Here is a 68,172-nt window from a genome sequence, read left to right as displayed (position 1 = left end):
GTGTTGGAGAACAGTAGAATAGTGTTCAGCGGGAGTTCGGTTCATTGATGTACGAGCAGTGCGGAGGGATTTAAGTGTCGGCGGCTGTCGAAATGGCCGAGAGTGAGGGGAACACCTGTATAGGTGTCTGTCGTGCCGCTGCAGATAAACTTTCAGCGAGGCAGCCTGTCCTGTCAGTAAACAGTGCAGGGCGAGAAAGCATGAGCGTATATAAACGTGTTGCGACCGAATTAATGAGCTTGGCGCCGAGTGCGAGAGGCGCTTGTCTTGCAGTAAACAGCGGACAAACACTCGGTGTTGCTACCACCATCTGCAGCTGGCGTAGACAGTTCCAGCCTCGTCTCTCCACCTACACCCCACAGCCCCACCCCAGCCACAACACCTATTTCCGTTGTTCTGACACACCATCGCAGTTAATTATGGGATGGAAACGTGACATCATCGGCAGCGACGTAGCTGCTGACCCAGGTCACAGACGTGGTGCTGGCCAGACACAATCCCATTCGCCAGACCAGAGAGTACCAGAGGAGCTCAGCCCAGATCGTATCAATGAGAAAAAAAAAAACTGCCCGAAAATACGCAACCGAGGGACAGCTAGTGTATCAAATGTCGCAGCCCACCCAACCCACACACACCTAACTATTACTTTGAAGGCGGTGATATGCCAGCAAGCCGGAGGAATGCACCCCAACCCCGGACTGCCAAGTACTTTCGCTCTGAGACGTGAGTGAATGGTTCTCCATACACACCAGCAGGGAAACGTGGCCGCCCCCATTGCTCTCCTTTGTCTCTTCTCTTTTAAAAAAATAATTGGTGACATCAGCAAAGTTTTTCATTCCATGGAGAGGGATGGCTGGGAGTGGGGGGAATATGCTGCCAGCGAAGACGTAGGGGGGAGGAACCCGTTGATAATTTTAACCCCACTCTTTTTTTTTTTCTTCTCCAAATCGCATCAGCCAATACTGGGTCAGCTTATTTCAGAGCTTTGAATGTGTGTGTGTGTTGGTCTACTTTCATTGAACTGTCAATTTATCCCGACATGAACACACTCACCCATTACTTCACAAGAAATGTGTATTTATCAATCCAGACTATCGCAACCAGACAACAAACACAATTACAGTTAATGGGATCCATACTTTGATCTCAAACACACACTTTTCTCTCTCTTGCCATCATTTGTGACAGAAAATCAAAGTCCAGACAATATTTCTGCATGACATCACAAGCGCCTCTGCCAGTTAGTTCTTTATTTCTAAAGAACATTAACGTGTATTGCGGAAAAATGGAAATAGGTAACCAACACTGCTCTCCTAGTCTTCTGTTTCAGTCTGGGCATTTTTTTTTTTTTAACTTCCTTCGATGTAACATTTTACAGTTGTCCTGGTAATTGGTTTCCCATAGGTATTCATACTAAGCCATCTTTTTCTCACATTTTCTGGCATAATAATTTTTATGATTTGCTATGGTGGGTCTGAAAGTAACAAGAGTTGTAACAGTAATTTGCAAATCAGCTGAGAATTCTACACAAAAGTTTCTCTCAAACGACTCACCACATTAATAATGCAACGACTTTTTTTTTCTTTACTGGTATAAGCAATACAATATTTGTCAACCCATTTGTATGCCACCCTCCCACTGTGCACACACACGCACGCACACACACAGAGGCTTGCATATATAGAGTGCCCACACAGAGAGGAATTAAAAATATAAAGGCAGACAAATTCAGAAAGCCTTATACTGTATGTAACACACTCATTAGTCATTCTTTCATTAAAAAATTATGATGTTTAATTTTCAAGAAGGGTGGCATCCAAACAGGTAGCCTGGAAGGCAAAGCCCTTGGACAACTTAGGGTTAAGCACTGCACCGACTTACACAAGCAGACACAGTTGCATGAACATAAACCATAGAGCAGAGGTCAAAATGATTATGTCTGGAACTGAACATTCTCCTCTCACGTCCTTAGATGCCCGACCCCTGAGCTATGAATGAGCCAAGTAAATAAAATGCCAAGTTAATAAATTTCTGTACTCTTGTTAGTGTACCATTGCCTGACTAACTATTAAAATGTCACTCATGTGTGAATATTCCTAGCCATGTACCATCATATACTTAAACACCTAAAATAGAGACCAAGAACCCAGCCTTTCTTTCTAGAAAAATTTAATTAGCTTCGACAGTTTCTTTAATTTTCAATAAATCATTAAATGACATTTATTTCTCCTTGTAACCTGTGTGTATGTGTCTGTTATCTACAGCATCTGAAAAGGGATGGGGTTGGGGAAGTATAGTGTATTTTTTTTGATAATGTCAAGGTAAAAAATACAGCATGAAGATGGAAATGATGATGACAGTGATGACAAATGGCGATGATGGAGATTAGACCACACATTACATGATATGTTGTGTTCCAAAAATGCAATGGGGCTTTTCCAAAAAGCCTTTGAAATAATTTACATCATTGGTAATGACACCGGACAACGAGGACCCACTCATCCTTCCCTGCCCTCCTGTGCTTCCTAACTTCCCCTCTTTCACATTAAATTAAGACCTTGTCTATCAACTGCCATGTTTTAGAAAATCCCAAAGAGATTAGAACAAAAAAACAAAAAAAAATATTCTTCAGCACGAGGAAAACAAAAAGACCGATTTAGCAACTTACACAAGCCTTCTTTTCCTGGTTTCAATCCATGTCACTCAACCCTCATAGACATTTCAGCTCACTATATAAAATTGTAATATACAAAAGTTTTTAGATTAACTCATTTCCTGTCACATGCACACCCACCCTCCTACCAACCCACTGCTTATCTGATCCCCTCAAACGCATGGTGTCCAATTAAAAGTTATTCTGGATCTTATCAATTTATTGTTTCTGAAAACTACATGGAGACTTTAATGAGGCGACAGCCCCAGGATGCACCCTAGGACAGAAGACAACAATAGATAAGCTCAGTTGCTATACGTGATGGTTTTTCTTCATTATTATTGCATCATAAGGAAAAGATCAACATGAACTAATATAATCAATCAAAATTATGACTTTTTTTTCCCCATGCAAAATTCTGGTAGTTTGGAGAATCAAATGTTTGAGGACTCACTGTTGTACTTTTATGCATAACTGCATTTTTTATTTTCAGAACTTATTTTACAAGATGAAAACATTTTAAAAACAACTTTAGGCTAGAAATTCTCTGTGAAAGAGGTCTTCAGCCTGTTATTTCATCAGTCTAGATGCTAAGTGTAACATGTTACACAGACTAACAAGGGGCAAAACTTTTTATATTAGTCTAATGAAAGGATCCCTTACTTTCGTAACCCTGTCTTACAATGACATTCCTAAATGCTACCATTTCAACTACCATAACCAGTGAAATAATTTGAATAAAGCTGGTCCAGAGCAAATCCACAAGAGCACTGGATCATATCCCTTAACAAGAAAGAAATGGAACCAACTGAGGTCGGCAGTTTATTGCATGGAAAATAATTTCAGGTATACTGTGCACAGCTATTGCTTTAGTTTTATTCAACCTTTAAAATACCTTTTTTTCCCTGATACATTCTTAGGATGAGCTATGAACATGATGTGATTGCCTTTCTACTTCACTCACACATATTTGTGATGAATGGGTGTGATTCTCCTCTGTGAATGAGCAAAGAAATTTATTTTCCTTCAAACAAGTTCATTTTAACGAAGTGCTCAACTGCACTCAGTTATGCTGCATCCATAAACACAGACTTGCTGCAGACACACATTCCTTTCACATCAGTCTATTCATACACATAATGGGTATGCATGCTTGCATGCTCACATACACACACATCATCCGTCAGAGTCTGCGTACATATATGGTAGTATCTACATATGCAGGCATGCAGCCGATTTCCACCAGTCGCCATCATCAGCACAATGGAGTATCGGATCACAGATGTGTCTGTTAATTTTCGCTTAGTTTGGAAACAACTATTTTTCCCTTTTCACAATAATATACAAGTCAAAAGTGCTTGACCACAGTCTTGCATGGTACACCACAGAAGCTTCCTTGCAAACTGCCCAGTTCTGGCCAAAAGTCTTGTATCCTTTTCCGAGATCCCAGACTAAACGTTTTGAAGGACAAGTTGCACCCTCCTATCTAAACGGAGGTCAGAGGGCAATACTACAAGCAAGCCAGAAAAGGTCACGTGAATAAGCTCTGAACAAAAAGCATAAAACAGTTTGTATGGATGTCCCCTCAGCCCATGTTATCAGTCTCGGGCCAGTCAGAGGAGGCACAGCAAAAAGAGGCATATGCCTGCTGTTGCAAACAGTCACTGAGCCTCTGCACACACACGGATCTGTTCACTTGTACAAAAGTTGAGAGCCAAGCAACTCATTACACAAGTACCTGATTTTCACATCAACTCAAATTCACTGGTGGTGTTTGTTTTAATTTTTAAACCTTGAGGCTCTGGAGAGTGGATAAAGGGCTGTGGAACAGATGTATGCCATTTGTCATCTCTGCTGCTGCTGTCTGCTTAAAACTAGCTGTCAAGCTGAAGGTTGTTAAATGGCATTCTGCAGTCAGCACACACACAAGTGGTTTGGTCACAGTTCCCACTGCTGAAAGGCCATTGCATACTCAACACATCCAAAGAACTTCATCTGCATCAAACCATGCTTTTTCTGTCCATGACTGAATTAATCTTCTAGTAGGTAACAAGCACTTTTCTTTAGAAACAATCGACATCAAAGTTTTTAAGAGCGCAAGCATACAATTTCAACAGATATTTTGCACTCCACCTCTCTTTGACAAACAAAACATGTCTCTCCTTTATTTTTGAAGGACTGCCCCCTAAAACCTCTCCTATTCTCCCCCCTCAAAAAAAACCAACTAATATTTACAATTAAGTCTACCTAAGAATGACATATAAAACTTATCACAGAGATCAAAGAAACATAAAATGGCTAAAATTCAAATTCACAAACTGCAACAATACAGCACATAGGTCGCTTTCATCAAAAGGTTTGGCATTGGAATACATGTTCGCTGACAGATGCTACTACTTTCATAATGTCCTAACACACACCATGACACACTTGGTACTAATCGTCTCTCAGTCTGCCACATTCCAAAGCTAGGAGAACTGCATCATCTTTTTTTCAGATCTGACTTCACATCATACTTCTGTAAGCAGCTTCAAAATTTAAAGTTACTGGCCTTAATTTACATATCTTCTCGCTTTTGTTTATCCTTCAAAGCCTCTTTAGTTTTTCTGAGCTGCAGCTTATGACGCTTTGTTCAAACCAAGAAGAATGAAAAAAAAAAATTCAGATGAAATGCTAACGCCTCAAAAATAAACTTATTGGCTTACCAGAATGCAAAAGTTTTATCAAATGTCTATTCCTGAAGAAAAAGAATTATTCCATTCAATATACAAGATAGAATTCTACGAAAAAACAGCACTATCGTCTGTTGTGAGGAAATAAGAAGTCAAAACAACATTGTTGTAGTACAATGCTATCAAGGAAGTGCTAAATATTCTTTCAATAATAAGTTTTGGTTTGTGTTTGAATCTGATAAGCCTTTAAATATGCTTTGCAACAGTTTTTATTTTACACACCGCCCCACCCCAAAAAAGGAAAAATATAATCCCACATCCCCCACCCAATCAAAAAAAAGTAAAATACAAAGAGGAAAGAAGCTGACAAAATGGAAATGTGTTAGGGCTTTACTGTTGCATGCACACTAGCGGGCAGGTAAGTAAAATGCACACAGCATGCTTACAAATCAAACTGAAGCCTTGGAACAGGACAAAAGTCAAAAGAGTCCAGTGGCAAACACATTACAGTATTTTGCATCTGCTGTTCACTTTCTGAGACTGCAAGTTTCGACGCTTGCAGGTGTCAGCAAGAATACATGCATACACATCAAAGAGCACATACACCTGTAATATCCAACACCTTACTCCTCTAACCCTTCACACATCCTATCTCTCACCACACTCAGAAATAATCTGATTAGAGCAGTGTGAGAGGTAAATATGAAAATGAAGATTCTGCACACAAACTTTACTAGTCTTCTAAAGGCCACTGAGCAGGATCCCACAATGGTTTGACTGCAGCAGAAAGGTCATGCTGGAGTCAGGATTGTTACAAACAAGGGCACTTCATTACACTGGAACCAAATAACTTCACCACCAGCGGCCGTCTCAAAGACCTCTGTCTCAGAAACATGATTAAGTGATTGAGAACACCCACCTATGAAAAAAGTCAGCCCCTCCTGGGAAAAAAACCCACAAACTGCAATAAAGAAGACAGTGTGAAGCATAAAAACCAAAATAAAGACAGAAACTGTAAAGGCTGCAGGCACTCATTTTTCCTGTTCAGCGGAACGCCAATGCTGCAAACACACATCCCTGATTTCATTCCCGTCTCACTACCAACATAAAGCCACGTAGCATGCATACACCTATACACATGAGCTCTCACCTCCCCTACACACCCATGTACCTGTATTCATCAGCATGCAGCACCCACATTTAATGGAATCAGTTTAAGTATTCAGTATTACTACCTTCTAATATCTAGGCACAGCTGGCAGATTCAAGACTCAGCCTACTGAGTGGGATGCTGGTTAAAGATGGTAAGAAGTGAAATAAAGGCTCTGCGCAGATGACTTCACCAACACAAGTGGTAAATACACGTCTCACACATATCCATTGTCAGCCTGCTCACATACATGCACAAACACATCTTACATACACACAACCATGTTCCTACAACTTGGTGACAGCATCAGGAAGCAAGACTTTTCAGCAACAATATTGTGGCAAGAACCATTTCTTACCATATTTACCTGCTAAAGGTGTTTTCAAAATGCAAATAAATACATAAATAAATAAAAATTAAAGGTCTCTTTTCATATAGGAGGATACCAATGAACAGCTATATTATGCATAAGACAACACTTGTTTCTCATAGAAGCTTGCTGTTACTGCACAAACCACTTTTGGCAGCAAAAATCTTCTCTGAAGGCAACACTGCACCCAACCATTTGCCTGACAACTGTGGCAACACAAACTTCCTTATCCCAAGGGTTGTATATTTGTGAGCTAGTTAAAAAGATGAAATTTCACTTATGTCCAACTGCTGCTAAGCCTTTGTTTGGCAACACACAACCCTTGACCTTATGCTGCTTCAGCACGCACACACTGACCCAACAGGTTGATTCCTAGCAAGCGCTTCGTGAAGTTCCTACTAGTCTGTGTAAACCGTTAAATAAACTTTACAGAAAATTTGCAAAAACTGAAAAACAACAAAAGGCACTAGTAAACGATGACCATCTAAAGATCTGCAAAGTTCTATGGGAAGTCACCTTTTATGCCCATTCTCAAGTAAACTGTACATCGCATAATAACAACAGTACAAAGAAGAATAACAGAGTTTGTAAAGTGCATTTCTCCATATGGATGTAAACTCAATGTGCTTGTATAAAAAAAAAAAAAAAACCTAAAAACAAAACTGAAACTGACCATATACCAAAGAAACACAAACAGCATATGGTTGACAATATGAGCAAAGAAGGGATATTGAAGAGCGAACAGAAAAGTTCACTGGATTAGGAAAGATATTTTTCAAAAAAGGTGGGGTATGAAGCTGGACTTGAAAGCTTTGAACACAGCCACAGTTCTGTGAGAATCTCTAATGGCAGGGTCAGAGTAGGAGAAGAAGGAAGAACAGTATCTCCTCTGATGCCTCACAGAGAGAGGAGGGCAACGAAAGCAGACTAAAGAGATCGACATGGGTGGCAAGGCGTCTGCTGTTCAGACAGGTATGCTGGGGAAGGCTGTGAAGACACAGAAAGCACAAAGTAGGGATCCTGTAATCAATGTGAACTCAAACTGAGCGCCAGTGTAGCTCATGGTCGCTTTTGCTTATGACAGACATCATTCTGAGCCCTTTGAAGCTTGTCTTGCCTTCAGTCTGGGAGGTCGTCGACCAGTAGAGAGAGTAATCCAACAGGAGCAACACAAATGCAGACATATGCCGACATCTGCTAAGTCTTAATCACATCACAGCAAGATAAATAATGACGGCCTTTTACCCTGACTCTTGTGTACAAGTATGCATGAACAGACATTCTTTGTAACTTGGTGTCAACTGACAGGTGCCCACGATACCTGCATACTTAGCTGAAGCAGAAGTGAGACCAGAAACTCAGAAAGAAAGCTGAAACTCAAATCTTCGCCTAATTAATGCCCTTAGTTGATCCTGAGGAGTAGAAGAAGACAGAAGGTTGTGTCAATCCTGCCATTATAACATGGCACTGCCCCAAACTTGTGAACACACACACGCACACAAACCTTACACAAATGATGTAAGGAAGCAAAAATGATTTCAGCTCTGACTTAATGTTTTTCTGCTACATTTGAATTGGATGATATATAACGATTTCAAATTAAGTGATTAAGAATTGAAAGTTTTGCTACGAACGCAAGAAATACTGATTCAAAATCAGCCAAAACTGTAGTTTTTAGAGCAGGCAATACTGACAGCCATTCACATTTTCATCTGCTTGTTTTAAACATGACTACTACTGATAAATCCATATCTAGTACTTGTACATCTAGTTATTAAGATCAGTGTTATCAACAAGTCTTTGCTCATCTGCACTACTTACTACACCTTCCCTGCACATTACTTCTGTCTGAACTACTGTTACTCTCTGAATGTTTTCATGTATCTCATATAGCCTTTGAAAAGTTCAGAATTCAAGCAAGGGAAATAATTGTAACTCATGTCTAAATGTGATTTTTGGTGAAGTCAGGAAAAAACTTGGATAAAAGCAACATCAATAAATGTATTTTAAAGTACAATTTCAACAGCTGTAGGCTGCCTTGAAGAACATTAAAATTTTTCCAAGACCTGCTCCTACACAGCAAAGCCTTGACTGCATTATTGTATAGAAATGAACGTTCACTGAGATATTTGCAATTCTTATTTCTTTGCACATCCTTCCTCTAGTTCAAGTTAGTTTTTTGCTAATGATATAAAACTAGCCCTCCTTTCAAGATAAAACTGTCATTGGGCAGTCTTGGCAATTACAAACTTTTACCAACATTAAGATTCTAATCCTTAGTGTTGTTTTCTTGTTAACAGCTATTTTACTTTCACTCTTCTCTGCCAATACTCATTCCCCACCCATACTGTTTGGTCTTTCTCAACATGAACACCTCTTTAGTCAAATAAAAAAAGGAACGGGTCGAAAAGCCATCTTTACAGTTAATCCAGACATGATGTTCTTAACTTGTTGTTAGCACTACCTTATAGTCAGTCACCCATAATTATGTCCAAAAGACATTCCAATCAAGAAAATCCCATAAAGTTCAATTATTACCTTGTTGGCTGATAACAACAAAATATGCCACAGATTAACCATCTTTTGCATATCATGTGATCATTACTACTACAGTATCTAAACTGTCCAGTGAAAAATGGGGCCAGCCCCAATGGTCTCCAAAGACTAAATCATGGGATATATCACTGATTACCAGAACTTCCTTACCTCTCAAAGCGCAAGCAAACAGGTCAAGTGATTTAGTTAGTGCAGAAACATTAATTTAGCACTTTGTTTGGTTTACTGCCTACAAGGGAGGCATGCACACTCTGTCATAGAGAAGTCTCCTTACTGAAAGTATGCCATGACACCTTAAAGAACCTTGTGGACAACAGTGCCAAAGGTCATGGTCATGTCTATTTACAAAGTCATGTAGTCATGCTCCAGAGGTGGAATTAGAACTTTGTTTAAATGCTGACTGTGAAAAAACCCAAGATTTTCAGTGCTCTGTCAGTTTTACCTAGTTTACTCTGGACCTTGAACAGAAAAGCAAGTGAAATGATAAGTTTGGCCTAAATCACATTGACCTGAAGAAATGCATCTGATGCAAATGACCATCTACACACAGGTCATCTTGAGTGTGAGTGCTAGGTGTGAGTCTCCTGACCGGACTGTGGAGGGCTACTCCCCCCCAAAAAAAGATTGGCATCCTGGATCTGGAGAATGTGTGGCGATAACAATTTGAAAGAATCAGAGCATACCGGCAGAGAAACTTCAGCTCTTTTAGAGATCGCACATAAAGAGCATGCTGTCCTTTTCATTTATCTGTTTTTACAACAGTTTCTCAGTGAAGGACAAAACTAACTCACATTGTGTGTATCCACCTGCTTTAACGCCACTGGAACAGCCCAGAGTGCTCTTCAGACAACGTATAACAGGCAGACACATCTAACAGTGTCCGAAATCCTTTGTGATGACAGGCACGTCCTGTCAGGAGAATTTTTCACCTCCCATCAAACCACCAATTCCATGTACCTGCATGCACGATAACAGATTGAGGCTGTTCTCTATCATTACTGAATGTTACTATGTGTGAATAAATGCAGATGTCTTCTGAACCATGAATGTATGAGTCTGTTTGGCGGACATGGATAGGTTGTGGTACTGCTTTGTGCTTTCATGTCGAGCTTCCCCAAACTGCCCTCTGGGATAAATAAATAATAAAAATTAAAAAATGGGCTTGCATAGCGCCTTATCCTGCCCTATAGATAAGATCAAGGTGCTTCACAAATGACAGAGGTGGTGTGACATCAAAAAAAGGAGACGATGAAACAAAATGATGAAGGTGTTTAGCAGACTGTGTACTTCATGCCACCAGTAGCGTCCACACACAGCACAAACCACAATCCGCAGCCCAAATATCAAACATATCATATAAGCCGGAATACACTCAATAGCAAATGCAGTTCCAAATGGCACATCCAAAAGATGGCACTAAAACAATGAATGAGCCCCAGCACACTCAACAGTTCACTGATCAACAAAGGTCATGCGAACATGAAGCCCACAGAGCTGCACCTATCATGAAGTCTGCAGACTGAAAAGGAACCGAAGCCACCAAAACAGAAGAGGCACCACATTCCAGACACGCGATGGCAGGCAGGTCAAAACCATACACAATCACAAGTCCAACATGAGGAAGACATCAGATAAGACAAAAATACAGCAGAGCTCTGCCCCCTCCAGCCAGTCAGGCGAAGGGACGTCATTCTAACATGTTATCGTAAACAGTAACACAGAGTTTCAACGCAGCTACTTGCATTCTTTGATAAAGCAATTCTGGAAGGATGGGTCAATGATTTCTGCGTGTAAAAAATAGAAATACGCCATTGCAAAACTGAAAAACTGAATGAACCTCCATCAGTGTGACTTGCACTGACAGGTTGTACTGGCAGCAGCCTGTGTACAGATCCCTGCACACAAATGAAGCCAGTGATCTGCCCACAACCCTCTTTTCAAAAGTAATATGTAACCAACATAAACGTGCTTACATTTCTCATAATCTATTTCCATGGATTGTAAACTTCTTGTGATTCAAGCTATAAATGAAGGCCTTTCTGTAAAGCTGGCAAAAGCTGCTACCAGTATCAGCTGATACTTTTCTGGTTTTAAATGGGTTTGCCTACATCATGGACTAGAATCAGTCTGTTTTCCTTTGCAAAATGGCATGTACACACAACGGCTTTCATGAGCTGCCCTTAAGCTTGTGTTACAGATGCTACTGTAAGTAAACACTTATTTTGCAACCTGAAATTTTGATCAGACATGATTCACAAAATCACTTAAGCCCAACTTACCATATGACTTGCTTTTCCCTTTAAATGTCCGTGCATATGTATGTGTGTGCATGTTTGTGGATGCATGAGCAAACAAAATTTCACTTTACATACTACATGTACTAGCACAGTTCTTTCTAAACCATTGAGTGGGTCTACATCCAGAAGAAGCAAAAAAAAAAAAAAAAAAAAAACCTAACAAAAAAATATCAACCAAACAAAACAAACCCCCCAAAACAGTACACTTTGAGATGTCAAGGTGAGTGGAATACAGACTGAAATATTGCTTAGAACAAAACCAAAATAAGCACAAAAATATCAAATAAATAAATCAAATTAAAAAAACAAATTTCCTCTTTCACATGCTTTAGAAAACCAAGGCCTTGCAGTTTTGTTTGGCAGAGTAACCATGGTTTCTAGTCATTCAGCAGCTCTCTCTATGTCTACCCAAGGAGACCCGAAATATATCGGGACTAAAAACACTTTTACTCTTTTAATTAGCGTACGCAAGTGCATCCACATCACACAGAACACACATTCATCCAAGCACAATTAAAGGGGTTTCCAAAGCAGGAGGGACTAATTACATCCATTTTTTCCCTATGTGTGCACAGAATTCGAAAAAAAAAAAACCCTCAACATTTCAGCTTCCACAGAAGTTCTCACCTCCACAGTACAAGGTGTTGGGTAAAATAAAACGAAGCAGTTAGCCACTTGCACACTGCAACAAGTTGACCTTGGGTGGCTTCAGAATCATCCACCTGTGTATTCAATCAGAAGCCCACCATCTTCTCTTACTTTCTCTCTTTCTGAATCACAAAACTTTCCTGCTGACACCAGGCCACAGCTCATCATACTCCACTAGAATCTGGAAGCTGGAGACTACTGTTGACAGCACTAAAGTCACTGAATGCCAGGGTGTAGTCTGGTGGCGCCCCCATCATCACTCTATCAACACCTCCTCCTCCTCCTCCTCTTGCAGTGCTACCTTCACTTCCAATCACACCATTGCCACAGCTTCTATCTCCGCTGCCGCCAGTGCTTTCTCCGCCGACACCGGGGGCAGCGGCTCTGCCAGTACTGAAGTGCTGCTGCGCAGGCAAGTTCCAACAGAGAGTATCACAATTTCGAATGGCGTTTGCTGAGGGTAGGGACGAATGTACATACAGCTGGGATGAAGGGCAGCATGTAGGGCACTGCACAGTATTCACTGTACCAAAAGCACCAAGCGAACGCTGTTGTTGCTGTTGCTCATAGGCTGGTTGATGGTGGTGGTGACGTTGCTGATGTGCATATCTGTGGCTGCGGTGTTGTGGACTAATCTCAGAACTATCGCAACAAATGCTCTTCCCACCACCTGTGTTGCTACTGCGGTCACTGTTACCAGCACCATTACGAACCATCGATGGAGTGAACATGCTATAACAGCGGCTGACCACCGGCTGTCCTTCGCTGTCTCTGACCACCCTTACAGACCCGTACCCATAAGTGCCCCCACTAAACACTGGCGATGACCGAGATGGTGCTGACCCGCAGCCAAAACTTCCGGACGAAGGACTCGGTGAATATGGGGGTGGACTCTCTCTGTCAAACACCGTTTTATTTGGGGGTGGCTTGAACAACTCGGATTGCACAGTGCGATATCGAGGATCCAACAGGCGCATCTGGCTTGCTGTGTAGCCCTCCTCGCCATCAGGTGAGACAGGGATATTTGGGGGCAGCCCAATTTCCAGGTCAGGTGGTGGTGGGGGAGGATGTGGTGGAGTCCATGTTCTACGAGATGGACCATTGGGCAGTAAGGCTACAGCCTGCTCACTGCAGTCCTGCAAGGATTCAGCACTAGGGGTAAATCCCTGTAACACAATAAGTCACATGTCTGAATATTTTTTTCTATTTCCAATGCTAATGAACCATTTTAATTGGTGAATTTTGTTTTGAAATAAAGAATGGATTTTACAAAATCATGTAAAAACCAGATTACAAGATTCTCCTGAAATAATGCCAAAAATGTCCCATCCACCTTTACAAACAAAAAAAAAAATTCTTTATTTTAATTTTCTTTAATTTGAAGCATTGAGAAAATACCTTGTTCATAAACTTAGTCACTTCAGATAATGGAAACCAATAAAACATGTATAAATATATTTTACTCTTTCAATCCAGAACTGACCTGCTGACATACACATGCACCACAGGTACCATCATGGGAATAACTTATCATACTTATTTTCCTGTGATGTTTCAGTGGTTGGTGGGGGTGGGGACTTTTAAAACATCTACGTATTACAACCAACAAGCTCTCTAATGTGATTTATTTCATCTCTCACACTTTAGATGCTCGTGGCTCTAAATGGGTAGATGTTATAATTGAAAAACTGCTAAACTGTTTATGTAGTATCATATTTGTACACAGTATATCTTGCTATGCCAAATTATTAACTTGAGACACGTACATGCACCTGATCACTAGAATGTGCTGAAGTCTGACTCTGCTGCATTCCAATCATATATCTCAGTTCCTATTGTGTCCTATTGTCACTCACGGAATGTCCCTTTCATGACAAGCTTCACCTTTCAATGCCTCGCTTGACACATCTGCCGTACAATCTTTCACATAACAGCACAGGTGGATGGCAGATGTAATGTAAATATTATTAAAGACCAAAGCTTTGCACCACTGCACAGATTAGCAATGGTGTCAATGTTCTGTCTGCCTCAACCCTTTATTCATAAAGTCCATAAACATGCTTAAACAGAAGCCAGTGAAAGGATTGTTACTAAAGTAGCTTGACAACAGCTGAAGGTAAACAATTTATCTTTATACCCTGAAAATTTACAAGTGACCAGCCAAATACTAAATTTTGGGTTAAATTATGCAAAAATACTAAAAACTGGGTGGGTCAAAAATCAACTCTTAGAAACTCACAAGAACAAGAAGGGTTTTTTTTTTCTTGCTTCTCTTTCTTCGCTGTTCCTGTCAGAGGTCTAATCAGAATGAAACACGCAAACATGGAGCAAGTGTTCAAGTGTAAACATCATCAGCTACTGTCGAGTCCTCCCGCTATCCTAAGCTCACCCAACTGTAAACTTCTCTGCTGCTGATAACCAGTTCCGACAACACTTTGGCAGCTTGACATTAATGTTGCGGAGACATTTGCCGCCCTTTCCTACCCACAGCGACTACCACATGTTTGCTGAGCAGGGATAGTCTTACGCAGGCTCCGGGTAGGTCACTAACCTGCTTTGGTGCACGTGCACGGAAACACCGCGTCGTCAGGGTACCCCTTCCTCTTACCGGGTGTTGCTGGTGGAAAGGGGTGAGAGCGAGGGTAAGGGGATTAAAATGTGGGAGCACTGCAAGCATGACGGGTGTGGGGTGGAACATGGCTACCAATGACGTCAGTCATGTATACAATCACTAACGGCGACCCTAGCAGAAAAGGGGTGGAGGGGTCGACATGGTAACGGACACAGCAGAGATCGGAGTGGAGCGTGTGGAGGAAACGAGGGCACGAGGCAGGTGCAACTGCGATCGTTTCGAGAGAAGAGCGACGATGAGCTGACACGAGGGGACAGGCAAAAGGAAGATAAAAAGAGACGGAGTGGGCGGTTGGGTGTTGCCGGGCCCTCCCGGTGTCCCCCCAGCTAGTGCGTGTCTCGCGCTGCCGGACCTCTTCCCTCACCGCTCGTCTCGCTCAGCCTCCGGCAGCGGCGGCGCGTGCGCCCACTCAGGTCGTCGTGACCTTCTCCACAGCGCCGCCTCGTGGTGATGGAGGAAGTCTAGAGTAGGGGAGGGGGAGAGGTGGAATGAGTGGTGCTTCGTGGAAGAGGAGAGGGAAGGGCGGGAGGCTTCAGGGTGCGCGTGTACCGCGAGCCGCTGCGGAGGAGGAGGAGTGGTACACGTGCCGCCGTCACAACAGGCACGCAATGGGGGAAAAAAGGTCGATGGGGGCTGTGTGTGGGGGGGGGGAGGGTTGCAAAACCCCGCAAAAAATGCGACCAAAACTGTGCTTCCAGCTCCCTGGCTCCATCTCCTCATTTGCCTAAACAAAGAAAAAAAAAGTGGTGGTGGTGGTGGAGGGAAGGGTGGAGAGAGGAGGAAGATGCTGAGAAATGAACGATTTATCTCGCACTTCTGCTGCCACCGGTCCCTCGTGACAGGTGGCAGTGGGTGGAGTCTGTACACGACACATTTGACCCCGTGGGTTGCGAGGGGGCAGCCTGCTAGACTTACTGTTGTTGTGGGCGCCATTTGCACAGGGAGGGACAGGATGGGGAACTGGTGGGGTTGGCTCTTTCTCGGCAGGCTGAGCTCCTCCTGTGTGTTTGTGTGCGTGTGTGTGTGTGTGAAATAGGGGGGAAGATGTGGCTTCTTCTCCACATTTTTTCTCCCCTCTTTCAAGCATATTAAAATAAACTCTTGCTCGTGTGTACTTTTAGTTTGAAACAAAGAGTTTTCTTTTTAACTCGGTTGTGTTTATCAAGACCTACATCTGCTTTAAAATTCAGGGGCATTAAACATTTACTGGCAGAGACAGGAGGCTGCGATACACCAAGTGAATGAATATATCACAAGATATAACCTGTCAACATTAACGATAACATGAATGTGTCTGGAGATACCTCCAGCATGGCCGGAGGCTTCGTCTGACTTTCTTAAAATAATATGTCCACCCAGTGCCTGCAAGCAAACATGGAGTCCACACTCGGGTCGACCAGACATACAACCACCACCAGGTGCCGCTCGCCGACCCCGAGACCGGGTGGAGGTAATGAGGGTGGGGATGGGGTGGTAGCAGATGCACGTGCGGCCAGCTTCACTCCAGGCCTACAAGCAATACTCACCCGCACACGCACGAGGCTCGATCATCCAGCTTACTTACAGGGTGGAGAGAACTGCCGATAAGTGCTGGGACACTAGTCAACATGCAAGTCTCACCACATGGTGCAGAAATATGAATACTGCTTGTCATGGGCAATGATATCTACTTCAGACGGGTAAACAAACCTACTGGATATATATGCGGGATAAAATAGGTGGAAGCCACATTCACGGTCATGACAAGTCAATTTTCTCTCCTTTCCCTCTGAAAAACTATTTTTTTGAGTGCGAAGTGAAAAAAAAAGTTCTCTGACAAAAAGAATTCTGAATACACGCTTAAAACTGGTTTGAAAGTTTCTCTGTCAAGAAATCGTTTGATTTATTTACATCGCAATCGTCGTCAACAACCTACATGTAAACTGCCTGATACACTAATCTCAACAGATGCTTGATTTCATATCTTCAAGAATTAAAAAAAAAATTTAATTCGTTTCTGATGCCAATGGTCGAGACATTGCAGATGAGAAAAAAGGGGCTGGAGGTAGTGTGGTCTATGATTAAATTTGATTTTCGATTGAACTTGCTGAGAATTAATTTTACATTTTTATACTCGATATATTCTTTCAGCTTCGGTCGCCTATACATCAACGCTGAAAAACTTTTCATCGAAATTGTGTTTTTGAACTATAAATACCAGTTTCAGCAATCATTTTCCTGCTCAATTAATGGTCCGTGTGTTTACCAGTTTCATGGTTCTCCAACTTCTTGCCTCAGTCGACATGTTGCTGACCCCGTCTTCTCATCTCGAAGTGTTGCAGGCAGCTCTTGGTTGGTTGGCTTCCTGTCGGCACGATATGGTGAAGTAAGCACAGCACAAATGGCTATAAAAACAGCATCACATCCCTGGAATGTGCTGCTTCCTGTGCAGTTCAAGGCACGAAGTGTAGGTCTACACAAGCCCTCGCCAGGCGCAGTCTAGCAGCGCGGCAGGTCGCACATACTTGACCTCTGTGCACTCGGTCGACGATGAAAGTGCGCAGTTAGTCAGCCGGCGGTTGCAGACTAGGATCCTCCCTAACCCCTCCCCCCAGGTCCCCTTCACCAGCATTCTTCAGAACATTCATCTGCCGACGATGCTCCAGTTCACGCCGCTGTCGGCAGCTTCCACAGAAAGTTTTTTTGTTGCTGCTGTTGTTGGTGGTGTTTTTTTTTTTTAACCTGTTACCGATTCCCAAGGATGTGAACAGCACTTACCAATTGCCATGACCGATCCAGCGGTATCCCGCATGAACTAATCCATGCTGGCCAAAATTTAAAAAAAGAAGCAAGCAAGGACCGTTTAGCCACTCACTACTAGTGAACGAGACAAGATGACAGGTGATGTCAGATGACAAGTTCAAAGCATTTCGTGACCTCAAAATTCCCTCACTCCCCTAACCCTTCTACATATTTTCTGGGATTAATTTTAACATCATTCAGATGTTCCGCTTTTTTTGATAGGATGTTTTGTGTGGTGAGCACTACTCACTCTCCCTACTCTGAGATCGATTTACTCTCGGCTGAAAATGAGAAAGAATTTTCTTGACTAGCCCTCCCTTCACCACCAACCCACCCGCACAACTCTCTCAGTAGAACAAAGATTCGAGCAAAAAAAACAAAAACAAAACAAAAAACAAACCACACACACACACATACACACACACACTCACATACAACAATTCGATCTCCGGGGTAAAAATAAAACGCACGTGCAAAATGCAAGGAGCAAGCGCACCTCTGAGCTCTGTGACTGGGGGCAGGCCAGGTGACCTGTGGAGTGGGCGGTGTCGCGGTGCATGGTGCAGGCGCTGGGACTGCAGTAGTGGCGCCCGACGATGCAGGCCAGGGTGAGCAGCACCAGCACCACCAGGCACGTGACGATGGCCACGATCTTCACCAGGCTCTCCGAGTCTGCAACACAACACGGCATCCCAGTGTACAGCGGCCTTCACCGGTCTGTGGAGAGCATGCAACACAAACACATCACCAACAGTGTTATCATCTTAACAGACCCTCGCAGTCTGCACCAACACACCACCCGTAATGTAGCAAGCGGGTTGGCCGGCCACCACCACCACCACCACCCTGAACAACATCGCAGACGTCAACGCCGAGGGCGATTATGAAAACTCTCGTTCATCCACTCGCGAAAGCACGCGCTAAGGGTCAAACATTCACTCTACATCAACATTAATGAGTCAGATGACATGCACTTACAATAACAACTTTTACCTGAAACTTTAACCAGCGACAACCCTCACACAATACTTCGTCGTCAACATCTATGCCAACTGATGCAGACTGGCACCTGAACACCGACATGTCAATACCGCCAGCATCGACTGGCACACACAGTATATAACAAAGTAAACAGCCACACAGTTCCAAGCAAAACAAACAACCCCCTCCTCCTCCCCTCCACACCTTGCTGTCACAGTTCAAATTCACCTGACGAATGTTTGGCACAAGATACCGAACCCGCGCACGCGCACACACACGCACTTATCTGTTGCAGAAAACTATTTTCTTTTAATAAAAGCTGAAGCTATTTCAGCGTGCGGCTACAGGAGCATGTTCTAAAGTTAGGCCCGCTGCACGAGGGGGGCGCAGGCTGCACGAGGGGGGCGCACGCGCACCTCCAGGCTGCAGTAGCCTCGCCGAGGTCTCGCCAAGCGCGTGCCAGTGAAATCTCCAGCAAACCGTGTAGGCTGTGGACTGCTTGCTCGAGATTGTGGCTTTTATGACATCAGGACGAGTGCCAAAAGATTTGGTGGGACCAGACGGGATTAGGGTTTGGGAGTGATTCAGTGATTCAAAGATACAAGGTGGTTACATACACAAAAAAAATGTAGCTGCTGCCCTCCTGTTGTGTCTGCCGTGCTCGTCTGTAGGTATGTAGGTGTGTTGGACGAGGGAGGAAGGTGTGCTGTGAATATATGACTGTCTTTAATATTAATTTCTCACTTTACTGATTCATGAGATTCCGAGATGATGAATAATAGACAGTAACGGACAGCGTGCGCGCGCATATTATCAAAGCATCAATGTCCATGCATGTACGAAGTCTGAACTTTACAATTCTTAAAAATTCAAGCCGGGGGAAAAAAATGTAAACACTCCGACAGATAAGGAAAATAAACTCAAATAAACTCAAGCATGCACGCGTGCACACACACAGACAACGATCTCTCGCCAAACACGAGAACAGAGCCAAGGGAAAAGAGAGAGAGTGGCAGACAGACAAAAGGAAGGTGTACATTATTTTTATCTCACCGCCGGCGGCAGCAACAACAGCAACAGTGGCCGACACAGCAGACGCCGCCAAACGTCTGGACATGCAGAAATGAGAAGAGAAAGTAGTTCCTGTGTCTGCCGCACGCGCACCGTTACACACACACTGCCCAGCAGCTGCCGCCGGCCATCCGCATCCCTCAGCCTCTGGACACACTCAGGACTGGCCGCCCGCCCCCCACAACAACCTCTCCTCGTCTCGCTGTCGTCTGCTCGTGTCTTGCCAGCAACTACTGCTCCCACACCAGCCCCGCCGACCCTCCGCTGCAGTCAGCCTCTGGCACAATGGCGGCCGGCAGTGCAGTCATATTAATGGCGAGAGACAAGAAGCTCCACAGCCACTACCTAGCTGGCCTCCTTTCGCTCCCTCCCCTACTACCCTCGTCTGTTCGCCGTCTGCTCCGGTCCCTCCGACTGTTCGACTGCATGGGAACAGATCGTGAACACGCACTCTCGAGCTCTCCGGCGCGTGCCGGCGGTAAACAGCTTGCAGGTTCAGACAGGCGCCGCCCCTCCTCAGCTCCCCCCCTAAGACAGACGGATGCCACCGGTGAACCAGCTCCTGCGGGGACCGCTCAAGCGGAAAAACTATTGTGGACAGCAGACGAGAGGCTTGCATCCCTCCTTATCGCCTCCACACACTGACGAGGTGTGACAACTACACTGGACTGTCACGAGCGATGTTTGCCGAGCTCTCACCTTAAAGGCCGAAGTTTTGTGTCCGGAGGAAAGACAGTGGTATCGCCCGTGCGAGGGAAGGTAGGAGTACAGGCGGTGTTGACTATTTGTGTCCAGTCGTCTCAAATTACTACTGTACCTGGACAAAGGCGGGGTAGAGATCAGAGACACCGCCGAGTAGCCTGGCCATAACACGTCTTCCTCCTCCGACCATTGTACTTGCCGCAGGGTCTGAGCGATGAGGCGAAACGACTTCTATGTGAACCTACTGTCACAGGCTCTAATTCCTAGCAATGCAATGTCTTTCTGAGCTGAGTACTTGGTGTTGGCGGTTAGAAAGCTGAAGTGAAACGGTTTCCAACTGAACACACTGTCAGGGTTAGGACTGAATGTATTCTCCACCAACAAACAAAACTAGAATATACAAAGAAGAGAAGAATGAACAGCGAAAATGACACGAACATAAAAACAACTGAATTTTTGAATTTTCAAACAAAATCAGTGGCTGGAGGCCATACAGATTGATACATAACAAAGCAAAATCACCAGTATAACAATGGAAGCACAGAATTTAAACACTATTACTGATCCTTCAATTGATATCACAGAATAACAAACATGTAAAGTGAACAGATAAAAATCAGCGATAACATACGAGTGACGAGTAGGTCTTCAGTCTTAGACTGGAAGGAACATGTCTATATAGACAATACATTTATCGGTGTGGAGCTGTACCGTGGTAACAACAATTCAGTTTTGAAAGTACAAACATTGATGGTAAATTATTATCTCATTAATCAATTTGTTATTTAAATTATATTATTAATTTCCAAATCTTCATCCGAACTACTGTCTGTTTTCAATTAACATATTTTCCTCATGTTCGGAATCAAATTTGTATTGCTCAACGACACATCTCCAGATATCCTCTACTAAATTATAAGTTTTCTTTTTTAAAGTGCGTTGTCCAAGCTGTCTCCGATTGTGTTGTACACTTGCTTTGTTGTAATTGGAAGTAGAGTCTCTATCAACATGTTCATTCCAGTCTAAAACAGCGAGACCCATGCGCATGTCATAGTGCATCGGGCTTTTAATATGAACACGCTTAGGCAGATACATCAGACATATATTATTAAAACTTTCAACATAAAATGTGTCCCTAGACATCACGTAGTCCTCAGGATGTTTATACAGGACATGGCCATGTAGAAAGTCGCTCAGCAGCTTGACAGCAGCAGGATCAGTCAGCACTATTAGAGATGGTATATAGAGCGATTGCCTGCAAGGTGAGTCTTGGTTACACTGGTCATGGATGTTTTGGAAATGTGTAATACATCCATCCAACAAGTGCCTAAGTCTCACAGGGTCGCCATCGCAATGATCTATACACCAGTACACATGATCTCTGACCGCTGCTGTCTTGTCGCTGAGCTGAGGATGCCACGTCTTGCCGATGTTGACTTTACTACCTTGCGCCAGTTTTTTCATCCCAGCCTTGATACTCTTAGCGACGTGCCACCTCTCGTTGATGTTTCTAACACCTTTATTTTTTACTAACTTATTTATTGTCACGTTACGATCGTGAACGTGTTCATGAATTCTAACACCTGACTCATTCATACTTGCATACATCCTCTCGCATCCCACTGCCTCGTGCCGCTGGGTGCACACGTCGTCCTCTTTGGTGATATGCTGGAGGTTTACAACCTTGTGAGTCGACAGTCCTAAAGTAACATGATCAGTGTGATACGAATTTTTCCGGCATGCGTGCCGTGCATCTGTCATCACACTGATCCCGTCGTCCACAGGAGACTGTTCTGCTGCAAGTGCAGCTGCGACGGACTGGCGCTTCAAGACGTCAACGACTGCAGAAAACCGTGGCAGCCGTTTTCTCAAAAATGCATCATTCACATGTCCCAAATTGGCAAAATTAGAAAATTTTTTATATTGAATGGGGATGATCCCCGACGTAATGTACGCAAGGTACATTCTTTCGTTAGCAAAATAACTGTCACCTAGTGGGGACGACGAGCTCCAGACGATAGTATGTCTGTTGGCACAGCCCAAAGTGATGGTCAGCACATGCCCATCCATTGTTGAATTATTCACTTCTAGCGAAGACTGGCACGATACTGAATGTGCATGAACTTGATCAATAATATCCTTCACCTTGTCGTGCTCACCAACAAACAAACATGGAATTGCTGATGATGTTTGTTCTTGCATGGGTACATTACCACTATCTTGACTGCAGGGAAACTCAGGACTTTCATCGCTCAAGAAATTATCCAGTAGAGAGGACACAAAAGCAGACCGGGACTTACATCCCGATTTTTTTAGCCCAAGTTCAAACTTATCATTAAATATTTTTCTTGCTTCTTCGTCATCAAAAACAAGCGTATATCTTTTGTTACACATTATACTCGTAGGTTTTAACAGTGCGTCCGCCAAAGTTCTCTTACTGCGTTTCTTTAGTGGCGTTGGGTTTTTCTCCATTGTAAACACTGTTTGGTAAATCCAAGATCCTGTAAAATATGTTAAAATAGTCCTTGAACTAACAGTTATTTTTACCAGTGGGCCTGATGTTTTTTCACGTAAAAATCAGCGCCGACTCACACGGAGAAAAGTCAGTCTTCTGAGTGGATTTTGATCACTTTCTTGGTTTGCGTCCCTATTCTCCCAAGTTTTCTGTCTGAGGCGTAACGGTTGACCACGAGGTAGCGAAGTTTTGAGCTGCGAACTCACTTCCCAAGAGTTGATTGCAAAAAGCCTCGAGTTTGCCTTCAAACTCAAAATCGAAACATCTGGCACGTGGCATTCACGCATTCGATTGGTCAGACATACCACGTGTCCTACCATTACAGCCAATCACACACTACAGTTAGTGTATGACGTAGGTCCCATCAGCCTCTGCGTGTTACGTAATTCAATTGCCTAATTGTCTTAGTTATTCATTTCTAGTTCACGTTGCGTAACATTGTCCTTTCTCTTACGTAATCAAAGTACGTAAGTTTCGCTCTAAGACTTGTCTGTTACGACGATAACACCTCGTGGCTACATCTCACCCTGCCTTACGTCACCGCCATGACGTGAACGGCCACGTGACTATCTGACTCTTCCAGGCTCTCATTCTGTCTGCGTCGTGCTAGTTTGAGTACAAGTTTTTTTTTATTTCATTTTTCGGTTTTGTGGACTCAGGAAGACACAAGCACCGATGACCTCCACAATGGTCGGGTTAGATAAGAAGAGACCGTGGGGGCACTATGTTGCAGTCGTGAATTGTTGGCCATTTGTAAAAGTTTGAACATTGCACTCAAACCAAGGTGTACTTTAGGTCAGTTATCAGGAGGAATGAACTAAAAGTATTAAATATTATTATCCCCTCTTATGAGAAAAGAAAGATGTAAGGAAAGACAGTATGTTCAGATAGAAGCCGTTTCGCCTCACTTTTCTTAGACCCTACAGCAAGTACTAGTCGGCTGAGAAAGGCGTTTTATTGCTAAATATAGTTTGCAACTGAAACTCGTTTAATTTATTTGTACAGTTTCAAACACATTCGATCCCCCTTCATCTCATGATTTACGTAACATTCAGATTCCACTGAAAGTCACTGAGCTGAGGGCGCCAGGTCTTGCAGAGGTTCGCTTTTCTACCTTTTCTACCCATTTTTGAAATCTTCACTTTGAGCCAAGAGGTGCACGAGACTGAATGTGTATGCACGTGACCTACAATGTTATTCACCTTGTCGTACTCACCAACAGACAAACATGGACCGTGGGCCGCTGTTGTAGATGGTGAATGGCTCTGTGTTACAGGTGTGAATTGTTGCCTATTTGTAAAGGTACGAACATTGCACTCAAAACAGATGTATTTTTATGTCAGTCACCAGGGAAAATATTGAATATTATCATCCCTTATCAGTGAAGAAAGATATAGAGAGATATAAACAGATAGACGAAAGCATTCAAAATAAAGTTTTAAAATGCGGTTGTCTTTGTGTTTGTGTAATTTCCGCTGTTCATCTCTTTCTCCCTTATTTTTATTTGATGGAGAATACATTCAATTGTCGGTCCTAACCCTGACAGTATGTTCAGTTGCAAACCGTTTCACTCCAGCTTTCTAACCGCCAACACCAGTACTCGAAACACGTTTTATGGCTCGGTTTATCGCTTGCGATCTCCACCCTGCCTCGGGGCCAGGGTAGCAATTAGGGAAGACTGACCGCTGGTACTGACCCCGTGTACTCCTACCTTCCCTCGCACGGGCGAAACCATTTGAAAACACGCCCATTTCGACTTCGGCCTTTAACCTTTCAGGTATCCAATCGCTTTTGATGTCCCTCCAGCCCCTCCCACCGCTGCTCTCGTTTTCTTTGCGAGTTGCTAGTGTTTAGTGCTGGGTATGTAGCAGTGTCATATCCCACCAATGCCAGTCTTCAGCTCGCTCCCCATCCCTCCCTACCACCACCATCCCACCTACTGCAAGGAGCTAACAACTGTAGCGAGTGGAGGATCGAGTGCTGCCACCATGCCTGTGGACATCCAGACAACCATCACTGTTTGTGGAGTCTACTCCATGTCAGCAGTCCACAGAAATCCACTTTTGTTTCTGGATTACGCTCAGCGTAAACAAGTGTCGACCACCCGTCCACTTTTGTTGCTGAAGTACACTGAATGTAAACAACAGCCAGACGGACGCCCAGCCTGAGCTTGGTGCAGGTGTAGGGGGCCTCAGGTGTGGCGGGGGAAACGTGCTTCACGCGGCGATTTGGATGGTCTGATAGACTAACGAGCTTGTGCACCTACCTGCATCACCAACCTTCTTGCAGGTCAGGGGAAACTTCACCTGCAGCTACCTGTGATGAGCTTCTTGGACTAACGACATACACGTGGCTTTGGAAGTCACTCAACAACCCAAACAGTTTTCTTGAAAATGTTGTCAAACAATTTGTTTCTGTTTTGAGTATTTTTGTTGTTAAATTTCAAACTCGTTGTCCTAAAGTGGACCTGACCTCCCAATGTGTACATATTGTATTAAACAGCAGATACAACGGGGTGGGGCTAAGTTCTTGAGAATGTCTTCAGAAAAAAAAAAAATGCTGGACTCCCATTGCCCCCATAAAAAACCCCAAGTACACAATATAAAGAGACACAATCTCAGGTAAGCAGACAGAGCTCAGCAAATTATCTCTCAGTAGTCCGCAGGGGGGCACAAGGCATGTCCTCACATGACATAATAAGTGTGAATGGGTGGACGGGACCTACCCGCACTACAGAAATAAACCCACACTCAGCTAGGGTATCTTGGTAGTAGTTCTCTACAGACTGCAAGATGCACGCATAAACACACAGGTGCACGCATACACACAGGCACGAGACATAGGGAGGGAAGGAGGGAGGAGCAGGAGGGATCATCACAGCGCATGCGCTCGTATCTGGAGTCGCCGAGTGGAATGCAATCGGCCCGCTGACGAGTGCAAAAAGGACAATTCGTGTTCTCCATGTAAAAATGTCCGGGAGCATTTCCACACGCACCCCAACCTCTTGATGCTGACGAAATTGCATTACTACTGACCGCCTTTCCCAATCAGCTCACTTCCTCTGCACGGAGAAAGAGATGGAGGGAAGGAAGGGCTACAAGAGAATGTTTTGACTGCGGCTGGGGGACTAAAAAAAAAAAATTGTGGCTGGCTCCTGCCAGCAGGCATGGCAGGCAGGTATTCTGAAGCTCAAAGACGAAAAGACAGACAAGGCAGAAAGAATGCATTGATGAGATTCTTCGTGCTCGCTAAGAGCAAAAATGCTGCGAGCTCCGCCCGAGGGCCTGTGTTAAAACGTCTCTCGCACTTCGTTGATCATTCACCTCCTGAAACGCTCGTTAAACACACACAGAAAAAAAACACAAATCCTGCAACAGTCACATACCCATTGCTCTCAAAATTTCAAGAATGACTAAGGGGATGTAGGGTGCCCATCCACCTTCCACTAACTTGCTCACCCTCTCTCTCGATTGTTTTTTTTTTTTTCTATTTATATGTGAGGACGCTTGACAGCATTAAAAACTATTTTTGTCTTCTCTTAATTACATTAACATTAAATGACTGGCTCCAGTTTCACTTTGCCCACCATTCTGCCTCACTCGCATGTCAGGTAAACACGAATGTTCAAATTACAGTTTGAAATCACCACCAAGACCCTCTCGTATTACCCGGGTGAGAACACCTCCCACAAGAACTGGAAAGTCTTTAACAGACATGATGAACTGTCTCGTGAACATCCCTCGTGAACTGTTTCGGAGGTTCTTGACCTCGCAAACAACCAGCTGAACCGTTAGACTACGGATCTGACAAGACATGAACTCTAAGCACCAACCAAACACTTCCAACTCCCAAAATGTTTTTTCATACCTCTGTACAGGTTTTAATACGATCTGCTTGACACTCGGGGTGCAAGACATGTAGGTGCACCCTGACAATGTATTGGTCCTGCCTCTGCTGTTTACGTTGTTTACAACTAATGATGCCTCATGACAGCAGCAGACCACTCCCTCCACAGTTAGTGACCTTACTGTCACGTGTCTCGTGCTATCAGTTTGGTTTTTTAACCCTCGACAAAACACGTTAGACTTGTTTAAGAGCGGTTTGCACTTTAAAAACTAGAAACACTTTGTGCTGAGTGTCAGCCATGTTTTTGCCGGCACCACACGTGCACACAGCCTGATGTGAGCGAGCAGGACCGCAATCCACACACACACACTCTCAAGCATAATGTCTTCCCAGAAAGAAACTGGAGTTTGTTGCTGTCAGTAACATCCTGAACCTGTTTCGGCCTACCCTGTCCTCCTGCTGTGTCTCGTTCTGCCCCAGAAAGTCGCCTCCTACGTCACGCACAAGCACGCGCACTCACACATATCCCGAGTGCTGTAGGACTGACAATCACTCGCATGTGTAACGGTTTATATTCAAACTGTTTGCCCACCACAGACATGTCATCGCCCTCTAAATGCACTCCGTTAGTCCAGGCCTGTTTACCTGCCACAAGGTGTTTCTTGGAACCACTGGCCGTGCTCCCTCATCCGCGGAGACAGGCGTAGCGTGCACACGACAAGAGTCATTACACCTCCCTCCCCTGCGCGCGCATGCCGTTAGAAAGCCATCCCATTGTTTCTCCATGCACGAGCCGCGTTTCTTTGACAAAGCAGGAGGGTGGGTCGAGGGGAACCGCCGGCGAGTGGTGTTTTTACGCCTGACAATACAAGCTGCTGAAGCACCGAACCTTTTGACCTCTACCTCCCGGGCTGTCCCGCCGTCCCTACACGCCCTCCACCATGCTCGTGCACTGCCGCCCCTCCCCTCCTCATCCACCACCGTTTCCAACAAGGCCAGGTTTCCCCTCACCCCCACACCCCCCGTGGAGGGTTATCGTGGGCGGCTTGCTTGCCAGTCAAATATGCCGGGGCCGGCAGACGAGCAGTCCCGCTTGACCTAGTGACCCCGCGCGATCCCGACGTCTGACCTCGCGCGGTTCACGCCCAGTCATGCGGGGCTTCCCTGATACATGGCCTTACCTTTGACCGTCTGACATCGCCCACCCCCACCCCGCGAGGCGTTGACCTCATGCCGGGGTGGGGTGGGTAGGGTAGGTCGGCGCCGTGTCTTCCCCCACCCCCTAACCGCCTTTTCTCCACCCGGAACGAATGCTCGCATGAATGAACGTGCTCCTCGCAGCGGGCGCCACGGATGTGAGATGATCTCAAGACCCGCTGCCAAAGTCAGGACTCCATGGTATTTCATTAAAAAAAAAAAACCGTGACGGTGATTGGGCAGGGAGGTGTTACACTCATCTTGAAGTCAACTGGGAGGGTGGTGCACATCTCTTCTTCCCTTTCCAAAGAAGTCGGGTAAACATTCTACAACTGGGTCGGGAGAGGGTGGGATAGAATACGCTACGTCACGCGGGTATCGAACAGGTATTCGTGTCGGGATGCCTGTGATTGAACACTCGGGTGACTAGGCTACCTGCTTCTCCGAAGTGTGTGTGCGCTCGAGGGTAGAGGGAAGGAAGATGTAGTTGGAGAGGACGGAAGTGTTGCCTTTAAAATGACTATCAGTGTACTGCTACAGATATCGGGTGTGGGATGTGTAACCATAACCCAGCACTTAGATATGTAAGTAGGATTTCTCAACAACGAGAATGTATTTTGCTGCGAAACTGAACCTTAAACATGTTCATCGGAAACTTCTAACCCTTGTCTACATTTGTCCCCCGTGGATGTATCTGTTTATAAGGCTGGGTGCTTTGAATAATACACCCTCGGTTGCTGGCTCGGCAACTGTCTTCACCTTTCAACTCCACTTTACCGAGTTTAAACACCTGTCAGACAGGACTGAGTGACCAGACTCAACCGGGATTTCACTGGTCAGACGCGAACGCCGGCGTTCAAAACCCGGCACGACAGCTGAAAACATTTGCATTGCACACCAGCACGATCTCTTGCATCCTGCAATTCCCTGGGTGCACAGATGACCCCGCCGTCTGGGCGACACTAGCAGGGTAAGGATTTACACACAAGTACAGAAGTCTTACTAACAGGGTAAGGATTTCCACAGAAGTACAGGGGTGCTACTAACAGGGTAAGGATTTCTACACAAGTACAGGTGTTACTCACAGGGTAAGGATTTCTACACGAGTACAGAGGCGGAAGATGCGAGTAAAATGACAAAGCTGTTTGATTTCTGCAGGTCAAAGGCCACGTTGTGCTCAGCTCGCGCTAACAACTAGTCGATCAATTAAAAGCAAGTTTTCGTCACAGTTGTCTGAAGCAGGTGCGCGGGTGAACTCAAGTGGGAGAGGACCTCAAACTACCCACCCACCCTGGTCTCTGTGACCCTCGCTTGTATCGTTTCCGTGACAACCGCTCTTTCTTCGTTTCTTCCTCATTTAAATAGTATTGTAGTCTGCTCTCTCTCTCTCTCTCTCACACGTTACATTCGTTGTAATAAACTACGACTACTGTAACATTTATTTCACTTTTGTAGAAAATGGACCTTGACTCCAATTCTTATTTTCACTCATTTGTGTGTGTGCGCGTGCGTGTGTGTGTTGTGGAGGGGCCGCTAGCTGCTCATCGCCAAAAATTATAATTTGTTCTTACATTCATTCAATCACAGCCATGCATTCATTTATTCACCAACACTTCAGTCATGCTGAATCCAAATACTGTGATACACATGCATGCACGCGCACACGTGCCAAGATACCCCACAGAGCACGATTTCCTCTCCTCGGTCGCTCGGTTAAACTTTATCTCAACCACATCCGCTGACCCTACCCTTACCTTGCCACCCGTAATAAACTACAGACAGTAAACATTGCATAACAACAAACACTGTGTGAACTAATTACCTGTGGTGGAAACTAATCGTAGAGGGATGGGAGGCGGGGGATGGATAAAGTGAGTGGAAGAGAGCGGGTGGATGAGTAGAGTGAGCGGAGGGAAGAGTAGAGTGAGCGGGTGGATAAGACAAGTGAGGGGAGAGAGCGGGTGGAAGAGTAGAGTGAGTGGAAGAGAGTGGGTGGATGAGACGAGTGAGGGGAGAGAGAGCGGGTGGATGAGACGAGTGAGGGGAGCAGCGGGTGGATGAGAGGCTGAGTGGCACTCACCTAAGTCTCCACTGGCTGCCACTGTCTGTCTGGCCTCCAGCTGGCACAGCGCCTGGCGTTCGTCCGCTTGATCCTGACAGTCAAAATGTTTATCGCACAGCTTCTCCTTCCTCAGGCACAGGTGACCATCACAGGTAAACGGGCAGTCCTCTGCAAGCCAGACCAACACCACCATTACTGACAACGGCTACTCCACCTCTCAGTTTACAGTTTAACTTCCGTAAACAAAGCTATTAAACACAATGCCGCCATCTATCTGTCTGTCTCTCTCTCTCTCATTTCATCATCAAAGACCATTCACTGCAAGAAAAACTCTGAACAACAACGACAATGATAATGATCACAATTCACAAACAATGGAGGATCAGGTATAGTGCGATAGAAGGAACAGGGTATGCAAGCGAAAAGCGAGATGAAACATGAAAATGCGCTGGAAGCCAGCTCATACATGTCAAAGGTGAGAGATGAAGAAAGATAAAGGTGAAATACGAGTGTGGATGCCATGACAGATATCGATACCGCACGGAAAAAAAGTTTTCTTCAGACACAACAAAGACACTTGAATAGAAGACACCTTTCTCAGACATAACAAAGATATTTATAGTGCCTGGAAAAAGGTTTCAGACACAACAAAGATAGTAGTACTTTACCAAAGAAACATTTCCGTCAACAGACCATAAAAAAGTTATGATGCGTGGAAGAAATGCTTCCCTCAAACTATCACTCACTCCCAAGGAATCGCCTTCAATGAGACTTGAGTACAATTAATTGTTTGAGATAGTAACAGAGCGGTGACCTGTGAAAAGACAAGACAAGGACCCGCAAACCAATGCCATCTATGACTGTCAAAGTAGACAAAAGTCTTTTAAGGTAGCACACGTCACGACCTCAATATCATATCACTACGTGTGAATATCGTCACGTGACACACTAGGATGACACCACAATGTCCTACCTCGACACACTCTCGTGAAGTCCCAACACTCACAACAAATATTCCACGACACCCAAGTGTGTGTGTGTATAGAGTATTGTGTGTCGCCTACAGCGTAGGAAGTAGATAATATGTTTCAGAAATACACAGTTTTAAAATAGGACGGTTAGACAGGCGACAATCACTACACAAGTGTTCAGGCCAAAGAGTCACGGCGAGCCAAACAATGTCCTCCACACACTGCCACAATGGATGTACATGAACGCACCACCAACTTGTATTACTGGACTGCTGGCAGACGATTTGTTCCAGTTAACTACTAAAGCGAGGCAGGTGTGTACAAAGCTTCCGGTCTAGTCGCATTCATTGTTTAAGCTCACCGAGACTAACAGCGGAGAACTTCTCAATCGTTGGTCTCGGCTGACAGACTGCAGTCCACCTACACACGTCCGTGGATGCACACAAGTCGTATCTCACAAGAATGGTGTGGGTCCCTAACAAAACAGCGCCATCTACTGACTGACTCAGTGAGTAGCTCAGACACCAAGCGGTCCTGTGGATCCCCCGTCTGTTAGTCGGTCAACACGAGGCTGGCTGCTGTCAGCTCAACAAAGGAGGACTGAAGTGTTTCCACCACCACCCAGGGCCTCCCCCAGTCGGCAGCTCAACTGCCCTTTAAGCCATCGCCACCCCGATCTCATCCACAAATGTTAACTAGAAAATCTGATGTCGTGCACTCAAAGGGAAAGAAATACAAAGACTTCAAAAAGTTCTATAATACGGATGTAAAATTAAACTGTAAAAACTCCACAACAGCCGTTTCATAAGATTACATCGGAATTTGAAAATGGCGACATATTAAAAAATATACTGATCGTGTATCGCTAGCAATAAATTTCAATGTTCATTTTTTCCCCTGTCTCGTTTGTACATTCTTAGCTCGGGATTAAGATTGGCTTGATTGGCACTTACAACCTATTGTACCCGTGGGTTCAGATGTTATAAAGGCGGACGATGTAGGAGAGAGAGAGAGACGGGGAAGGGAGCTGAATAAATGAAACAAACATAAAAATTAGAATGGTTGGAAACAGGGTGACCTCCTCCCTTGTACAGACCAAGCTCCGTGCCGCCTGAGCTGTGTTGACACTGGAAAGCAGTGTGGTGTAAGAGATAAGCAAAATCGTGTATATCTGAAACATTTCCCTCCTCGGAGGGGCGGGTAACTTGCTCTCGTAAGCCTGTCTCGCAGTTTGAAAATAAATTTTGACACGCTCAATCTGGACAGGCTGGGACGAGGCGGCCAGGAGCCCAGGAGCTGTGAACAAATGGATTAGCAGACCCTCCGCCAAGTCAACAGAGCGCATTTTCTTGTCAAAACCACAGAGTAAACACCACATATCACCCTCCTTCGGCGATGTAATTGGAAAAAAAAAAAAAACAGGCATTGCCAATGTCACCCCGCCCTGCAACCATCTGGGGTTAGAAGCTGAATTACCCTCCTCCACCCAACACCGCCATCCACCCACCCTTGTACTGCCTTCCCATCCTTCAATCTCCACCCGCACCCGCTGACAGCACGTGAGTGACAGACAGAAAGGGTGGCGACAAGAGGGGTGATGGGTGATGGATGAAGAGAGAGGGGAGATAAATGAGTCAGGGTGGGTAGGGGAAGGACCTGCAGCTCGCTTGACACACCGACCAACACACAAGCAGATTCCATGCAACGAGGTCCAGACACTGACCCGAAACAGTGGTCTGTACGAGCAGTCCGTGCAAGTCCGCGGCTCGGGGTTAATAAATGCATGAGATTTGCTCTGACCATTGTAAGCAGCTTCCGCCATGGCTGTGTGTGACCTGTGTGTGACCTGTGTGTGACCTGTTTGTGACTTGTTTGTGTTTCCGTCACGTGTCCCGGACCACCAGATGCCAGTTGTCGTGGATCGTCACAGTCTGTCCCACTCTCAAAGCTAGCGGCTTTGCCGGGCATGTCAAACTTCCTGGAAGAACGGTCCTGTGTTCACCTCCACTGAACCTGTCACGTGTTAGCGAGGGGACAAACAATGCGAAGCTCGTCACGGTCTGCATCGATCTCTCACGGGGGGTGGGCAATGGAGGAAACGGTACAAAAGTGACGATTCCTCTTGAAAGAGCCGACAAGAAGAGATGTGCATGCGCATGCAAAAGCCTGAAAGTCTGGGAGAGAAATGTTTTGTTCACTGCAAATAAGCCATGACTGTCGCTAGCTTCAAAGAGCATTTGCAAAACTGGGTGGATAAAAAGAAACACACACACACAGTCATAGTGGAGGTCAAGGGTCACAGGAGGCCGGAACTGTACGGTGTTGATTGTGAGTACACAACCCTCGTGTCTATCTCTTGAAGCTCTGGGTACTCAATGCCAAATGAACATTTCTCAGTCGCAAACCCGAGCTTTGAACCGGCGGATCTTCTATTCCCGAAGCAGAATGTTCTACCCGTCTGGTTACGGGGTTGACCCCCACTAGTGAGGTCACGCTCCACTGCCTGGCAATCGACAAAAGCACACCCTTCATTGCATACACCCGGGGTAACTAGGTCAGGCGGCAGGGTACCTGAGAATGACGACAAAGGGGAGACAAGCACAAGCTGGGATAACAGGAATGTGGGAGAAACAATATTCAAGTAATAACAATAAAAACACAAATTCAGGGGAGTTAAGGGAAGAGCCACTGACACCCTCCTTCAGGTCACGTGGTCTACGCAAATGTCTCCGTACACGGACACAAGGGAGGCAACAGCACCGATCGTCTCACAGGACCTGTCTCTGTCTCTCTGGCCGCTGGTGTGGAGGCTTGTCAGACATCACTCAGTAGTCACCACACGGCGACTGCTGTCACATCAACCAGCGCCAGGCGTTGTGCTTGTCGTGTTGTGTATGCTGGTCACTGGCAGTTGTGACAGTTATGACAGTCGGTGGCACTAACATGAATATCCTCAAAAAACCTTAATCGAAAAAAAAAATCCTCACAACAGCCAGGAAGCGTAAACGAGAGGCAGCACCTTGTCAACCGCGGTACCCATAGCAACCTCTTTAAGGGTCACAAAGATAAACAGTAGTTCGCTTTTTCACTTTGGCCAAAAACTGTCGGTTCTCTCCCCTTCCCAGGATCTTCCATGCTCAGTTCCCTCCCCTACCGCCAATCTTAGTGCTTGGTTGTCTTGTCCACACAAGTAGTCCATTCCCATAATACTGTATAAACATGGAAGCCACTACACACACCCTGCCCCTGTTCCCAGGAACAACATTCCTCAGTCTTTGTGCATTTAAATAAAAACCGCGATCTACAGCTTTGGTTACAAAATGTGATACACACTGCGGTCACGTGGTACAGGCCTTCACCAGCCCAGACGTGCACGTGCGCACAGACACTGGCTACATTCCCCACAAGTTGCAAAAAAGACAAGAAAACAGACATTAAGAAGACAAAGTATTCCAAGAGATAAACTGCACATTCCCTAATTCCCTCACTTTGTACACAAAACTCACGCGGCAAGCGCGAGGTGTACTACCACCAGCTACAAGATGATAACAGACTCTTCTACAAACTCGTCTTGGCCAAAGTAGACTGAAGACTTCTGAGTGTGCGCACAGACTGGAAGTCTTCTGTATACCCAGGGTGCGGTTTGCCCAATGCAAAGTCTACTTTAGCAGCTTTGAGCAGAGCAGCGTGCCTAACGGATATCCACCCGCTTGCTAAGCTGTAAACAGATGTCACGTGCAGAGAAAGAACAGCGTGCCGGAGACGAGAGCTGAACCCACGACAGCCAACCTTCAGTGTATTAGTGACAGGCGCTAACCGCTGCGCCACGGCGGTGGGGAGACAGAGAAAAAAAAAGGAAAAGAGAGAAAGATATAAGAGACAGGACAAACGTGTAAAACAAGACATAATGTGTGTATATATATATGTGGATGTGTTTAGGTGGATTGCTGTCTGCCGAGACCAACGCTCAGCCTCTTGCAAAGTTCTCCCCTGTTAGCCTCGGCGAGCCTAAGCTATAAAAGTGAAAACCGGAAGCTTTGAGCTCACCAGCCTCGTTCTAGTAGTTAACTGGGGAAAAAATCGTCTCCAGCACGTTAACACAAGTTCGTGCACACACTGTCCTATGCACTGTCCTCAAGCATGAAAGCTGAGCTCTCTAGCCATTCGAGTGAAACCGAGGTTTCAGACCCCGAGGTCAGCCGCCTTTTAGCCTCCTAAATAATCCAACAGAATGCTAATCAGGCAGGAGGAGAATGCTAATCAGGCAGGAGGACAATGCTTCTGGAGTACATGGGAAGGTACAATCCCAAAGCCTGAAGAACACGGTTCAAAAATCTTTGTTAATAATACAACAATCGACTGACAAAGTTACTACCCACTTCCCCCCGCACAAAGTAAATACATAAAAAATTAAGAAGCCGTTATAAATGGGAGACTGCACAAGGGATCCACATCCGCTGAGTGTATGGGATGCCTGGGGCTGGTTCACGAGCTCCATGGTATAACTCGCCGCGGGCGACATGTGCAGGTGATGCTGCATACAGCAAAACACGACAGAGAGCAGGAAGACAGGCGAGTGAAGAGTGGAGAGGATGAAAGGACAGTGTGTTAGACAATAAAAGTGTGACAGGATGGTTGAGTGATCGTCTATCCTTGACATTGGTCACAGAAATATTTACAGGTAGGTCCTGATTAAAATGTGTCGGGTACTATGACATCTCTCCGCCAACCTCTGCTACCCGCCAAGAAGGTGAGATAAGCTTTATATCGTCAAGAACAAAACAAAACAAAAAAAAAAAAAAAAGAGGAGGAGGAAGTGTTAGAAGGAAAGCGAGAGAGAGGTTGGGTGGAAGTGTACCCTGTCATACCTGTGTCGAAGTCGAAGTGTAGAGTAAAGCCGCTGCTCTGCCTTCGCCTCCAGACATAGACAATCCGGACCGACGATGCATAATGCAAATGAAAGACAACAGGTGTGGGGTAGTTATGGCTTTCCTGGCAAATCACGTGGTTGAGGGACTCCTGCCCCTCCGCGGACACCACCCTTATTTCGACCTTGGGTACCGACGGCGAGCAACGTTTTCTCTCCTCGCGGCGCGATGGCGGCAGCAGCGGCGGCGGAGGCGGCGACGAGGACGACGATAACGACGTTGATAACGGCTGACCCTCCGCGCTGTTGCGGGCAGTGTGTGCTGCTGATGTTGGCCTCACTCCGTCCGTCACGGCCTTGGCCTGCACGAGCACGGTGGATGACGACAGCGCCGGTGGCGGTGGTGGCTGGGACGTTGATGGTCGCGTGGAGCTCCGCCTGGCGGCGGGACCGGAAGTGGATAGCACCAGGTCTTCGCTCGCCCGCCGCTTCCCTGCTGTGCCGCTGCTGCTGTTGCTGTTGCCCTCCCCGCCGTCGTGGTGATGGCGGTGGTCATTGGCGGGGGCGGCAAACTCGCGGCCCGAATCGGTGCCAACCCCCAGTTTCTCCTTTTCTTTTTCCTCCTCACTCTCGAGGTCTTCATTGCCGTCCTCAACCTTTTCTCCTGGCGAGCCGCTGGCGCCGAAGCCCACAAGGCGGGTGAAGTTGAGCTCTATCGAGTGGTGGCCGGAAGTCTGAATGATGAACTCGCAGTGCTGGTAGCCCTGGCGCTCGTACTGGCGGGACTCGGCTTCGATGTGCTGACTGCTGTTGCGGTACGTGTAGCTGCATTCAGCTGCAAAAAGAGAAAAAACAAAAGAGGCGGAAGTGAAAACGTCACCGTCACCCGGCATCAGGTGAAACGTCACACCACTACACAACTACGTCATCAGCACACATCAGGCGTCACGCATGCAGAGAATAGGGACGAGAGGTGGGATGTACAAGCACTGATGAGCCACCCATCATGGATCACTGACAGAGACTTGGGTAGGGTACCCGATGTCACACCCACGGCCAACCAAGACCACGGGCCGGGCACGAGCTGTGTCTCTGGTCACGTGCTGCCCTGAATGTCCGACTTGAAATTAAAGACTTGCAGAAAACTTTGTATAGTGTAGTAGAACTCTATTTTGTCCTTTCTCATACGATTCCACCCAACCTGTGTCATCCAATCACTTTCATAATAAAACTGTTTAGAATCTCATAAAGACTGCGATCATTTTGAATCTCATTTATTTGTGTGTCTGTTCATACGCAAACAAGTGACAGTTATGCAGGTGTTGTATTAAATAAGATAAAGTACAAGTGACATTTCGTGTTCGGCTACGAAATCTTGTTCTGTCACGTGACTTTTCGACCTGAGTGTGACTATCAAGAGACAAAGACTTTTGCCGACCCAACTGCGGACCAAAAAAAAAAAAGAAAGAAAGGAGGGTGGTATCGCTCTAAAATATAGTTTTCAAGTTTCCAAATGACAGATATTTGAGAACAGTTGGCCAGCAGAACGAAAAAACTCGACAAATAAGCTTTTGGAGCCTACAGACCAGGAGACCTTGCGCTTACATTAAACACTCGTATAGTGTGCCCTTTGACCCCAGCTTATATCGGATGCAGTTTCACTTGTTCCTTAAAAACTAAAGGATGCACCTGTCAGACCATCTTCAGTCCCATAACGATTACAACACAGACAGGTCAGTGTGACCAGTGCTGTTAGTACTGCAGTACATTGCTCAATACAAACATTCTAGAAACAAGAAATAACCTCTCTGACACACACACACACACGCACGCGCCTGTGTGACTCCGCCCCACACCTCACAACTCAAACAGAGGAAGCAGTTATGATGCAAGTCGTTAATCCGGGGCGACATGGCGAAATCACAGGTAAGCAAGCGTCGTGCCTCTGGTTTCCCCACTTTGCCCCGGTGGAACTTTCCACCTGCGGCCCCAGGTAACTGCCTCCGTGTGACGTGGGAGCCGACGTGTGGGTCTGTATGCGCTCATCTACTGACACTGCCTGCGCACGATACGTCCGCTATCCGGAGCACAGCCTTTGCACAGGTCAGAGGTCAGGTGGCGTTGCCCATGCGTCGTATTACCCACTTCACGAGTAATTTCACCGCCGCTCTGCACACTACCTCCATGTTTACACCCGTGTTTATGACAGGCAGGTACGACAGTCCATTACCCCGCCACCCAGTCCATTACTGCCGTGTGTACCACCCCTCTGTGTGTGGGGGGCGCTGGGTAGTGTAGCCGTTACAACTCTTATCACCGCTGCAGTCAGAGGCTTGGAGTCGGATCTCACTCCTGGGACAATATCTGTGTGCGACATCTGCTCGCCGCCTGGGGGGCTTCCCTTTTCTCTCCCCTCCTCGCCTCTAGTTGCACTTTCTCCGCCACAGCAGACAACCAACCAACCCACCAAGCTTTGAGAGACACAATCGACTCATATCAAGACCTCACCCCCTAAAAAAAGTGTTCATAAAATCATTCATTCTCTTGTAAAGACAGAAATGAGGCAAACGAAGAACGAGCGAGGAACGAACTGACTGTGGCCAACCTGACCAGGTAACTCGGTCCTGATTCTTCCTGCATTTTTCTAACGAACTTACGCAGAACGGATTTGGTGTACTTAGAAGAAACATTTAACACACTCGGTCGGGGCAGGCTCAGTCGAGGTGAACTAAGCTACCAACATGGTAAGGACCTCAACATACACCCACTGTCGGCGACCCTCGGCAGGGCCTGGCTTCATCACGAGCGAGACCGACATTCTTCTGCACCGACAGCGGGCGTAGTAGACAGGTACCACCGTCAGGCATCTTGCTGCTGGTTGGTGGGGAACCGTTGCAATCTGCAGACGATGTGGCAGTGGACGGGTACAACTGTCAGCCGGTGCGCGAGCGTGCCCCGCCGGAATGCCACGCACGTGGTGGGGTGGGGAGGATGCGCGCGCCACGGAGGAAGCAGGCGGCGTGTGAGCCAGGGCCATGATGGCATCCTCCTCGGCGCCGCCTGCCGCACAGTACAAAGGCTCGGCGGGTCAGGCTGACCTCGCCTGGAGGGTGTTTGCCCTTAGCTGCTCACAGTCTTCTACAAGTTTCACGATATCTCACACACAGACACACAGACAGGCGCGCGCACTGACACACCGACACACACACACAGACGACAGAAATCGTTGCCGCTGACGTCACGGAACTAAAAAAAGGTTTTCGAATTACACATCTGACATCTATTATTACCCTGCCTGAGGGGAGATGTAGAAATCGCACCTGAAGAAGGTTTGGGGTAGGGGTAGGGTGGGTAACCTTGAGTGGAAATGCCACAGGTAAGAAACGAGCGCGTGACATGGTCCGACAAGCGTCCTCCCAGACCGACCGTTATCAGGATACCATTGAGAATTGAGATGAGCAAGAGTTCAGTTTCGGTGGGATTGGGGAAAAAAAAGATACAGGACAAAAAGAATGTGAATGTTGTTCACAGTCAGACTGGAGTCTTCCTCCCTCCCCCAACATTCACACTCCCTCCCAACGAGCATCCTCCAGTTTACAGAATGGCAGCAAGCGGCACTTGACGTGTCTGGGAGGACCCGTGACGTGTCCAGGTCAAGGCCGTGTTAGCGACAAGCCAGCCAGACGTCCAGCCAGCAGGTGTTACAGTGCTGGGAGGGGGGGAACTAGGAGGAAGGGACGGTGCAGGAAGGAGGGTCACTGACCCGCGAGTTACCAGCCAACAAGATATCGGTGATGACAGATCGCCGGCGTATCAAACCTTTCCTTCCAGACAAGGACCGCAGGTGTGTCCTCTGAACTCTCAACCGTCTGTGACCTGGGCGTGCGTCCGGTGAGTTGTCAGGTAACAGCATGTACCCACTGTCTTGTGGCCTCAGGTGGCCTGGTGTTATCACAGGTGTTATCGTCTGTCGGCTGTGGTCGTCGTCTCGCCACCACACCTCTGAGTGCTACACTACAACATACCCCCAACTGTCTCCCCTCGTGGGCTCACCTGTCTTTCGGGTCTCAGCCTTTCAGATCACGCATTCCTTTGTATTGCTTTTTATTTTTCTGTAAAACTGATTTATTGTCTGTCATTATCTGTTATCTACAAGTATGGCCGTTATTGCCGGCGCCGGTGTTTGGATGTCTCCCCCCGGGGCAGGCAGCCCTGTACACCAACACACACAACCATCATCAGCGATTACAGACTGAGCTGGCTGAAGACATCTGTCGCGCCAGGCCAAGACAAATTGTCAGTGTGCACGCATGTAGTTTTTGCCCAACCTGCAGGTCGGAGGTCAGAGTCAACAAAGGGAAAGCGCTGTGCTAAATATAGCCATGACCAGCGAGACTCCGGCACCGCTCACGAGTGACCTCCGGTAACGCGGCGCCCCACGGTAAAGTTCATCAGCCTTGCAAGTGCAAAGTTCATCAGCCCTGCGAGTGCAAAGCAGGATCCCTAACTACCTATGTCCACTGACAGGTAACAGCCATTTCCCAACCGCACAGGTTCATGCGGAAGACAGAAGAAGTTCAGATGGGAAAACAACGAAGACACTGGAAACTGGAGTTTACCGAGGTGTACTTATATACAAATATACAATTTAGATATATGGCTAGACATGGGGCAGAGAACGGACAAACCCCTGATTCGGAGTTCACTGCAAGAAATATATAAACAAATATATAAATAGAAATATATATAAAGGCCCGTACAGCGCAGAAACCTCAGAACAAGACGAACCTTGTTTCTTTTTTCCGCCCTCGTGAGAGCAGTGAACTCCAAACACCTCCATCAAAAAAGCTAAGAAAAGAAAAACACTAGGACATACAAACTCCATTTTGCCGGACACTCTGACCTGGCCTGGGATATTCTCTCACTTTCCCGTGTGTGTACATTAGAGAGAGAGACGGTGGGTGTGACAGAGAGACGGAGAGAGAGCGAGAGACGGAGAACGAGAGAGAGAGAGACAGGAGGAGTAGAGAAACAGAGTAAGACAGACATCAAGCCTGGGAATATGAAGGCATGCAGATTATACTCCACTCCAAAACTCTGACAGATCTTGCCGACTACAAAAATGCGGCTCGGCACAGAAATAAAGATCATCTTGTACACAGCAGTATGCTATTCGTTCTTCGAACATTAAAAAAGAAAAAAAAAAAGCCGTTAACAATGGAGTTTTTGCATGTGAAAATAAAGGGTAGAGTTTTGAGCCATTTACAAACCTGTTTTATTTCTACTTTTTCTTAAAGCCCTCGCCAAATTGCCCAACGTGTCATAAGGTTATCATGTGCGCGCATGAAGACGGAATGGAAGCGACTGCACGAGCTGAACAAGGCCGAGCCACACAAGAGAGATGCTTACCTTAGTGTGTCTCATTGACTTGTAGACACAACTATTTATATTTTGTCTACAGGCCGAGCCCTCTGGCTCACCTTTCTAAAACCAACTTCAAGACCAGAAGAAAGGCAGGAGCTCCCAGAACCCACGGCAGCCAATGAAATGCGAGGGCTCCCCGGCTACCCGGTGCTCCTCTCCCACCCCAACTCCCTACATCACTGACGCGTGTCGTCACAGACATCAGACTGGCAGACAGACAGACAGACTTGCAGTCAGGACAGACAAGCAAGACAACGAAGTGTAAAGAGAAATCAGTTTTTAGAGGAGGGTCTAGTAACTCGCGAGGCAAGCCCTCTGCACTTTCTTTCTTTGAAGAACAGATTGCACCTAACAACCTTTTTGATTGTTCCTTGAATCAGTTTATGAACATATAGGAAGTGTGTACTTCCAGCGAGCTTTTCTGTCTGTCTGTCCCTCCGTAAGGAGAGAGGGCTCATCAGGATAATCATTATACATCATCTTCAAACATTGCAGAAGTCTACGAGGAGGCCAGCGATACGATTGTCCAACCTCTTCGTTAAGTGGCTGATGTGGAGACAACTGCTGCTGTCCTCTTCTCTTTTTTTCTTTCTTTCCCCTTCTCCCTCAGCACTTTCCTCTTGCATCAAATATCAACTGCGGGCGTGAAGACCAACCCCGGGTGGATCCCCCGCGGGAGCCGACACGTCTTGTTGTAAATGTCGTCTATGAGCTTATTGACATTCGCTGTAATGTCAGACATCTCTGTCTCTCTCCAGTGCCAGATATAGCTTGGAGACAAACCGGAGACTGCAGCTCGCAAATCAATCGAGTGCCGCTCAAACGAAAAGACGGGGGGCTGGGGGACCGCTAACCAGACCCAGAAAAATAATATTGCAGCAGACATAGCAAAATAATGTCACTAACCACAAGCAAAAAGAAACAAACAAGCAAAAAAAAAAAAACTCCCAAGATTTCAATAATATTTTTGTCTGCACCTCTCTCTCTCTCTTGCTTTTTTGTTGTTTTTGGCGAGGTGTTATGGCAACTGCAGTTATAAGGTAGTACGAGCAACAACCCTCGCTGGTACATAAATAACACAATGTCGAGTCTGTTGTTATATCAAAGAAAACACAAACAGTTGTATGTGCACACAATACACGATGTAATGAAAACTCTCACGCTCGCTACCTGTCCTACCAAATATGGACACCACGGAGAAAGACAAGACGAAATGATTGCAGGTAATCAACGCGAAACAAAGACAGCGCGTGTGTACACCTGTATGTTTGTTATCTGTGAGCCTCCTTGTGTGATAAACGGTCGGTCCTTTAAAGTCCTGGTAGCACGGAACACTGAGGAAATGCCTTTTATAATAATTATTATTAATGTAAATGTTTGTAGATGCATATATGGGTGTGTATTTATATACGCATTTATTTATCTCTGTGTGTGTGTGTGTGCCAGTCCGTGCACTTCCATTTTCAACTTTAAAAATTCTTTACTTATATTTATTGTTAAAAAATATTATGTTTATTAAAAATAGGCGCATGTGGCACTGGGAGAAAGGACAGCATCTACGGGCATCGTATAATGTACTGGTGTACAACCCTCGGTTTCCTTTCACACGGTCCGTGCCACCTGTTGTTTCCCCCTCCTACCCTTTAGCACTTCGCTCCTTCAGTTGCTCACGTGACTCAGGTCGTCCTTTCCCTCCCCACCCTCCCCTCCTGCAAGTCCGTTTATCACGCGTTTTTGTAACGGTCCAGCGGTAATCATACTCTCGCCAATAGATGTCGGCCACTGACGTCATATCTGGTGGTAATCGTCTGCTTCCGCCCTCGGCAGCCACGGCCTGACCTTCAACAACAACACGTGGTCTGTACGACGGCAGACTGGCTTCAAGTGTGAAGGCCAATGAAAAAACTTTCAGACTGGGAAAAACAGTCATCACAAAATGGATGAAAGCTGCGGATGCTATCGAGGCTTAATTTACGATCGACTTTCCACTTCTCAGCAAGAGACGAGACGATTGGGGAACGCCGACAGACACCCGAGAAAGATTTCCACCAGAAGTCAGGGTATCATTCTGACAGTGAGAGACAGCTTCTCTTCACACTTACAAGATAATCCAGCTTTGCCCACTACCCTGAGCCCCCGACAAACAAAGAAAACTGTTAAACATTAACACTTCGTGCCACAGAGTATAATATTCTCGGAAAATATCGATAACAACCGTACACAAAACATTATGGAAAAGAAAAAAAAAACTTAAAAATTTAAATTTAAAAAGCTGGGAGGTTTCCATGAATCCATCAACAGAAAACATCAATTAAAACATTCGGAAAAGTGCGATAACAGATGTTTCTAATGAAATCTCACAAGGTCCTGCCATCGACTTCGACAGCATCCAGCGCACCAACGCACGCATGCGCACACCCGTTTTAATTGCAGCCCATGTGGTCGGGTACTCTCATAAAACTTAGGCACATTATAAATTCCTCTCTAAGCACCAGTCGACGGTCCTGCAGTCAAAATGATTCATTCGTTATTGCCGGCTGACAGGTAATCGCATTGGGGAGCAGACGGACACCGAGTGGCCTCAAGTGGCTCAACACCACCACTCCTGGCCGGCGGGTAGATACAGGTGGGCAGACAAATCCTGACAACAAACAAGCGTTTGATGTTGAGGTGCTGCGGCTACCCGGGGAGTGGCACTTGCTCACCACGACAGCCATGGTCACGTGGGGCTGCACTCTCAGTCAAGTGCAACAAGGTTATCTGCAAAAATCTGCTGCTTATCAGCTATGAATGGCAGAATTGTTTAAACCCCGAGCTTTGTTTTAAACAAGGGGTCGGTAAAAGTTCAGCTACCCTCCCCACCACCCCTGTGTGTGTTTGTGTGTTTGTGTGTGACAATCTCCTTCCCATCTTAATCTCAAACAAACAATTTCCTGTTTCTGCGCAGACAGATTGAAATACCTCAAACATAACCGCTGCGCAAATTATTCTGATCCTCGTGTGTATCAATATAGATATTTATAGATAAATAAATTATTCGCTACATTTCCTGTGCACGTCTGAAAAACAAATGTACAGATTAATATACAAAAATAGCTCGGGTTTCTTTTGTGCTTTATTCCCTGTTTTTAAATGGTTTGCCAAAATCATAGGAGACCATTTTTTTTATCTTTTTAAAGTTTATTTATAGACTTATCAAAAAGAATGGCATGTTTGTCCTGTGTAAAGAAAAAGAAGGATTTCTCTGTCCTCACACTTTTGTATAGTTTTTATATCTGACAATCGTGAGCATCACTTAAAGTATTAACTCATACCCAAAATACAAATTTAGAAACTTTTAAAACCTAAAATAAAGTTTTATTACTACTGCCTGTGTGGGTGGGTGGGAGGAAAGCACAGTGCAACTGGTATTGTAAGCATAAAAGAATTTAATGAAAGGACGAACATTGTGGAGTAAGAAGTGGGACGGGTGAGAAGCGAACCGCGTGCGAGCAACCCTCTAATCTTGACGACCGAGGGGCCGGCGGAGGACTGGCGTGACGTCACACGTCCGCCCATCACCTGCACAACAACGTGTTCCCACTCCACCACAGCCCTCCACTTCAGATTATGGCTATAAGGTGCAACACCAGATGAATCGGCAATTTTTTTAAAAAAAAAACAGAGAGAGAGAGATAGGGGAAGGGAGGAAAATCGTCCATAATCCCCTCTGTTCTTGTTCTTCGTGTCACAGCGACACGCTCGAGGACCTCGATGTTCGTGCTGGATACCCTACTTCTCCACACCAGCGGTTACAGCCCACAATTAGGGGCTGTGTGGCGGGTCCTGGGGGCAGACAGGCACATGCACAGCTTTTTACATGTTCTTTAGGGTGGGGGGGGGTGAGGGTTAGGGTCAAGCAAGCTGGAGGAGGAGGAGGAGGGTGTAGCATGTGATGAAAGTGTGCAAATGCAGTTTGACTGACCAAGAGCATGCGTGAAGGCACCACGAGAATCACTAACGGGGTACAGAATACGGGTATCACCTCACCCACAATTTCCTTCCCACATAGTCCTATACCATCCACAAAAAAAAAGGTTTTTTTTTTTTCTGGGACAGTTCGAGACCTCATTAACAAAATAAATAAATAAAAATTTTAAAAAAGCAGCTCAAGAGTAGATGGGTGTCCTGGGGTCACTCGCAGGTAGAGCCTGTATGACAGCGGTAAAGTGCACGACTCTCACTGACAGTATGCCGATATCGGCCAGGTCAGGTCAGGTCAGGTCAGGTCACCTACTCTCGTGTGTAAAAGCAGGTCACTCACGGGTCACGAATCGTTGTGTCATCTCGCGCATGCTCAACCCCGTTTTCCTTCTGCTGTAGTATTCAGACAATAAACAAGAATGTGTGCAACAGAAGACGGACAGACCTACTGAACTGAGAGAGCGAGGAAGTTACGAATAAACAAACCGAGATCAAAACGTCAACACAGACGAGGAAATGACGAGGGGAGGTGTTTGACAAGAATAATCTTTAAAAAAAAAAAAAACAACTAACAAGATCAAAGAAAGGAAAATTCTACCGGCCCTTGTCGGGAACACTATAATGCCGATGATTAGATTCCTATTGTTGCTCCGACAAGGAAGCTGAAGGCTGAAGTGTCTACTAATTTACATGTGCTGAGAGGCAGCTTCATAATTTATAGGGATTTTTGTGAAAAAAAAATAAATAAATAAAAGGTTATGCCGATGCAATTCAACCTTGGTGTTGTCTTGTCTACACCAACCATCAAAACTTTAGTCAGACAGGAGCCACCAGCCGCAAGGAATGGCTCAGGTTTTATGTCCTGTTTCACTGCTCAGGTTTCACTGAACTCCTTTTATTTATTCTCTTTAATCGGTTTATTCTGGCTCTTTAACCTTTACTATTGGTTGATAATCGATTTAGTTAATAAGAAGTTTCTTAATATGAAGGAAAATTCTTTGAGTTTCATAAAATGAGAACGAAGTTTAACAAATTTGATAATCACCTAAATTCTGAAATAACCCAAAGAAAGGTGACATGCTGATAGACACAATAAATAATAAAACAAAATCTTCAGGTAACAACATGAGTATTTCTCACCGACATGAGGGAAGTAGGTGTAAATGTTATTTTATAAAATATGTATGCACTGTGAAAATATGACTGGTGGTGGGAACATGGAAATCACGGAGATAAACCTTTCTCACTTTCTCAATATTTCAGCACAAAAAAGAAGTGTTCCATGTTTGTGAATGATCAGACCCCTGATAATGTTGTTATGTCCACAAATATCATGTCAATCTGTCCTGTCTGTCGGGATAATGTGCTGTACCATTATTATAGAAGACAGACAGACAGACAGACAGACGGGGAGAGGTGAGCCTAATGGCGCTTGTATCGACTGTTCTGTTTATCGGCGAGATAACGATAGCAGCTGGAGGACCTCGACTTCAGCCTTTGACCTCTGATTCTGAGCACCATCCAGGTAAAAAGAACGGAGACTTCAAACGTAAGCATGCACGTACCCCGATAACGAGTGATCGTTCACAAGGGGCGGGCGGGGAAGGAACACCCCTGTCTACCCCAAACCTCTGATTGAAGCTACGGAGGACACGGGGACTGACACCTTTGTGTAAAGGGTGACACTTGTAGGTGAAGGGGGACAGCGGCGAAATCCTGCCCACCTGAGTGCGATACCCACAAAACACAGGGTACTCAGGTGAGCTGACAGAGCCGTGGAATACAGTAGCAATAGTTCGCCATCGAGCAGCCATGACTTGATTGGTGGCCAAAGACAAAAGAAGAAGGAATAGACAAAAGTAAGGCGACTTATTCTGGTCTCAAAAACACTGGTGTGATCATTGTCTCATTTTCGAAGACGGGTGGACTTGTATTCCCAAAACAAAGACAGCGGTAGAAGCAAATGTGAAATGTGTTTAGCATGTTATAAAAATATTTGCTTGTCAGTCGACGGTCAGAGGAATGGGGGTCATGGGGTCATAGTTACGAAGCGAGGCAGCATGGCGAAATCACGGGTTAGTCATTAGTTAATGACAAAGCGAAAGTAACCGGAGTTATGACTTTAACAAAAATAAGAAAATGAAAACATAACACAAAGACACAAATTTAAAAAGAAATAAGCACACGCCGACTGCGACTTCGGCGATCCAGAAAAATGGAGTTAAAAAAAAAAAGGTATATAGCTGGTGTAAGCAACGAGTTTTCAAGAAGACAGATGGAAAAAACGCCTGCAGTCATTTGTCATTCCCCCGCTCCTGACGATCGAGTTGGTATTCTGCATCTTGTGTTGGGGTTTGACATTGTACAAACTCAGAAGCAAAAAGCAGCCGACAACCAGTCAGGTCGGTTGGGAGATACATTGGAGGAAGACACATGGCTGAAGGTGGAAAGTGGAGGAAGACACATGGCTGGGGATCGACAATGGAAAGGTGCAGGTTAGTCAAAAAATAAGTTGCAGGGAAAAGGACCAACAGCACAAGAAGCAACATGGGTAAACTATGGAGAATAGGGTAGCAAGAGGCAAATATAAAATTAACCCCCAACCTCTCGCTGGGCAAAATGAACATTAACATCACACTGCGCAGTCATCCAACTCGTCCCCACTTCCAAACCCCGTAGCACCCCTCCCTCTTCCCCACCATCCCTGCTCACCCTCCCTCCTCTTGAAACATCAATCTCTCTCCATACCACCAGCCATCTCCTGCGGTTTTCTGACCTGAACCACTTCCTTTAACTTTCTTTATCTAGGGTTACACGACTTCTGCTTCCGACACAGCCCCGCGCGGCTAACTAATAAATAACCAAACAAACCCCGTGGTGCACATGCAACCACTGCCCCTCCCCTTTCTTTCCTTCACGCGGCCCTCGGTCTCTTCCCTCCCCCAGCACGGACAGATGGACCTTTTATAGTTCCAAGCCACAATCCACTTCTTTCTAAGAAAACGTGGACTAGACTGATGACAGGATCACATACAAGACTAAACATCTTTTCATGGCTGGTCAGAGGACATGTGATGCTCTGTCAACATGACGGAAGGAATGAATCGTCAAGGAAGCGTGAAGCTGATCATGCGAGAAGACACGACACCTACAAGCGGATGGAGCGAGTGGCAAAAAATGACTGACTTCACTGTGAAAGTTTCTGTAGACAAAGTTCAAGGCTTGTAATCCAAAAAAATACAGGGTGAGATGGCAGACAGCAGCTTAATCTCGGGTGGGTGGGCAGTGTCTGAGGTCAGGGGTCGAACAGTCTCTCAGTTGTCAAGCAAGAAGCGCTGGCGACTCGAGAGATCAATGGCTTGCCACGGTTCAGCCAAGAATGAATGGCAGGACTAATTTTTCAATACCCATGATGCACTAACCACAGGCGTGCACATTCGAGGGTGAATACACTAGACCGAAACAACTATCAGCCATTGTGAGAACTCGTTAAGAGACATTGAGAGACATCATATCAGAAATCAATTACAAGGTAATTCTCTCTTCAGAAAATCTACTCTGCTTCTGTATGCAGCACCTCCACAGTATGGAAGACACCTCCACAGGATGGTAGAAAGTTTAGTTTCAAACTAACTGCAAGTCCAGCTTCTGCTCTTCAGCAAACTCAGGACCTACTCAAATTTGGGTCCGAGTTAAACATTGATTACCAACCTGCGCCCCGGAACCTCAAGAGTTTAGTGGTCACCAACATACCCCAACCATCACTACAGCCCGGCTGCAACATCCCACGACTAATCAGCCCAGCACGTGCATCCCTCCCACAAAATCTTGGAGAGCGTGCGCAAATGTGAGGCAACCGTGTGTCAGAATAGGTTCACGACTTTTGCCCCCGCATTAGCACGAGGGCTGCTCGTGTCCTGTCGGCCTGGCCAACATGCCGGCCGTGGCTGCTGTTTACCCAAAGGATATTGCCTGCTAACACATGAGTGTAGTGGCTAGCACGCTGCCCCCTGCACCACGGGGCAAGTGTCTGGAAATCCGGCCCCGAGGCGCGAGGTCCAATCTGCGGGACTCCCCTCCCCTCCTCGCCTCCAAACCCGAGGGCGTGTAAAGACAACTCAAGCTGTGTGCTGCTCTAATTAACAGCACGAGGAAACCATTCCTCAAGCACAGCCAAGCAAGAAGGTTACTGCAACTGCAGAAGCGATTCAGCCCAGGGTTGTGAAAAGAGCATCCACTGCCATCGCCCCTCCGGTAGTCATTTTCTTCCTCCCTTACCTCTTACTATCCCAGCATGCATCCACTTTTTCTTTCCATTTAGTTTCGTTTTCGATTTGCATCTGAAACATCCGACTTGAAACATACCCCGGGGGGTGGGGAGGGAATAAACCAGCCAGCACGAGCTCTAGCACAAGTCGACCATGACAGTCAACAGAATGTCGACAGTGACAAACCAAACTTGACATTCAGAATGATACAATGCAAACCTCGGCACATTCCTCTGCGCACCTCAGCGATCAATGCAGACAGATAATTAAAAATCCATGGAAGGTATTAAAGAAAATGGGATAAGGCTTCACGCTCGTTTGAAAACTGTTGGACCATCATACTAACAACATAAGCCACCCATTATGTAACAAAGAAAACAAGCCGCTTACACCCGGGTATCTGAGGACTTAGTTCCACCAGCATCCACCTCTCCCGTGGGAAACATAAACTTAATGCACCTGAACCAAGTGGCAGGGTGTTGCATGTCACCACGCGTGCAGGTGCATAGACAGGAGTGACACAGTGCATTACAAGCAGCCAGACATCAACACCAATAACACCAGCAACACAATGTCCAAAGCCTTTCCGGATGATCACACAACGGCGATGTATTGTGTGCAGCCTGCCGAGCAATGTGCAGCAATCTATTGAAAGCTGTGAGCGAGGGGAAAAATGTGAATTACATGGAACAGAAACATTAATTTGGAGACAAAGACCAGTCGGATCGCGGAAGGTAGATATACCCTGACAAACAGTGGTGACAAACGGGTACATCGGCTTTACATCTGTGCGAGTCTCCTCATGGTCACCCACCCCACCCACCCCTTCCTCGCGGTGTTTTCCCAAGACAGGTGGTGCCGGTCATGGATTAGCCTCCATTGAAATGTAGTTTAGTCTACCTGCTGTTGAAACGCACCCTGTATACCCGCCTTTGAAATGTATTTTGTCTGTTGGCCTTTTTACACTAGCCAGGCGCTCGACAAACTCTCATTGCTCCGTGAAACAGCAAAAACCACAGTCGACTGCAGGACTGATACAGACAGGCAGGCAGAGCGACAGAAAGGTTGAGACGAGAGACGAGGGTATGAGAGAGAGAGAAAGGAGGAGAACAGACAGAGGAGGTTGCCCCTGACAGCAGCCCCAGACGGTTTAAAGTCCCGCGAGGCTGACAGGCGAACACCAGTCAGTCTCTACAGCCGCCATTGCTGGGGAAAGTTGCTACAGCAAGGTCTTGTCTGGCACAGCATCTCGCAGTTTTACACCCAAATAATGGCACCCTCGCTTCATCCGCTCCCAGTCGTCTTCACTATCCTTTCACAGTTATCCTTCTTCCCTTTCACGCCTTCTCCGTCTCTGTCTCGTCATCCCCCTCGCTCGTGAGATACTGTGTGGCGGTGAGACAGAGACGGGTTGGGGGGACTTGTTAAACCTTTATTGCTGCGATGGCTACCCGTATCCTGTCCCTAGCTAGTATTATAAACTCTTCTGAGGACTTATATCTATCGCAGATAAATTCATGGTTCATGAAACTTTAGAACACTGTAAAACTGTAAAACTGTAAAATGTTAATCGTACGTGTAAAATAAAGACAATAACACTTTCACACCAATTATAACCAACACTACATTATTACACAATTATAATTAATATCTACCCCACCTGTAGTGTCAATCACCCATCAGACTGTGCTCAGGTAGGTAGTCACACCTTACCCACATCCCACCACTTCATTTACAGTCGGTTCACTGGTTGTTTTCACGGCAGTTGACTGGTAATAACGGACACCTAGCTTTCCAGCAGTCGCCATTACTTCCAGAAGTTTTCCAGTCCTCGTCCTTTGCAATAAAGGAATGGTGGAAATAGAAATTTAGATAAATTTAGAAACGCGTGTTTCTAACCTTCCACCCACCACAGAAGACTGTGCGCGAGAATTATCGAGAGAAATGCAGGTTAAATCAGTCAAGTTGTGGTCACGTTCCTACCCGGGTACCGAGGCAGTCACAAACGGGTACCTGATGTGAGCAACCATGGAATACTGATGACGATGGAATCCTTTTTTTTTTTTTTTGTAAGGTGGGTGGGAGAAGTTAAAAGGCAGGTAGGAGAAAGAAGAAGGCGGGTGGGAGAAGCAAAAATCGGGTGGGAGAAGCTACAAGGCGGTCAAAAACGCAAGCAGCCGTCATGGCATGCGCATCCGTCACGTGACGTGAAATATAACACCACTGGCCGTTGCTATTTTTAGCCCACCGTTGCGCACAGGTAGTAAATTCTTTTTGTTTCCCTCGTCTTCATTTCTTGCTCTTTCCTTCATGCGAGGAACTTGAATGAGAAAATCCATTCCGCCCCACATTATAATGGTGGAAAACGATATTCGCAGAAAGGCGTCAGTGCTTCAAAAATGAACTTTATCCGGAGACCAGAGACATGGCGGAGTCCTATTTATACCACTGCGCGGCTGGAAATAGTTCCTACGACTGTCAACGGTTTTTCCCTCTGACGTCATACGCCTGGTGATATGCACTTACATGTCTTACGGTTGGAATTCCACCCGATTTAAGTACATGTCTGATATTTCTACATGACCCATCCCCTCCACACAATACTTGTGTAACATCAAAGTCGACTGTTGGATTGCGGCACATCGCTCAGTTTTGAAAAGGTGAGTGGGCAGAAAATTCATTTACGAAACAAATAATTTGTACCTGTCACCTGACAAACCCCTCTCTAAAGAAATAAAAACAAGGGTAAACACCACCAAGCAAACATCCCACCCTAGAGCACAGTGTGTGACATGTATGAGAGCAGGTCTGGCCGGCCCTCGGATACTCGGGACAGTTCAATCAGAGAGGCTATAGATATATCTACCCTTCTGTGGTTCAATACACCAAAGTACAATTTACGGTCTCGTGGCAGCAACTGTCAGTGCGGCGCGACTACCAACGGACACCCAGTCAAACGCGGGTACATCCTGGTCTGACGCCGACTCGACCCCAGTGACACAGACCGCTGGTGCGATCGTTAGTCTGGCTCGTGCCATCAGAAGGGACTCACCCGCACAATGGGAAAACTAGGGGATACCTGCACACAATCATTTTCCCCGTTTTATCCCTAGTTCGCATACAAATGTTCTTCACAGCGCCTGACAGCGTCCCCTCTTGTAGCACAAGAAAGGGAATTCAGAAGGTAATATGATGTGTACCCGTCTGTGCATGCACCCAGAAGCACAATGATGTAGAATAGAGGCACACACACACACAGGCAGGCAGATTAGCAATTGTTGGGTAGGGGAGGCTTCTGTCTAAACCTTCTAAAATACACAAATGATTATGGATCAATTCCACTTCTATACCGAGGGCTTGGAATAGAATCAGCCATCAGGTTCTACATGAGATGTAGCAGATTTTCTGCATCAAAAAATGATTTCCGATAGTTTGGATCAGCACTTCCACTAAAAAAAAATTTAAACACCAGAGGAAGGTAGGAAAATGAATGTAAGCTCGCAAGAAATATTTACACCCTACTCCACAAGCACTCTACCTACAATGATGCATAATGGTGCTATTGCCCCTTTCAGAAAGCTGATACAGTGAGGAAAAAAAGAAAAGAGGAAGATATATGACACAAGCACAACTAACATCATAATTCAACTTTCAGGAATTGTTGGAAATGCTAACCAGGATGGAACTGTGTGTGAAAACTGTCCTGATAACAGCTCTGGCTTGTAGGTCTCTTGACAACAGACCATCAAATTGTAATAATCTTTGGTACATAATTCCGAAAATGTAGCATTCATGTATGATTGAAAGATGGCAAAGAAGAAATATACTTAACGTATTGCATACTTTGTAAAACACCAGAGTGAACCTGAACACATTGCAGATTCAGTTTGCACATGTGTGTGCAAAATATGTTTATGTCTGCCTGTCAATGAAAGCAATCACTGCACCTTCTAATCTTAAAAAGAATCGTACAACCCAGCATCACATTCAAAGCTGCATTTAGAACCCAAGCTTACTTTTAAAAGCCAGCCGTTAAAAGTAATCACTTCTCTAGAAAGCATAAACTTAAAAGGATCCTTTCTGAAAAAAATATTTATCAGTTATGCAAATCTTATTTTATCTTCACTCACAATCAATCTTCATGATTTGCAAGGAACATGTTTCCCTTATTCACATTTTATTACTCAAGTTGTGGGTAAAAAACGAACATTCTGCCCATACTTTGTTCTTTTATTGTTTCATTTCTCAATGCTAAACTCTTATTTAGTTCATACTCTCCCATACAAGACATTTACACTCTCTGCACCACCAGCCTTTCAATTACATGTAACTGAGCAAAGAAGCTCTTCTGCTAAGCCTTCAGCCTGTTCCTTATTATACTCAAATAAATAATATTAAAAATATTTCCTCTATCGTAAACCCTTCCAATGAAAAAATTGTGGACTAAAGGTTGCTGAAGTCATTCTGAAAAAAAACTAGGTACATCACTATGCACACCACATCGCTTCATACGAAGCTGTAAGAGTGAGGGAACACCAAGCCCAGCATTAAAAAGCTGCAAGGTGCTCAATTAAGGGGAAAAAGAGACAAACTGCTTTAGCAAAGAATAGCAAGGCTCATAAGCAGAGCAGAACATGCCAATTCCTTTGATAGGCCTTGGCAAGGCTCAGTAAAGAGCAGCCACATACACTGCATGCTTCGCAGTGAGGTCACAGCAACCCAAAAATAAGTGGCAGGACACAGCGACCGCTGACCAAGCACAATGGCAGACCACGTTTACTGTGTGTACACTAAAACCAACTTTGCTTTTCCCCGAGGAATCGAGCCGAGTAGATATAAAATCCAACCACTACGCTGTTATGCTTCTCCATCGACCTGTGCTGACCTCAGCTGCTTATCACTATCAGTATGATGCATTTTTGATCATCGACAACACCATTCGATTTACAGTACAGCTAGACAGACTCAATACAACAATGCAGCATCAGATAAATTTTGTCTCTTTATCATAGCTGTCACAATTATCAGTGCCCTGTCCTATATATTTCTTCTCCTTAAATGTACACAGGTAAACAAGCATGTGCTGACCTACTTCTAACCCTGGATCCACTTTGAATGAGCAGTAACAAGCTGTTTGTGCTCAGTGTATGGCAAGGAATGGGACATCATCCCAGGCAACATTTTTATTCAGTGAAAGAAAGATTTTAACCCTCTGAACATGACACAAAAATATCACAAAGACAAGCTAATAACTGAAGACTGTGAAGACAACAGTAGGTGGCTTGCTTTTTATTATTGCAGCTCTCAAGTAAACATTAGACCTAGAAACCTACATATTTTTGGAAAGGAAAAAGCTTGAACTTTGCAATAAAAGTAACAAATATTGCCTCCCCATACTTCCCGGCAAAGCTACGATTGTGGCTCATCACTCTAAGGGTTGGAATCCACACAAAAGAGACAGAATTGGGAATTTGCATTCAAGCTCCAAGAACAAATCAATGAGCCTTCTGACAAAAATTCTTCCTCAAACAATTCCTACAAACACCCCAAGCAATATAAAATGAAAGGATAAAAATGCACACTAAACTGATTTACACTGACCTTTGTGTACTGAATAAAAAGGGTGGGCTGACATACTGACACGCAACAAGGTTAGTGCGGAGGAATAATCACCAAAGAAAGGCAATGCATGGCAGAGCTCTTGCAGCGATAACATCATTTTTAATAGAAAAACGAAGGATGAAACGGAGACATAGGTGGATATCTTTTTAAGCTCAGTACCATTGTTCCTATTCAGCTCCAACAATAAAATGCTAAGTAACGTGCACAAACCAAATCCATAAAACAGTCCGTTCAAAGTCTACAGAACATTTATTAGCTACTATCAGTCTGCCACAAGGCTGTGGAGGACACTGGTTGGGTTTTGATGTGGGGATTAGACACTATAATTCATATAGAACGCTTTTCTTCATTCAGCTGGGAATAAACAGTCCTCTGAATAAATATGTAAATTTGTAAAGCTGCCATCCTTCGACAAGAATTTTTTTCAGAATGCTGATCTGTAAGTCTCAGTCGTTGCTTTATAAAATCCGAGCATCAATTGCTCCTCTCCACACGACAATCACATCCTTCTCCCATCGTACATTTTTTTTATGTTGTACTTCCATTGTACTAACATTGTATGTTACCCAGCAAGGAAATGCACTACATAAATACTTTTTACTTTAATAATAACAATTACAACTCATGCTAAGACCTAAATCAGTTCTGTCATTTTAAAGAGTACTTATAACTCAGCCTATCGCATCCATAATATTGAGGATGAAAATTGTGTGGATGTGTGTGTGTGCTGTTATCTGTTTCCTTTTAATTCATCAATAATAAGCTGCATCTGTTCTAGCGCTCATGCATTACAGAAATCATTATTAGAGCAAGCATATATGAGCATGTGATTGCATGCACAACATATTATACAGACACATAGATGCCCACACACACACACAAGCACACACACAGAGCAAGACTTGAAGGAGGAAATAAAAGATTACAAAACATGTACACCAAGAACTAACACTGAAACAAGCAACAACCAACCTACGATAATTTTAAATCTGCGTCTTTGCTATTTTCCAACTGATAACGGGCAGTATTATTTGTTGTACGTTCCTTTATAATTTTATTTAAGATTCATTACGATAAAGCTTAAGATCATTTTAAACATCCTCACCCTAAACACAGACAAGAAAATGTTCAAGAGGAGTATCTAAGACTTGAAAGCAAATAACACCACAGTTCACCACAATGTGAATGTTTCTTTGACATCAAGCTCACATCTTCAAAGACTAGCCTATGCGGAACCTAGACTAAGGGCACTAACCTCATTTCACAGAAACTAAGCTTTGCAGTGCACTTGATTATGATGTGACTCATGAATCTGTCTGAAGTACTAGACATAACTAGGCCACTATGTCTAGACTGGAAATCCTTTTTTTTTAAAGTGCAAACTACGTATCTTCTCTATAAATACTATGTGTAAATATGACTACACCTATACAGGATCAATCAAATCTTCAAAACAATTATTTTTGATACGTTGGTTGATATTATTTATCTTCTCACCTATCTGTTTCGACAACGAAATGAGTCTATGACAAATTATTTATTAATTATAACTCAATATTTTTAAACTACGGTTCTCTTTAATATATAGGCCACACGCTGCGATCGTGAAGTTTAAAACATGTTATCGGATCAATTACCAGATATTATAAAAATTAAATATGATGAAAGGACAAGGTTTGTCTTACAATATGAAGTTTTTATAAACACTTTGGTAGGTATGACTACAAAACATGAGCACTGGAATACTGTAATTTCAACAGCTCTACTAAGGTCAGACTGACCTTTCTAATTATTTGACCCTGTTGAAAGTAGGTAACAATGCCGGTGGTGCCGGTATAATTCTGTGTCAAAAACTGTCAAAAAGCAATGTGGATCACTACAGCAAGAAATATCTCAGACGGAGTGACTGGAATACCAAAGTTGAGTCGGCATAGCAGACGGCTTGAGTCTATGGACGACAGTGCACTGCAGAGATTACGTAAGCTCCACACTCTAATATTAGATGATAGTCTGTCTGGAACTAACTCCACAACACCCACAGGCTGACTAGTCGAGCTGACACCGACTTGTTGACTTTTGTCCCTAAAGACAGTTTTATGTCAGGATAGTGTGCTTTAGACCGACAGGGGGACGGGGGCGAGAAGTTGGGGACCAGTTGCTGGTCGTGCATCAGGCTGTGTTGTGTAAACGCCGACAGAAGCCACTCGCTGTCAAACAAGTAGAATGAAAGTATGTACTCACCGTTCGCGACCACTGTGTAGTATAACAGCAATGCTGAAACAAAAATAAATAGACATTTTTCAACATGTAGTCAAAGAAATAAAGGACTAACCGGCCGGAAGTTCGGACTATCGTCCACGTCTCCCCCACCCCTCACCTTCCATTCCCCCCACCCGTTGCATAAATCACATCAACGCACGAAATAATTGAAAATTAAACTCACCAAACAGTCCGAAGCAAAATAGCATGTCGAGTTAATGGGAAACTCGCCCCAGTGATGGTGTTGATGCATAAAGTCCCCACTCTTCGTACAGCGTTCATAAATAAAGTATTAAGATTCGATACCTCTCTCTCTCTACTGTTCACTCGGCCGCCATCACTTGAGTGTGAAGTGCGCACTGCACTGTCTGCGCAAGTCGCGGCCCAGTCGTTCACATGCAGACACTTTTGTCTGCTTGGGGCTCCATCGGGGGTGCAGACAGGCTACGTGATAAACATTCCTTTGTAATCGCCCTCGCCAACTCCTCCAAACTGTAAGAAGGAAACCATTTCGATAAAACACGTTGACATGTCATGTAAACTCATGACAACATGAATAATATCGCGAGATTGTGACTGTTGTCAGCGGTCTCGTCTCGCTCACATGTCTCCCTAACAGCGCCTCAAGTATCTGTAGTGTGTGTGTACGTGCGCGCGTGCGTGTGCGTGTAAAAAGAAATTATCCAAGGGTGCTTGATTTTTATGTGTTGTCAAGACTGCAGTAGACTTGCTCCAAGAAAGCTACGAACCGTCCAGAGAGCCAGACGATAAAAGACACAGACACAAGATTTGGGGGGCGAGTACTGTTACGAAAGAGGAGAGATCCCGAAAAAGTGCCGACAACAAAAAGGAAACAAAATGCTCGACAAAACAAGATCCACAACCTGCTGAGGACCGCGGCAAAAGATTTGGCGGCGAGTGTCAGGGACACAGGAAGACGGTCCGAAGAGAGAAATGTTTACAAGTGGAATGTAAACTTGCTCGGCGTGCAACAGACAGCGCGGCTCGCGGCGCGATTTGCATCAGGGCCGAGACAGGTGGGCGTGGTCTGAGGGCGCAGCACGCACACAGATCACAAAGTTCAAGAGCAGCCGGCAGATCAACTCGTCAAGAAACAAGACGAAGCAGTCAATCAAAGCCCGAGCGTTGGGACGCGGCGAACGTGGGCTGCGCGTGCACAAAGTGGCCGATGCACGGGGTGGAGGGAGCGCGAGTAGTGGCTGGGGTGGGGGAGAGGACGAGGGAGGTTTCGGGTGATAAATGGGTGGAGTTTACCGCATCTCCACATGGAATGTTAATTAATATTGTCAGTTTGTGCGCCCAATGAAAGTTTTAACAAAAATAAAATTGTTAGATGGCATCCGTGCAGTTTTCCAGGTATTAATAACGACAATTCCAGAGAAACATATAATAATATACATAGCCAGGATGTCCGCCCAGAATCCGGCAATGTGATGAAATGTTATCAGTCATCCTGTCATCGCCTTGTCCCCCACCCCTTTTGCTGATGGACAAACGCAGCTGGCAGAACATTAGGGTGTCGTGGGTACCCGACTTGAAGTTTGGTCTTGCAGGACATGTTGTCTTCGTCTGCTAGAAACTTTGTTAAAGGTAGGACTAAAAAATACCTTCTCTGCATCCACCCTGTGAACGACCACGCTAACCCTAGAGAACCGGGTGTATGGATGTGGGGTACCCGGTGCCGGTATGTATGTTCTTGCTATGTCAGCCTCCTGCTGCATGTCTTTGGCATGTCACCTCGACACACGCCAGGTTCACGAGGGTCTGGGGGGGATGTGGAAGGACAAGAAGCAGCAGACAGAAGGATCGACCACCTCTCAGTCTGCGGCTGTCTTCACAGAATGCTCCGGAGTCGCAGAGAAGTGAATCACCGCAAGCGAGGCTGACCTCCGACCTTGCTGAAATGCAGGAATTAGAGAAACATTCCTTTCTCAATCCCATTCTTCGAAACAGCGGCAGTAACATTCAAGTAATGATCTCATGGATGGCATGCAAGTTTTTGTTGTTGTTTTGCTACATAATGAGGCCGGGGTGAGCAGAGGTTGATTGTACAAACGCAGACATATCAACTGACTGTTGGGAAAATTTTTTTGCGAGTAGAAGTCTCAGCCTCAGTGCTCCCCTTCTCTCGCCGAGATATTCCTTGTCTTGCACAACAAGCAAAGCTATGTGAATCTCAAGTGAACGGTTGTATGGCTTAAAAAGCTGGGCTGTGTGGCTGGCCGTTGAGTTGCAGGCCCAGCAGTTGTCTGATAATTCTGTAAAAAGTCTGCGATGGCAGAGCTAGACTGCCTACAGGTCGCCCACTTCGCCCTGGCACACGTGTCGCACACTTCTGTCGACTGGAACTGAAATGTTTGAGATTGGAGAGTAGAGACAGGAAGACAGTTTTCTATTTGCTACTTGTCACAAAAGTCTTTGTTTTTTTTAATATGTATCTGAAACATATGTCATCCTTTTCTATTTTTTTCGGATGGGCAATTCTCTTTCCCAGTCGTTGAGGAATCTGACTGTTATCATCGATACATCATTGCCTCATGAATCTCACATTAATGCAGCCCAGAAGTCCATCTTCCTTGAGCTTTGCAGGATCAGTCACATCCAAGCCTTACTGCCAGTTTCCTTCACCAAAAAAAAAAAACAAAACAAAAAGCTCGTCTACTTGTGTTGTCGAGACTGGATCACAAACTTCAAGGGGCTCAGAATAATGATTGTGGTAATGTCTTCTGTAGGCAAAGAGCATCTTGTTGTCTGTCTCAGTTCGCATTGATTACAAGACCATCAGACTGTCTACTGTCTTCATGACCTGGTCCTCTCATACCTGCCTGAGCTCCTGATGCCATGCCACCCGAGTCGGTCTTCTAATGCCCCAGTGTTTGAATTTTTTTTATTCCCTGTCTCTTGAAACTGCTTCTGTGGTCGAAGCTTTTAATTCCAGCCACAGAACCCTTTTTGTAAAAAATATATTTCCCAATCAAGCGTTCTTCTGTTCACGCCTCAGCTCCTCGTCTTCATCCATGCACTTCGCTGACCTTTTTCACAGTGCCATCCATTTGCTGACCTGATATTCCCTTTCCACATGGCTGACTGTCGGTTCCTTTGAAGTCTTTTATTCACAGCGTCTTGCTGTCGCTTGCACACGACCTCTACACATTCAGTTGTTAATATTGCTGTTATTGGTATGATCATTAGATCATTATCATCATCACCATCTGTTGTTTTCGTCGGTAGCATTTTATAGACATTTTTAACTAGACCTTTTGCCTGATGGACTAATTGATAAACACATGATTTACATACTCATGCAAAAATTATGATAATTTTGTTAGTTCCCCTAAATGCGTTCAGAAATATGAACACTGGGAAGATGGTTTAATAATAATAATAATAATAATAATAATAATAATAATAATAATAATAATAATAATAATAATAATAATAATAATAATAATAAAAGAAGGAGAAATTGAAGAACCCAACCAAGACGACAGGAGATAAAAGGGAATGAATCGGGAAAAGCAACTGACCAAGCACGGTACTCCATTATCTAACAATTCCATAAAATCAAATTAAATGAATAAATTATGGACAGAAATCTTGCAGAGAGAAGAAGAAGCAGAATCAAAGTTGTCTGTACAGCTTGGTATCCACTTTTCCCTCGTCCAAGGTTTTCAATCGTTTGTCGTCGGAGATGTCATTGGAAAGAAGAGAACAAGAATGTTCAGATAAACCTTTCCGTGGGTTGCCTCTAACCATCAGGCAGTTTTTCAGCAGTGAAAAGCTTCATCTCTCTGTCGATTGGACTGAGAAAAGAGTTGTTAGTCAGACGATCGGATGGAAGTGAAACAAGATGTCACGATCAACATGTCCACCACGATCACTGGGATCACAACATGGACTCCAATACCAGAGTTAACTCAGAAAAGTGACAAAATCCAAAGGAATCCGGAGAGCTAGCGGTTAAACATCTGCTGGCAGTTTGTGACAAGAGTCAGCTGTGCCACATGGCAGTGTGTGACAAATGTGTCAGCTGTGCCAGCATGGTCAGTGTGTGACAAATGTCAGCTGTGCCAATGTCAGTGTGTGACAAAGTGTCAGCTGTCAATGTCAGTGTGTCCTGACGATCCTGACCAAGAAACTACTGTCTGTGTCCGGGTTCTCGAAGTTCTAATAGTTTTGGTTGTGGTCCAACATTGTCTGGTAGATCAAAGGACAAAGATGGTCTACAACTGGAGGACACTGCCAACAGTAACAACGATTTGTGATGTGATTATTTCATGTTGCCAGAGTTTCCCGTGAGCTTTCTCTCTCTCTGTTTATGTGTTGAGTTGTAACGAGTGATTTGTGTTGTGTGTATAAATGATGGATGGTTTATATGCTGTTTGCCATTGCAGGACTAATTAATTTACAATTTTACCACCTGCTTGATTGCCATTTGAGGGTAATAAACTGTATTGCATTGTAACCAACTAACAGCCAGTCAAGGCAATTTTCCACAGTGGTATTCATGATGTCACACATATGAACAGTCGTTATTGGTGTGAACACGACTACAAGGTTCAGCAGCAACAATGCACCTAGCCAAAACACTTCAGACACGACCGGGCCTGAAAAAAGTCTCATAAAATGTCCATCGTATAACAAACCAAATTTTATTTGCATTCACAAGCATACGGCAATAAAATTCATCACTAGTTTTGTAAATAAATTATTTTAAATTATTTTTGTTTTAATACAATGAGCTATGAAATGGTCATCAAAATAGTGTCCACGAAGCGGATTTTTTTTTTCAAGTTTGTCTACCTGATTTTCCATGTTAAGTTTGCCCACCTGATTCTATTTCAAGATTGCCTACCTGATATTTTCTTTCCCCAACTCCACTCGAAGGCAGATTTCTCGAATATCCCGCCTGTGCCCAACCTTCTTACATCACTAAAAGTAATAAAATTCTTTTTCATTTATTTCTGCCCGATTTTGCTCAGTTGTCGGGTAATTATTTTGCGAATTCAGCCTTTGCAGTCTGTCCATCCTCTCATCAACCTTCTCCCGGCTGATGTTATAACGACTTTCTTCTCTCTCAGATGTGAACAACCAGGGTCGAGGGTCAATATTCCGCCTTTCTCCACTAATGAATGCCAGCGTATTAGCTGTTTTGATTTTTTTTAATTTCAAAGAAACATTTCTTTTTCTTCCCCCAAATCGGGGAAAGGGTGGTTAGCCTTGTCCTGTGTTGTATGATCCCTATCATCATCAAATGTCCCATTCTCTCTTGATTCGCATCCTGCCAAGCTCAGCTGTGGTGGCGAATTAAGAAAAATAAAAAGAAAATTTATTGTGTTCACTGGGTGCGTGTGTCAGCTCACAAACCTTTTGGAAAATTCAGTTTTGAACACGTTTGTCATGTCAAAACTGACACATTGCCATTTTTAACACAAACGATGAAGCATAATTTTCCCTCATATACAATAATTTATTTTTTTTAGCTTGCCATCATAATTGAAATTTTTATGGAATGGAAACCATTTTCAGACCAGTAATGATTTGTGTCAGCCCTAAGCTTTGGCTTGGGAATGTTAACAGAATATTAGTTTGTACTATTATTTTTTTAATGACAGACTGTCATCGCCAGTCAAAATAAAAAAGATTCTCTGCTACCTTTGTGCCCTGAAGTAGTCATTGTCCTTTGGGGTAGCAAGCTCGTTCATTCACTAATGAATATAATCTGTTATCATTCTCGGTTGAAGTATTGACGGGGAAGAGAAAACTAAAAACTAGTCATCTGCTTTTGTAGTGCCAGTTTGTTAATACATGCTGGGGAAAAATGTACCAAGGTGCCTCACCCAATAAATGAACACATTGTCTAAATTATCTGTAGTCAGACTGCACAAAGAGGTCACCTCTACTATACAGAGGCACAGAATATGTTTATTACTATTATATACGAAGTTATACTCTTCACAACTGTTTATCTTCGCTCTATTTTCGACTGTTTCCAAGGCAACAGTTAAGTAAGGTATAAACATGACAGTTTAAAGTTTCAAAGATCTACAAATAAAAACAAAACAAGAGTGAACTCGTCTGTAGATTTGTAACTAAAAGTTTTCAGCCTTAAAAAATATTTTTACGAATATTGCTTCGAGTTGAGGACTAATATCAGACTTGACCATGTTAGAACGAAACGTGAGATAAATGTTGACAATCGAATGTATAATTATATCTCAGTATATAAAATATTTTATTAGTATTTATGATACACTTTAAAGATATAAATATTAATAATTGTACATAATGGGTTAAGAGGGAGAAGTGATAGTAGAAATAAAAGGCAATTGTATTGCTTGTTTTCATGGATTAATGTACTTTATAGTCTAATCAAAATAACAAAAAAAAAATAATAATAAATGAATGAAAAAATATTTAGAAAATTATTTCCAGTGGTTGGAAATGCTGGAAAATTATTTCATGCTAACAAAAGATGGAGCTGTGGGTGATTCGATACACGTATCCTGAATGTAAGGAGTATTTATGCAACACACTAATAATCTCAAGTATTGTGGAAACTGTTTATGATCGCCAAACTGTCGTTCAGCATGTTATCTCTCGACAAATACTAGTTACTCGTAGATGGTGCCACCCAGTCCAGTTCTAGACACCCGGGACAACCCAATATATTTTCATTGGTCCATAACCATAAATACACAACACAGGAAACACGCATTTGTCGTTAAATAACTCCCACATCATTACATAAAAAAGATTGCATATTTTCCTGTTAAAACACTTATTCAAAACATTACACATTACACCAATTCATATTTTTTAAAATATCTAATGACATTAAAAGTATCCGTGAAGGTGATTTGAAATTTAGTTTTTAAAATAGAAAATACTTCTACCTGGCTTGCTGATGATCAGTCTGTGGTTACAAACAGTTAAAATATCTGTTGATTGAATTAGTTTTTAATCAAGGAAAATAAGTAATTTTTAAAATAATAATGTCACTTTGTTTCGTGTGTTTCTCCGTATTTCATTGATACTATGTTTACTCCTCGTCTTCTTGCAAATAACATTTCATTCCACATCGCTGTTTTCCAATTATTTTTCATGTGACATCTTTTCGTGAGGATTTTTTTCTAAATGTTATTTTAACGGAACACCAAACTGTCCTCATCATCATAGCTCAACAAGCTCATCAGTCTAAAAATTGTTGAAGCAAGATTGCAAGAGTTAAAAAGTGAATAAAAAAATAGCTTCATGCGCATCTGTGTGAACAGGAACTGTCAGACCATGGTAGACAATTTAAATATTTTTTACTATTAATATTTTACAGTTTTCTGCTGTGAAGCTACTGATGTGTACATTCTAGCTGAAATTCAAATGAACCTGCATTTATATTCGAAATCAGTCTAAAGCCAGGTTGTATCATGTTGTATACTGGTTGAGAGATTTGGAGAACATAATAAGTCAGTTGATTAATCAGGTTGATAGTAAAAATCACAATCGCACATTGAGAGTTTGCTTTAAAGGACGAATCGCGAATGGTCATTCAGATAAAAACCTTTAGTAAATACTGTTCTAAACATTTAGCACAATGAAAGCAAATATATGTTGTTTAGAGAGTCTTGTTTCACGAGGAAAAAATTCAACAGGAAGGTGAAAATTCTAAAATATTCCAAAGCAAGAAAAGTTCAACATAGACACGTCTACGAGAACTATCAAATAAATCAATCAAAAATATGAATTACAAAGACACTACAAACAAATTTTAAAAAAAAAACTGTTTAAGGTACCACAGATAATGTAAAGGCAAGCGTGAAAAATAAAGAAAAATAAACAACCGGAGAGGCGAGAAACTATTTTAGAACATGTAAACAAAGTCCAACCTCAACTCGCTTACAATGTATCCATCCTCACAAAATAAATAAAGTAAAACAACTCACGCACCTAAAAATGTCACCGAACTTGCTGTGTTCCACAAATAGTGGGCAGGCAGGAGTTGGAGGTTTATAGTTGGCAACTCACACAGTAAACAACACAGGAGGTCGTGGACCTTCACGAGAACTCGCTGTTAGGTCCCCGAGAACTGCTGGAACCCGAGAACTGATGAGCTTCTAGCTGCTTCTTCATACAAGTCGAGCCCCACCTCCTCCCGTGTCCCCCACCTCACACACACACACACACACAACCACACCCCGCCACCCCCACACAGACCTCCCCCCACCTTCCTCCCATGTCTGTGGACTGGTGGCGCTGCCTCCAACAGTTGGGCCCAACAGGAGGCGGACAAGGTACATGCAAATAAAATGTTCTCGGATTTTTTGACAAGTTAATAAACATTTAAAATGCCGATTGTTTATTTGTTGACTGGTTGTTGTGTATATTACACTTTCAAGGTTGCTGAATGTTCCTTCCTCTGAGCAAGTCTTGGAAAAGTAACCCTAGGGGCACAGCATATTCCTCAAAGACATTTCTCATCCTGGTGGACATGGTGTAGTCAGTTTTGCCCACTGTGTATCCCTGTGGTATTCTTAACCCCGAGATAAAACATTTCTCAGAAGAGAGACAGCGGTGAACAGCTTGTTGAATAATTTTTCTTGTTGTTGTTCTTACAACTTAGGTACATGCATGGTCTACATACAAACATCTTGCTACGAGGCTTCAGACTTGTGTACAGTTACCGTTAGGTCATGACCTGCCACCTTTGACCTCTAATGAAGACTGCGCAGTAATGCACTGACACTCTTTCCTTCAAACTCTTGGCTCAACATTGTCATCCATCCCACCTCCCAGTGTGCACATTCAAACTGTCATACTACCCTATTCACCAACTCATTCTACGGGAGGATATCAACTTGTTCCTCTACAAACCTCAATGTTGCAGTCATTCATAAATTCCTCATTAACGGTTCCACCATTCCTACGAAGGACACACAGGATGACCAAAAAATTTGAGCTTGTCACACTGACCAACAAATTCAATCACACACGAATGTAAGTAAGTATGCAATAAATATTGAATCTCCAAGCATTGCAGGTTCGCTATTCTGGACAAAGACTTTGTTTGATTCTTCCTCCCTTCCCAGCCACCCATCCACCCATCCACACTCACAAACACTCCTTTTCCAATTTTTGTTCTGTCTGCAAAATTTTCTTGGGTGTGACAGCGAAGCGCTAGCCGTTGGTCCAACGGGCTTCCCTCATAATTCTAGTTGGAATCAATGGCGAGCTGTCGCCAGCCGCCCGGTCGTTTGTCTTCTCACCGCCGACACCTCCACATTCTGATGCGCACTCTTTTGATGCTGCGACCCCGCCAGGCTGGGGGACTGGGCTTCCTTGACCTCCCGTCTCGCAACATCAGCCAGCCTCCGGGGTGGAGAGATGGGGGTTGTGGAGGGGAGGGACGGGGTGAGCCCACTGCCGTCTGTCGGAGTGAGGTGGTCGGGATGACGCCGCACGCAGCTGCATAAGGTCAATCGAAAGGTCAAGAGTTGTCGATCACCAGCCACGAAGAACCGACGATCTGTGGGCGAAATCGTCAGAGCTCGATCGTGTGAAGTGCTGCGGCGGGAAAGAATCTCCCCGAATTTTTTTTTTTTAACCGAAAAAGAAGGACATGGCAAGCTCACGTGGTTATGAGCCGGGACACACTGCTCTACATCCTGGCTGTGAGATGTGGAAGGTTGGAAGGTAGATGGGGTCGAAATCATCCATTACACAACACTCTATTTCGAGAAAAAATACTCGGAGAAAAAGGAAAGGGGGGATACAATTAGTGCCCTCCGCACCTACCAACACTCATCATTCCTAAAGGTAGAATATTTTCTTTGAGACAAAACAAAATCATCTCATAATTTAAAAAAAAATGAGACATTACGAAATCGGAGCGACGGCATGCACAGGTCAAAGTTCGCTAATCTGCAAACTTTAAAGGGATGGGGGAGGGGCTACCCGGACAAAACTTTTGGAATGACAAAGAAAGGTGTCTAAGCAGACGAACACTCGCTTGTGTAGGAGGATAAGCTCGCTTCTGTGTGATTATCGCTTGGGTGCAAAAGCGTTAATAATGTGTATGATGGATAGCCCCGGGCTGCCCCCAGTGTCAGATCAGGGGCACCTTAACCGAGACTGGGTGAACCCCGAGGAGGCAGCAGCAATCAAGTAACAAAACAAGATCTTTTCCACAACCTCCCACAAGGAAAACAATAAAAGAAGTAAATAAATAAAAATATTTGACACAGTGAGCCGCTCAGGTCTCAGACTACCAGAATGTCATCGGGAATCGGAGAAGAGCCCCGAGAAGGGTTCGCGAGAAAGCACCGAGAGTGGCACAGGGGCCGCAAGGCGTGAATGCCAGATTATCACAGGGTCTGGGAGTCCCGGTCACCTTGTGCTTCTCGCAGACTGGCAGAAGATGGAGAGAAGGTAGGGAGGGGAAGGAGCGCGCGCACACGCACGCAAGCTCGCGCGGAGGATGGCGGCGATGAGTGTCGGACGGCGCGGAGGAGCACCTCACCGTAACATCGCCATTTGTCAGCTCCACGCCGCTGCCGCTCGTCGCTGCTTCAGAAGCTGAACGAGTGCGATGCTCGTCGAGGGGAGTGACGAGGGGCTGTGGCAGGGGGTGGGACTACCGCACAAATGATG

At 44.8% G+C, this 68,172-nt stretch overlaps 1 protein-coding gene across 2 annotated transcripts; it reads right to left on the bottom strand.

Moving 5' to 3' along the window:
- Window positions 1-10,110: 10,110 nt before the first annotated feature.
- LOC112576482 lies at window positions 10,111-58,510 on the bottom strand. 2 transcript variants are annotated; one of them, XM_025258942.1, is made up of 7 exons: window positions 58,392-58,510; window positions 57,692-57,999; window positions 57,490-57,522; window positions 35,973-36,806; window positions 30,152-30,301; window positions 18,256-18,431; window positions 10,111-13,512 (listed from the first exon to the last, which is right to left on the bottom strand). In XM_025258942.1, the coding sequence occupies exons 2-7, from the start codon at window positions 57,714-57,716 to the stop codon at window positions 12,511-12,513; spliced, it is 2,220 nt and encodes a 739-aa protein (XP_025114727.1). In that variant the 5' UTR covers window positions 57,717-57,999; window positions 58,392-58,510; the 3' UTR covers window positions 10,111-12,510. The 2 variants fall into 2 exon arrangements, with proteins under 2 accessions (XP_025114727.1, XP_025114729.1); XM_025258944.1 differs by lacking the exon at window positions 58,392-58,510 and adding an exon at window positions 58,257-58,277.
- Between the last annotated feature and the right edge of the window lie 9,662 nt (window positions 58,511-68,172).

The sequence above is a fragment of the Pomacea canaliculata genome, linkage group LG12, assembly GCF_003073045.1.
Source record: "Pomacea canaliculata isolate SZHN2017 linkage group LG12, ASM307304v1, whole genome shotgun sequence".
In the NCBI taxonomy this organism is placed as follows: domain Eukaryota; kingdom Metazoa; phylum Mollusca; class Gastropoda; order Architaenioglossa; family Ampullariidae; genus Pomacea; species Pomacea canaliculata.
Note: the sequence above shows the minus strand (reverse complement) of the source record. Positions and strands in the feature narration are given on the sequence as shown.

What these genes read in the sequence shown, in the direction of transcription:
- LOC112576482 (XM_025258942.1), bottom strand. Translation starts at nt 57,716, where the DNA reads ATGCTATTTTGCTTCGGACTGTTTG. An exon ending in ATTTTGCTTCGGACTGTTTG is followed by an intron (nt 57,523 to 57,691) that starts GTGAGTTTAATT and finishes TTTTTGTTTCAG; the next exon opens with CATTGCTGTTATACTACACA. An exon ending in ACACTTCGACTTCGACACAG is followed by an intron (nt 30,302 to 35,972) that starts GTATGACAGGGT and finishes TCTGGCTTGCAG; the next exon opens with AGGACTGCCCGTTTACCTGT.